General features: G+C 35.8%; 1 protein-coding gene across 1 annotated transcript; it reads right to left on the bottom strand.

The window, feature by feature from the left end:
- Positions 1-22,646: 22,646 nt before the first annotated feature.
- LOC133211149 (keratocan) lies at positions 22,647-52,494 on the bottom strand. The gene is made up of 5 exons (XM_061351312.1): positions 52,169-52,494; positions 48,393-49,289; positions 42,820-42,970; positions 28,140-29,032; positions 22,647-23,418 (listed from the first exon to the last, which is right to left on the bottom strand). The coding sequence occupies exons 2-5, from the start codon at positions 49,267-49,269 to the stop codon at positions 23,246-23,248; spliced, it is 2,094 nt and encodes a 697-aa protein (XP_061207296.1). The 5' UTR covers positions 49,270-49,289; positions 52,169-52,494; the 3' UTR covers positions 22,647-23,245.
- Between the last annotated feature and the right edge of the window lie 5,323 nt (positions 52,495-57,817).

Below are 57,817 nucleotides of genomic sequence, written 5' to 3'. Positions count from 1 at the left end.
ATTCTTTGTAAGTGATTCATTATTATCCTATAAGATGCCTGACACAAGGCTTTATTCAGCATTCTTTACTTACACCTTGATTTAGGTAAAGCACTCACTAAATTCACCAATAGCACAGGCAGTAATGAGCAGTGCGCTAAGTCCACTAAACTGTACTTCTGATGTGATGCCATATTACACACACTGAAATATTTGTTTTTTTTAAACTGTATTTATTTAAAATAGGTTAGGTATAAGAAATATAGGTGATTTTTTTAATGTCTATACTAAGGTACAAGCTGAATTTTTGCTTCATGAAAGGAGGTCTTTATGAAGCTGGTTTAGGCATGAGGATACGAAATTCCACTGGGGATGGTCAGCAACACAAGGCATTCATTTTTCCCTCATTTGCTTTATTCAGAAAAAATTCAGCTGCTGCTGAGAGAAGTTAGAGTCACTTGGGGTTGTCTTTGAGAAGACTTAGTTGAATTGCACCTTTCAGTATTATTTTCTAATATGACTAAACGCATTCTACTTTGCTATCAAAAAATGAAATAAAGTAAAATAAAAATATAACCAATATCTGAAAACAACAACAAAAACAAAAACAAAAAACAAGTATACTGGAGTTTGGTGGTTTTTTTTCCCTGCCATTATATTTTCTCCTGCCTATTTTTGACAAGACTATTTCTGGTTTTGCTTTTCTTTTCCATCTTATTTATCCCAAATGATTCACCTTTAGAGGATGCTATCTATTAACCCAAAATGGAATACTAGCATGTCTGGTGTAATTTTTCCTCTGAATAAACAACTCTTAAATAATAAGAAAAAAAAATACTTATGATTCAAAATTCGTCGTTACACATTGTCTAGAAACAAAAGGTTTTTAAAGGTTAAAAAGCCTGATAAGTATTTCATTTAGTATATATAGAGAGGAAACCAGCAAATATAATGGTAATCTTGTTAAAAAAATAATTACCTATGACTATAGTATCTGCACCAACTTGCAGAGTCTGCACATCTCTATTTCCTTTATGTGTAATACATTGGAGCACACTGTAATGATATTGGCATCTGTAGTAGCTGTAAGATCAAATATTTTGATGAAGATTATGTACTTCTCTCACAGGAAGGAACTAAGACATATCCAGGGAAAAATAAACAGTCTCCTCAATCTGCAGCCTGTGAATCAGTATTATGCATGATAAAATAAAACAAATAGTATAAAAATATTTCCAGAGTTAAAAATCAACTTTTCTAAGAGAAAGTACCAAAACTTACCTTTAGCTTCCAAACTCTCAAATAGGATAGAGTTACTCAGAATACAGAGCCAGTGGTATTAGACCCTGACCAATGGCAGTGGCATTCTGGGGCTGTGGGAGGTGGTACAGCTTCTACCCTCAGTTGGAGACCTCAGCCCAGGGAGTTTCTCGTTCTCGAAACACCTTTATATTTGATTTTGCTGAATTGAATTTTAACAAGGTCAAACAAAGGTTGAATGTAAGCAAATGGCATTTATTTCATGTCACAGCTTTCTACCTCTTCCCCTAAAATTTCTTACTGCTCATACAGATAGCAATAACATTCTCAGTTACATTATGTAAACAATCTTTTGGGTGTCCTGATAATTTTGAAATTCATGTATTCCAGCTCCCAAAATCAAGGCTTAAGGAAATTAGATTTTAAATGAATATTTTTTCCTGTATTCCTACATTTCTATTTTGGGGTTCATCATATGTGATAATGCTTAATGAGTTTCCATCTGCTGTAGGTATCATCTGGTGTGTACTTTTTTTTTCCTTTATTTTTCTGCACGTACTTATGAGGCAATACTATAGTATATACTCTTTCCAGTATGTTTTCCTTCTGAAGGGGAAACACCACTTCTTTAATAGATATGAGCTGCTATAATATTCTGCAAATCATATACATACAAATCATATACATACACTGTAGTATCATGTAGTATCTTATTACATCAGAAACAGGTTTTACAATGCCAGCAGAAGTCAAGCTCTTTTCCTTATTGATGGTATTTTCTTTACTGTCAGTTCCTACTTAATTTGGTGCTTACTTTTATCTTACCACTGTTTTATACAACATATAACCATTATTCTAAACTTTTTCATCATTCCTCCAACCCTTCAATGAAACATACCTCCTAATACTGTCAATGTCCTATATTAGCTGTTAGGAAAAGGCAGAACCCGTTCCTTATCTATGGAGAAATATAAAAGTCATGTAGAAGATTCCAATGTGCCTAGCAAACCTGATTCCCTTTGCTTTATATAATTTCCTCATCAAAATTTTTCCAGTAAGAAGACCATCCTAAAAGGCAAAATTGGTATTAAGTACTGAAAGCGTGTTAAGAATTTTAAGCCATTTCTCAATAATTTGAATGTCCAACATCAAACTTCAAGTGCTAGCTTATGGAATCCAAGACATTTGAAAGTGTTTGGCAGAAAGCTAGGTCAAACAGTAGAAGTGCAACAGTTCTCTTAGCAGATAGGTAGAGTGTGATATTCCTGGACATATCAAATGAAACTAGGTGTCATGCTATTTTGGCAGTAGAGTCAAATCTACAGTGCCTTACAGTACTATGACTGTTCCTGGACTACAGACTTCTTTCTAAGGAAGGTTCAGCACGATTTGCTTCTGTGAAAGCAGAGGTCTTGCATCATTAAATCAGTTATTTCTAATTTCCTTATTCACAGTCCCTTCTCATTGTAAAAACAGCTTCTTCTATGAAGAATAAAGGCAAAAAGTACAATGGGAATACCACTGTACTGTGTCCTGCTGCTATTCTTTCACTTCAGGTCAGCAGCTTTGGCATCAGTTTATTCCTTCAGTTAGTGACCTACTTGCTTTCAATGTGCTTCCTGGTAACAAAAAAAATAGCTGCATCTTCTGAAGCCAAATGCATCATTTCACCTTATTACTGTTACGGGTAATTTTTTTGCTGCTCCACCTATTGAAGTAATTAGCATTATTTAAAATTTAATGATTTTGTTTGTTGCTATGCTTGGTCATTTAAGATTTATTCTACTGAATCCTCAGTCCCAATATGTCTATTTACAAGACATATTCTCTCTAGATAGATCCAGTATTCATTTATTTCACAGGTACAAAAGAACCCAAAATTCTATTCTTTATTGAAGGAAAATTTTTGCTCTACAACAAATTCTTTGTATCTAAGCTGAAGTTTTTTCTTCAGTATTACACAACTAAGCTGATGTAGGTATACTGTGACCTAGGACCTGAAACTATTCTACCTTTTGGTCTGTGGGTTTGCTTTTCTTGTTTTATTAAGATCTGTTAAGTTCAATGCATTTTGGATCTGGGTCTTAATCTTGATTTTAGTACCTTACTGTATTTTTGTCAAAGTACAATATGTTTCACTGGTCTTTTTTTTTTCCAGAAACACTAAGCAAGTAAAATTAATTGAGGGCAAATATTAGCTTGTAAACATTAAAATTGTTCTATGTTTTTATTAGAGATGTGGAAACTTGTCTGAAAAAAAAAAAGATATATTTTATATAAAGCATTCTACAAGCTTTGGATCATGATGTTTCATAAGGCACACAGGTTTTGCCAGTAAGGGTTAAACAAAGAAAATGGCTTTGTTTGTCTCAATTTATGCTTCAAAAAATCAAAACTTGGAGGTTGAGTGGTATATCCGTAGGGGACATGCCTTACTTGATGCTGAAATTAATGTCTGGCATTTTGTTTGAGACTGGATGTTAAAACTTCTGATGCTAGCAACCTAGCATGCTAGCTCAAAATCCAAGAGACTCAACATTTAAGCAGTTTGAGAATATTATGTCATTAAAAAGAAAAGAAAGACTAGTTATCGCCCTGTGGTGGTGTTGAGAAGAAAGACAAGCATTTAAAAAAGCTCACAGAAAATCTGTACTTGAGCTAGGGACTGATTCAGATCACTGCCTTGTGCTTTCTGAATGCTGTTATCACAGAAGATAACAAAATTCCTGAGTCTGATTAAAGGAAGCTAGGGAGTGAGGTTTTCATGTCCTCTAATTAGTCCCCTCACTGACACTTGGGTTTTCTCCAGATCCTTTGGCCCTGCAGTTACTGCCTTGAAAACTTCCGCAGTTGTCTCTAAATCTTGCTGTCTGACTTACTAAACTTGAACTTGATTAAAAGCTCACTAAAGTTAATGGAGAGTTCCATCACATTCAGTGGTTTTTGGAACGTGACTTCAGCTGAAAGCATATTCAGCTGCGGTCATTGCCTAACACATTCCTAGCTAAAATGCATTCCCATTATATAATTGCTGGAAGTATTAAACAAATTAATTATTCCCTTGTTTTTGAGAGGCCTTTGTTTCCATTTCAGTTCTCCCAGTTCTTGGAGGTGCAATGACTCCTAACTGTGTCCTTGAACTCAGTGCCAAAACTTCAGGGTCATCCTATTCTTGTTTTTCCAAACCTTGATTATAAAGCACTGAGCCTTTGATTCAGACTGTCAGCATCCTCTTGATATAAATATAATTTTTCTTTTCTTTGTTTTCTTTTGTGCCTCACAGATTCATGCCCAGGAACTTGTGATAAGAAAGAATGTGTGTCAAAAATACTAGTTTTGCCATTAAATGAAAAATCTTGTTTGTCCCTCAGAAAGAGTTTGTGTATGGTACCAAGTTTTCCAATTGGCACCTTCTTGGTCTGCCAGCCTGAGCAGAATTACAGGTCTTTAGTCATCTGCATCAGCTTTGGAAAGACCTAGTGTTTTTTAAAAAGAAGGGATAGATAATATCCAGCTTTGGAAGGAGTGACAGGGGAGTCCCAAAATGAGTCATTCATTTGGTTGCTTTTAAGTGGCACCTGGCTGAAAGATGCTCCTGGCCTGAAACTGTAGAGTGAGAACAATAAATGAAGATATTGATGTATTTTCCTATAAAACATTAGTAGCAAAATGAAAGATCATCTTCTCCTGGGCAAGGAAACAGCCTACCTAGGGGAGAGGAAATACATAAGAGTTGCAATACCGGTGACAGTATGTGCAGCTGCTTAGTCTATGTAGTCTCTTAAAAAGATGCATTGAGTTTCCTCCAACTCGTTTCTACATTCTGTGACCAGAAGTGCATCCACCAGATGAACAAAATGTGGTCACTCATATTACGTGCCAGGTGACCATTGCGGAAACTCTGTAAGTATTCATTTCTCAAGACACGTCATGTCTCATGACCAAAACGCAGGTAACATTAACAATCTAACATTAATGTTAGCATTAGATTTTTAACATTAATTTTAGTATGAAGAAGTGAATGTGAGGCACTTAAAAAAGAAGGCACCAAAAAATAGTCAGGTTGAATTGGTATATTGTGTGTAAGCTAAAGACTATAGGAGAGGCTCAGCAAACAGGGCCAAGAGCCATCTATTTTGAATAAAGTTGTTATGAGAATGTCATCTCAGAGACCACAAAGTAGACACAACCTATTCTACAGACATTCTAAAGTATTTGGAAAGACACCTATTATTGTGAACTTGTACAATTTTATTTTAGAACTTAAAACTATGATTTTTCAAGCAATATACTCTAACCTGCATATATACCCAACCTAACCCAACTGGATGAGTTTTAGTTTTCTAAATGAAAGCAGAATTTAGCACTCCAACCTATGTCCACTGAATGTTCATGAAGAACTTTACTAAGGTTCGTAGCAAAGAGCTTTCTTTTTTGCACCTGGATCCATCTTCTTGGACATGCTACTTCCCTCAGGCTTTTAATAATGGAATTTTCCAAGATTTTCAGAAATGTTATATACTGTACAAGAGCTGCTTTATGTCCAAAGCTTGCTCTTGTGATGCTACTATTTACAGAATCATTACTTATTATTTATTTTCCAATTTTAAATATGCAGTCAGAATTACATTGAACAAAGAAACCATAGTGTAAAATCCTGGAATAATTGTGTTAGTTACGATCAGTTTTAGATCTAAAATTCAGGCCAGTATTTAGTCTTTTCCTCTGAGATTCTGAACACCCTGACTCTTTCTGTGTGTTTGTTTGTTTGTTCCAAAGGCACATCAAGATGATAGAGAGATAGGAAGCTGTTTTGATACAGCCCTTGCCTGTCTCAGTATCATTTGTATTGCATGAATTGCTGGATTGTGGAACCTTGTTCACCCTAGGATCCTGGGAAAAGGAGTGCATCATACGAACCTCACTGGGACGAGGGAACAAAGGCCAGAGAACAGAAAAACAAATATCTTAGAGAGAAGGAAAAAGGAAGGAAATCATGTGTCTGCAGAAGGGATTAGCATTTCCATTTTGCTCATCAAAGTTAAACAAAATACAAAAGAAGGATTTAGAGCGTTCCAACTGTTCAAATCACTATAAACAGGAGGAAAAAGAGAGTTAAACAGAAAATGTGAGATAGCTACAATTGTTTTTACTAATAAAGTCTTGTTTAGGTTTAGTTATTTCTGCATAAACAGTGAATGCAAGGAAGAGAAAAAGCTTTTTAGTGAGTCAGAGAAATAACTAAAAAAATCAATCACACATGAATAGCTCGAGAGCCTTATTTCATACTTCAGTTGCCTGATTTTCAGTTCTGCATAATTAATTCTTTCAATTCACACACCCTTAAAAGCTGTTATTCTTTTGCTTTTAAAGTTACTTTTATTGTCACCTCTTATTCTATGGTTGATTAGGCAGATTAAAATGTCAAATCTTGTAGTATAAGACTTTTTTTCCTGTAATTCAAATATCAATTTTTGTACTGCCTGTCCAGTGTCTAATTTTTTTGTTTGTTTTGTTTTGTTTGGTTTGTTTAATCGTCCAGAAAAAAATAACTTGCTTGTGTAAAATTTGTCAGACATGCTGAATCTGGTTAATGAAATCTCAGAATATTTTCATTCAGTCTGGTCCACCAAACTATGATACTTTTCTAAACGTGCACCCAGGATACTGTTTTGTTGCATAGGTAAACCCCATATCTATTTAGACTCTTAAGTTACCATTGCATTCCACACACTTTGAATTTCTTAGTTGTTAAGAATAAAGTATTAGCAGGGACAATTCACATTTACAATAAAATCAAACAACAAATCCATAGATACAGCAACATGAATAGATGGCCCCAACTTTTCTTTTGGAAAGGATGTTTTAGAACCTGTAATGTCTGCTTTGCTTCTGAAATTATTAAACTTTATTGCAAACTATGAGCATGATCCAAAAGCTCTTACTCTTAATCATCTTTACCCAGGTTTGTTGGCATGACTGTCCTGAGAAATTCAAAGACTCCTTAAATATACTTCCAATTTTACATCTCTAACATTTGTTTGTATAATCAGCCTACAAGCAAAATCCATCACAGCATGCTGTTCACTCTTTCTGTATGTTATAAATTTTCAAGCAGATGAAAAGCTTGTCAGATTATTACTATATATTATATACGAATAAATCATATGGTTAAGTTAGTAAAGAACTTAGAAAATTAGAGAGCTCTGACTATCCAAACTCTGATAAAACAGGTCTGAAACAGCTTTTATAATAAATTATATTCTTTTTAATTCTTCTTTTTATTTGATTCAAAATTTTTAAGAGAATATATTTTTCTCAGGATATTTAGTAATTTTGGTTTGGACACAATTGGCAGGTAATACTGAAATATAAACTAAATAGAGGTCTTCAAGATAGACAATATTTTTTCTTGTTCCATGTAAACGGGTATAAGGGAGATGGAGACATGTATTTTCTGAAGATTTTGCTGGAGAATAATGTTTCAGTTTTTTTCTACTTTCTTTCTAATCCTCTCATACTTTTGAAATTAATTGAATGACAACACGTGTATTGTGTGTTTCATTGGTCTATCAGCTATGTTCACCCACACACATATATATGCAGGTTATACTGCTTGTTAATGAAGGCAGTATCAGGAATTCACACTGAAGCCAAAAAACAGGACTAACAGCCTCAGACTCCCATACTTGGGTTATATTCTACTCACATTAGGCAGACTGCCATTCTTCTAAAAACCAAATTTACAGTTTGCTGTTTAAGAGGTATAATTTGTATCAGTTTTGAGGAGTTGGGAAAGAAATTTGTGTTCTTTCTTTAATCATAGTTGACCATAAGATAGAACTGCTGAGTATGCAAGCATGTGGCATTGCAGAATGTTTTTTATTAACATCCAGAGCTATTGTCTGCTGTTCTAGCCCAGGCTGCTGACTGGGGGTGTTAGGCCCTTTCAGGAAAATACAGTTCCTGGCCCCAGAGATGGAAAACTTCAGCTAGTATTTTGCTTAACTAAACAAGTGCAGTTCAGAGCTGGGTTATCATATTTATCGCTAAAAAGATGTATGATGTTTTGCTTGGGATGGAAAAATAAACCAGAAACAAAGTTCAATAAGACAAGGATTTGGAATCCACAAAAGCACAGGCTTTGTATTGTATATTGTATGTTGACATAGCCATATTTTCAAAAGAAATCGTGAAGACCGTTACACTATGCTTATTTCATGAATAGAGACTGTAAAAGGTTTTATGTAACATAATGAGTTTATGATTATATTAATTAATACCTATTCTTCCAAAATGTTCAAAAAATGCTTGTAAAGAAGATAACATGATTCTTTGCATTTGAATGCCATCATATAATCCTATAGTTGCAACATAAAAATTACCTCTGCTTTCACTGAATTTGTTGTAAAATGATTTCATATTAATTGCTTATAATATCTTAAATTTTACAACATCAGTGCAATTTATTAGTAAGTAATTCTCACCTACAGTGATCCACATAAATTATAATCACTGAAACCTGTAGAACATAATCTGGGAATTATTAGTGCAGCGTATAAACCACTGATTACCACACTTCGCTCAGACACCAGTGTGTCAGTTGACATTCATGTTATCATGATCAATTGCATCCTTCAATGTCAGTTATGCACTGTCTCCTTTTGCTTGTCTCTTTCTAACAGTAGCCGTGTTAATGTCTCTGATGGCACTGATTTCAAGGAAAGATCCACTGACATTGACCTACATTGCTCTGGTCTGGCATTTGGGAAATATATTCATTCTCTTAATCTATTGTGGAATCAAGGATTGAATATAAGAGTGTCTTCTTCCTCTGGAAGAAAGAAAAAAGCTAGAAAAATGCTCATTATAAACAATAAAATAACTCCTTTTTTTCTTCAACTATTTTTATAGATGTTTTCAAACAAAGCAAACAAAAAAAATTGTCCTTCATCTTAAAAGCTATTTTAAATTCCAATAAAAAACATTCTTATCACATTCTAAAAGCCAGGAACAAAATGTGTATATTATTGAAATGCATATATAAAATATGAAAACTGTAAATATAAGTTTTAGGTTCTCAAAATATGCAGGTCTGCAAATCAGATTATTTTTCTAATTAATCTAAGTAGGTACACTGTAGATTATAGCTGCATATGATAGTTGAAAGTGATTTTAACAAAATAAATTTGTCACTATATCCAGAGTTGAGCTGAACTTCAACAGGATTGCTATTGCCAGTCCAGCTGACTGTCTACACTTTGTTCTCTTACCATTACTCTAATAACATGGAAATGATCTTTTGAAATTGCATATGTTTTCATAAAGTGTTTTTCTTCCCCTCCCCCTCATTATAGTCTCCAGTTTTTATTTTCTGTTAACCACCAGTTTCTAATTTTGAAATATTTTATATTATAAAAAAAAAAGAAAAAAGAAAAAAGGCCATCATTCAGTCTTGCTCCACAGTCGCAGGAACAGTACCAATAGTTTTAGACAAACTGCAGAGAAGAGGAGCAGCTTCACCACCATGTCCCACAGGACGATTTGTGGCATCAAAGAGGGAGCAAGGGGGAAGGGAGAAGATGTACCAGCTTTAGTAGCCCTCCTTACTGCTCCTCCTAGCAAAAGACAGAATTCACAGATTATTTCATGTGATAGAAAGACTATTGTCTGCTGCACAGGTACACACAGGTAGCCTGGGTGATAAAATGGCTATATCCATATCAGCACTAGGTCATCTGATGGGTGAGTGACCAGGCTAGAACCAAAGATGTATTTCTCAGTAGAGCTTCTGAAAAAGTATGTGTCCTGTTAAATGATCCAGCCCAGACTATACTACAGCATTTCAGGCTATCCTGTCTTTTGGACTCATGGTTCCAGTTTGTCAGCAGTCACCAGGCTTCCAGCACAGCTGAGAGGCACAGGAGGAACTGTGGCACTCAGTGGTGAGTGTGGGAGGTGGATGATGCGGTCGGGGAGCATGGGGCAGAGCTCTGAGCCAGTCACACAGAGTGAGACAGACATAGCTGGTCTGTGCAATGGCTAACCGCAGCCTGACTCCAGGACTTCTGGCACTGTAAATGAGAGACACAGTACCCTTCAGCCAATATTTCTGTTTATTTGATTTTAATTTCTGCTTTAAACTGTTGGGTTGGTTTTTTTTTTTCTGAGTAGACTTGGGAACATGTCCTTTGAGACACTATTGCACAAAGAATGTGAGGCTCTAGATTTTTCTCATAGGCTTTAAGGAAGAATACTAATTTTCTTTAGCTGTTAGAATTCCCATAGTGTTTTATCTATGATCTATAAAATACTGTGACTGTAAAGAAGAATGTAACACCACATTAGCCAGAACTCCATTTCTATAATTTAAATATTTGGAAAGCATCCTTTAAAAAATATTAACTTATATGCAATATCAACCCAGTTCAGCAAAACTGCAGATTACTATTAGCATGACAGTAAATGGGTTGAATGACTCTTCACAGGTTGAAGAGCAACATGTAAATTTCTCTACCATTTTACAAGTCAGAAATTGGTTAGATTTATAAAGGCAAGTACCCAAGAAAAATACATAAATTGGTACTTTGTGGTTATTTGTGGTTGAACTGAAATATTAAGACACTTTTCAGTTTCTGTTTGAAATATATGTGGTATTTCCCAAAAGTGTTTTTGCTAATTCATGCACACACACTTACACAAGACACACAGACAGATCCTGATAGATCACAGGATCTCAAGGTAGTGAAATAAAATGGCCTCAAAAAGTCTAATTTGCGAGACTGCCTTTTGGGGGGTTTTGTTTGTTTTTTCTTCATTGCCTTCACAATGTGTTATGGACTCTCACTGCTTAAAATTAAACTACAGTCAGCATTAGCTCAGCTCACCATCTGCAAGAAGTTACCATGTGGTCTGTGCTCTGTGAGCTCTGTCATCTCTGCATTGCCATTAACAGAAACAGGATCAGTTAGCTGATGAAAAGCCTTTTATCTAGCACAACAAATATAGATAAAATACGGGTGAAATTCTTTGTCGAGTGAAATTTCACTAGTGTATATTGTCCAAAGGAGACAAACCAAACCTTAAGCACTGGCTCTAAGCAGCTGTTGGGAAAATGCTCAAGGACTGGATAAGACATAGAAGGGAAAAGGAAAGTTTTAAGGTTCAAAGTAACTGCACATGTAGTGTGTCTCAGTGTTATTTCAAGATTCCTAATATCCTATTTTCACACAAATCTGTGCCGATTAACATTTTCAGCTTATACAAGTCTCCTGAAATCAGGAAAGTCAGAATAATCCAGATTCATCCAGCTTTAGGCTAAGAAAATTACTCCAGCTCTGGTGCAGAGCAAAATTCTCCATCCAAGCATAAGGGAAGCAGTGTTAAGTTTCATTGCACTAATGGTGCTTTCTGTTTCTGTCCTTTGATGAGCAATGTGGTTATTTTAGTGCTGTTTGCCCAGATGCCCACAGTTATTTTGATGATTCCTTTTGGTAGTCAGTTGGTCCACTGCAAGTAACCAGAAAAAAGAAAATCTGCTGGCACCATGGCAAAAGGGCCTACATCAGCCACATATGAATTGAGGTGGGAACTCAAAAGTTTTCTAACTGTAAGAGCAATAGATTCTGGAGCAACTGACAAAAGCCATGCATAGAAATAATAGTTCAGGCATAGGAAACAGTGTAGTATGTAGTGACAAAATTCAGACAAGAGCAGGAAGAAGGAGGGTTCAAAAGAAGAGGTGAGGAGAAATTAATAACATCAAGACACATAATTAACACTGTGGAGAAATACAGAAGAAAAAGATTTGGCTCCATGTTTTTTCCATTCTAAATTCTAGTTTCTATAACATAGCCTTCAGTAGGAGATTACGGAATCCTCATCACAGAGGTTAAAGACCAAGTAGTGTGAATAAATTCAGCAGTCTAAGCAAAATGAGCAATGAGAGATCAGCAAGGCATGGAAGAGGGTAAGGTTAGAGATAAGATCTATTGAAGAATGACCTGAGGACACCTAGGAATGGATGTTGCTTCAAAAACCATAAATAAGGTGCTGAACCACCAGTTGCTCACAGGATCATTTTCTGGAAAGAGAACAGAAATTTTATCTTCTCTCTTTTATGTAGACATGGAAGCGTGCATCTCATTTGTAATCTCTAGTATTTTGATGATTATGTCTTCTACTTAGTAAGGTCTGAGGGACACAGCCTCATCTGGTGACAATCACCAGATTTTTGTGTTTATGAAAGTTGAGCCCTGAACATTTTATGGTGTTTTAATGCCAAAACTAAATATACATTAACATTACCAAAATAAAGCCATATCTGAGATAAATCAATTGAAGCCCATGGTGAGCTTAGTCTGCTGGAGAAAGTTCTTACTTTCATTTACACCTCTGAAACACCATTAATAAAGGCAGATTCTTGCCTCAAGGGCAGTAAAAAGGCCAGACATTTCTATCATTAAAAAGAACCCTGCTGAGGGGACTGGTCTGTTTTGGTTGCTACCGTATAGTGTCAATGACTGTCACTGTATCAGCTGCTAGAGAGAAAAGTTAGATCCTGTAGGATTTTCTATGATAGAGTTTGAAATGGTTTCATTGAAATAACTCTGGGTACTATGTCTGCAACTTTAGACTGTTGAATAAAGATAATGAAAGGGAGCAGAGAAGAACTCCATAATATAATGTCTGAGAAGAAGTATAACCAAAAGCAACAAAAACTTTCCCTTTGGCAGTTATATTTTCCCTTTTACTCCATGAAACATGAGAACTTTTATTATATTAAACTGCTTTCTTGCGATTTTTTCCTTTAGGCTTGCCAGTGAGAGACGATGACTTAATTCTTTCCAGATATTCAGTTGATTTAATATAATTTCTTTCATGTGGAACAGAACTGGATAAATGGGCACAGGTCCTAGAATATCTATTCTCTTTCACAAATCCTTAAGGGTACATTTCATGGAATCACAATGTATTTTTGGCATTCAATTCTTGCTCTAATTACATGGTGTTTGATTATAAGACTGCGTCCTGCATGCTTGTCCTGGCTTTTTTCTTTGTTTTAATGGACTTAGACGTATGCTTGAAAACACTATTTAAAACAGACATATTTGAATAACAACCCCCCTTGCCCAGGTTCTCTAGACACAGCGGTTACTATTGCAAACTTAGCAGCTTTCATGTATCTTATTCTCATTTAATTTCTCTTGGATTATTTCCTGAAGATTATTTCCTTAAAGCATTGATTATGGTTAAAAGTTCATTTTTCTCTAGCTGAAACCAGTTTCATGAAAGTCTTAATTTCATAATATCTTTTAGTTAGTCTTGTGCCCCTTTCTCTACCCAGTGTCTTATGTGTATGCAATATGTTTCTTTTGTGTGCTACACATTCATTGAATTGGAAAACAACATAACTGAAACAAGAGTACGTATCACTCAATTATGTGCTACTGACATAAAGAACAACCCTACCACTGTGGGATTCTGACAAGATGGTGTGTAGATATGGAGAGCGAATGCATGATCCATAACAACATTTTTTCATAACTAGATTATGTATTGTAATAAAAATATCATGCTAACATTGAGCCAGAAAAGCAATACTGTGGGTAGAGGGATTTGATACAAGAGCTATCAAGTCCTTTCTCAGCTTTCTCTCCTACTTGTCACTGAAATTCAGCTCTCAAAGTTAATCTCTTTTTGTGCTGTTCTAGATACTGTTAACGTAGAAAGGGACTTAGGGAAATTCACACAGTTTTCCTTTTACCCCTTTCTTTTCCCTTCATTTTTTAACAGGAATACATAAGGTCTCCCTCAGTACCTGGGTATGACTCCTTTGCTGACTTCAGAGTGAAGGAGCAGCTAAATTTTGTTGCTATTGCAGCCATGGCCATATCAAAACACTGCTGTTGTTTTCACTGTTGCTTTGTTAACAGGAATCTATCTGGGACCAAAGTAACCTAATCTGTCTATGTAGTAAGTGACTCATTCTTAGATTACTTGCATAAAGAAAAAAAATACAAATAAAAAAAAATACCTGAAAAATGTTTATCTGGAAAGTTAACCTGTTCTTTAGTGAAAACATTCCTGTGAGTTGGATTTCTGATATTCTGCAATCTGAATTTAAGTTTGAATTTGGTCCATAATGTCAAGATTAAGTATTCAGTTCTGTATGTATCATGAACAAGTTGAATTTACAAAGCCATTTATGAGAATAAAGATGTCGTAGATTTCATGGTTAACCAATATTGTGATTGTACTTAAAACTTCTTTAAATGTTGTTTCTATAACGAACCAATGTTGACTTTTCTTCTTCTGTATGGGCACCCTTTTGTCCTGAATTCATATTAAATGAGGGCTTTTTCATTGCATGACGTTAAGTGAAGGCTGGCAAGAAGCAAAACTTTGTTTTTGAGCTTGTAGTACTTCTGAGCCATGATTCAACACCTGAAAGTACTAAAAGTGCCATAGCATTTCTGAAAACACAACAAGTTTGCATGCCACTGAAAATTTATGTACCATGGACCTTATATCAGCCAGTATGAAACATCAGCTGGTAAAACTAAGCACAGGGAGAAGCACGTACTTTACAGGGTAAAGGTTAAGCCTGAGAACACTGCAGAGTTGATTTGCCACCTGACATTGCATCTTAATGTGGTTTCCAACAAAACTTTAAAGAAATTCATGGTTGTGGCATATTACCATATTCCTTCTAGAATTCCTTCTAAAAGGCAACTCCACATCAGCATGAAACAGTGCACAGAATATAGTAATGCATGATCTGAAGAAAGCTCATGGGTGTTATTTTCACATTGGCACAGTTTCTTTGTGCTTGGACAGGGCTCAAATGTTGGATTATATATTAATCACAGCACTTTAGACAGCATTACAAATATTAAACACTCACTATTAGCTGTTGCTGTTCTGCCAGTTCCCAAAAGAAGTAACACTAGACTAGGCTGAGGCATTATAAGTCTCAGGTTTTAGGGAAAAAGCACAGCTCTGCTATAAGAGGAATTGTCAACCAGTAGTTTCCAAGCTTCCAGGCTCTCAGTTTTTCTCCCAAAAAACATTTGAGCTCTTTATATCTCCTTTCCTCACCTTTTACTCACGTGTAAAGGGATGCTGAAAAAGACATCTCCCAATCTTCCATCTTTTCCAAATCAGTCTTATTATCCTTCTTCTTCTTTCATCCTATATCTCAAATGTCTTATCTTCCCTCCTTAGTCTTCTTTTTCACATCTTATATCTTCTCTCTTGAAGTACTTCACTTCCTTTGTCTCCTTCCTTGTCAAATTGTGGTTATATTGGTGACATGGTGAATGACAAATACAGTTGTTTAACTACTTGGCCAGATGTTTGCTGCAACAAAAGGCTTTTCATGTATCTGGAAGTCCTGTCTAAAATTGATACCAACAATGGCTGGAGGTCTAGCACATATTTTTGAGAACTCTGAGAATTATCCCTAAACAGGCAGTTTTTCCACAACTACAATACTGTAAAGAGGTTTGTTGTTGGTGGTTTGTTTTTTGTTGTTTTTTTTTTTTTTTTTTAAAGTGGAAAAGACCATTAGTGTGGCAAAATCTAATATATCCTTCTAAATAAAGAATACTATTCACACTTTGGCTGTAATCTAATAACTGATTTCCAATTTGTTCATATGACCTGGCTTTATCACATCACTTCCCTTTCCACAATGTTTGTATTTGCTCACAGATAACAAGTGATAAGTTCATGATCTTGTGATGCAGATGGGGAAACAGCACCTAATCCTGGTCAAGGGCTGTGTAAGCTAGCTAACTTGCAGTGCCTTCAGCTTTTTTTTTAGCTGTAGAAAGCAGAAAGCTTCATCAGGTCCCACTCATATTTAGACAGCTAAGAGGCTTTGGTCCGAGTACTTACTTTCATGAAAGGGCAGAAGTTTCTATATCCAGCAAGCAAGTAGATTGCAGTCACCAGCTCAGGCAGTTTCCAGTTCTTCAGGCATTTTTCTGAATTTGAAAACAATATTAAAATTAAAATATGTGTCTCTACATTCACACAGAGAAAGGACAAATTAGAAATTTAAAGTGTTTTCATTTTAACGGTATATAAATATTCAATTGGAAATGTGGTTTTAGCCAGTCAGTGTGAAAAGATTTATCTAAAACATTTCAATTTGTTTTCTAATGATAAGATATGCTTTTCGAAGTTTATTTTTGTTTAAATAAGATGTAGGAATTCATTTGGGATTGTTATCGAGATGGTTTCTGAAATGATGGAAAGTTAATGAAAACTCTAGATGTATTTGACATATTCTCCCTGACAGAAATAACATAACAGCTTTCAAAGGTGATGTGGGGTTTTGGGGTTTTTGGTTTGGTTGGTTGGTTTGGGTTTTTTAAACAAAAGATATGTTTACATAAGCATCACTTATAACTTCTGGGCTGTTCCTGCACAGTTATATTTAAACAGTTTCTGGAGTCGGGAGAGCTGGCTGAGGACAGTTTAGACCTGATCACAATGGTCAGTATGGGAAAAAAAAAACTGTCACAAACCCATTCGTGTCACCAATATGCTCTTTACCCCTGAAAAGGTAAACAAGAAAGGACAAATCACTGTGCATTATCAGAAGTCTGCAAATCTCAAGTAAGTCAATGAAAACAAAAGATCCAGTTTTGGGGAAGGAGAAAAGCCATTTCTACATTCACAGGTTTTCACTGTTTCTTCTCTCTGAAGAAACATTCTTCCTGGTTTTACACCTCAGCAGTGAACTGTCTAAGCTTCATGCACAGGTTTCCAAAGATCTCTCTCCCATCTGCACCCAGGAGTTAAGCTAGCATGACTCGAGGCAGCTGCAACAAATCATTACATGCACTCTGAAAAATGTGACTGAACCAGGTGAGGGTGAAGGAGTGACAATGGTAAAATTCTGTTCCTCAGCTCAAGTCACTGATTATAGAGAATTTCAGCTTTGATAAAAAAAAAAAAAAAGTAAAATTTTTAGTCCTGTTTTACATGGACAATGTATGATTTTATAAACCCTATAAAAAACTTAAAATCCAAAAGTTAGTTAAAAAGAATCACCTGGTTTTAGGTTGCCTTCCCCTTTTGTTTAGATGTCCTAATCTAACAGGCTTGGTTCATGTCTCCAGTATAGTGGCTGACATAAAAATTTCCTCAGCCAACTCAGGATCCTTCCTTCCCTTCCCCCTCATTCAGCCTCCAGACTCCTTTGTGGGAATAGAAGGTCAGGAAGTGCAAGGTGTCTTTCTCCAGGTAGCTCATGGACATTCAGATCAGTCTGTGTGGGTGGATGTTGTAAAAAAAAAGAACAAGAAAGGAAAAAAGGAAAGCATGGAAATCTTGGCTCAAGAACAGAGCCAAAAATGTTTATTTCATTGTCAGGCAAATATAAAAATATTTATGTCTATTTGACTAAGAATTCATTTTCATCTTATTGAAATGGAAAAGAAACCTCCCACCTTGTTTATATATTGTACTTTAAATTGAATGTTGAAAAACTCCTATCAAACCAAAACAAACATATAAATGACTAGCTTTTGAAAAGATCCATAACACCTTGACCTTCTGAAAAAATCCTCATCAACAACTTTCATTTTCCCATTTGGCCAGTAATTCAGAGACAGGAAATCTGGAGGCCCTGTGCCTGCTCGTTCTGCTGCTAAGCAGTGTTGGGAAGGCTTGCTACCAGTCTTCTAATTTTAAGCAGTTCCTGTCATTAAAAGAAACAAATATTAGGATTCAAAAAACAGAGTGGACCTCCAGTCTGGTGCTCAAAACAGCCTCCTCAGAGAAAAAGAATCTATGCTCCAATTCACTGCTTCTGATTCAAACAAGGATTTGAGCCTAGATCCTATAATTCCATGAAGGCTATTCTCACTGCCAGGACAGAGAATCACTGAGTATTTGAAGTCCTGAAACATAGCAGAGAATCATAAGGAGATTACTCTCCTTGAAATACTCTTCCTAGCAGTAGTAATATGATTTCAGACAAATTCAGGGATTTCATTTCCTGAGAAGGATATACCATGCTACATGGATGTCTTAGCAACAGGCTTCTTAAATAATGAAACGAGCAATGGCTTGTTGTTTGGTTTTGAGGTGCTTTTTTTTTTTTAAAATTTCCTATGTCTGATGGTATTTGCATATTTTTTTCTGAAATCACTGATCATAAAAACTGTGGTAGAGCATTTTAATGAATAAATGATTTATTGAAGAAACCTAGCTTCACTAAGAGCTGATAATTCTACATGTAACTTTCATTACTCCAGCCCTTAATTAGGAACAGCTTTTGTTTGTGGAAGATGTGATTCCAGTTTCTTCACTAATTTTCCCACAGAAAAGACTGGGGACAGGAGAGGAAGCCTGGGAAAAGAGGTTTCCAGGTTTACCTCATCTACACAACAGCATTAGCTTGGGTCCACATAAGTGTGCAGGAGGAGGTGTAAATGCTGTGAGCAAAAGGGCATGCTCTTCAGCTGTGGTAGTCGGGATGGAGCTTCCCCTGGAGAAAAACAGATGCAAGTGAACTGCATCTGAAATTGAGGACATCAGAACAGCCATTAGTGCAGCATGCATAAACATGTTGAAGCTGAAAAACGCTGAAGAAACAAAACCAACTCAAGCTGAGAGGCAGATAAATTGGTCAAAAGCATATGCTGCAGAAACCAAGACAAAAACATTAAGAAGCTAGCAACAGTGCAAGGGGTGTAAGAAATAATTGTATTGGGAAAGGTTTCAAATTCATTACAGTATAGAGTTGTTTGAACCAGCACTGACAGAGCAAGCACAGGACTCAGAAGAAATATTACCTATACTAATGGGGAAAAATGTGAATTAGCTAAGGCAGAACATGATACAGATACTGCATATTGCTTCCTATGCTTGACCTGAAGTGGTTAGTACTGTTCCTGAGTATCATTCCACACAGTTTGGTGCGTTGTGGAGCTACCTTTTCTGTTTAAATGGGTAAGCAATTCTGGAGGAAAAAGATGTAATTAGGAGACTTTCAGGCAACAGGAGGATGTTTATGTGCTGACTTCAACAATGCCAGAGATTCTCTGCCACAAACAACAGAACTGGGATATTAGCTGTTCAGCAAACAATACAGTTTAAATGTTACAGTACTGTGATTACAGATAGCTAATGAAACTAGCTGCAATATTATATTAGCAAAGAGTTTTTCTAGGCAGGAAAAGTGATAGCAAGCATTCATGGCAAACACTGGGAACCATTTAGGTGCAACAAGGCACAAGACACATGTTGGAGTTAGTAATTACAATCATGCAAATTTGCTTTCTAGTTGTCTTACAAATTTTTACCTCTTAGTGTTTGTGTGTCTTCCTTCAAGTGTTAAACAAGCTGCTGTGGTCCCTAGCATCTGCAGATGATTTTTGTGGTAGTGTTTTTCATTTAAAATGTTGAAGAAGAAAGTGGTAGCAAACTGCAATATTGAGAAAGAAACAGAAAATGCCAGAGTATGGAACAGGGTATGGAACAGGGAGATTCAGGCATATGGCTGAATTTTTAACTATGCTGGCAGCATCTCTAAAGGACTTTTCTTTCTGCAGAGCCAGCTGCATTATAAAACCACAGTTGATAGAAGCAATCAAACTGGCAGACATGTCAGAAATCTCTGGGTCTTCTCAGTTCTTGAGCCTCTCACTTTAATTCTTTTCTTTACAGAGCAGCTGTCTATACCCTCAGCTGAGGTGGTAGCACATCTGTGTTAACGACCATGATTTCAAAATCAACTCACACATAATACGCATTTCTGGCAAAGCGCTAGCTGTTCATGGTTTGGTTAGCAATTGACCACAACTGCAGTGCGTCTAAGGTGACCTGCTTTGTTTTCAGCTGCTCATACTTGTAAATGTCTTTGTCTCTGTACATTTAAAACTGTTTGTGATGTGCTGTGACAATTAAATGAAACGAATGCCTGCTTTATGAAAGCAGCTGTGGGTTCTGATGTGACAACTGAGAAGCCTGTTCCTCCTTGCAATAGAAGAAACCACAATTTTTTCTGATCTAAGAAATTTTGGTGGAGAGTCTTAGACCGTCTTCACATTATGAAGACTTAACATCAGACTTTCATGCACAGTGATGTTTTTTACATTGTTTTAGGGGCCCTCTTCACAGGCAAAAGGACATTGTGTTTTACATTTTCCTCAATAGTTCTCTGCCTTAATGAATGGATTGAATGAGGTATGGTTGAAAGCCTACATTAGTTCCACACAGTAATGCAATTTAGACCTGCTATTGTAACCTAATGGGAAATTTCACCAACTTTCCCAGGAAGTTTAAGAATATTAAGACTGTTGCAAATAGACACATGCATGCAGCAAAGCAGCTCAAACCCCAGCCAGGGTTCATTTGTCTTGTGAAGGTCACTGCAGTAACAGCTCTTTTTCATTCTACCTTATGCTGGTTCTGGGAGAGGCAATCAAGATGGAGCAAATTGCTAAATGAGGATACTTAGGACTTTCTCTTTATTAAACAGTTACTAGGTGTGGAATCAGCAGGTTGTGTTCCAAGTATAGAAAACAGGGCACTTGTCAGCAGTAAATAACTTCAGAAGTTTAGCCCAATAGAATTTTGTCCAAGGATGTATCATGAATTCTTGTCTTCACTCAGACTATCTGGGATTTGACAGGGACAAGTCTTAAGCATCGACCTGCCTGTGTCCAAAGATTGTTCCACAAGATAGTAATGACCTTTGAAGAACTAGTTGATGAGGCTTTCCACCCTACAGTGGATTGGAAAAATCCATTACTGTAAGGTCAGGTGGTGGAAAATAACTGTTAAAAGTGATTTCACCAGATTATGTGCCCCTAATTTCATCATATAATGCCCCTAACCAGAACATTGAGTACATTGATGTTTCAGTGTTCCTATGTGATTTTGCACATCACCGCTTTTCATATATAAGCTTGACATCACTTTGGGGAAGGGTTTTCTGTTTTAACATGCTTTTCTGTTTTAACATGCATATAATGTTTAAAAAGGTCATAATCTTTGGCTGGAATGTCAAGACACTTTGCTATACAGTTAGAACTGCAAATAATGTTAATAATATGCATATATGCCTGTAAATATTCACTTTATAGTACATATGTTTGTTCTTTTATTAAGATAGAATTTGATTTCCAAATACAAACATGAATATTGTTATAATTTAATTAGTAACATTGTCAGTTTTTGGTGGTTTTTTTGTAAAAAAAATAATTACTATGCTATTATTGAGTGAAGAATATAGGTAAACACACATACATATTGTAGAGACTTTTAGAATCTGTATTTTTTTCATATAGGGTGAACACAGGTACAGAAAATATTTTGTTAGAAAGGCAGGAGTTTCTCAGCAATCACAAAAAATAACTGCAAAAATAAATGGTTTTGTTACAGGATTTCTGAGTGGGTTATTTCTATGCTGGGTTTCTATACTGGGTTATTTCTACAAGTGCAGTGGAAGAGAGTAAGGCCTGATTTTTCAGGTAAAAGAGATTGAATATTAGAAATTAAAGTTCTCAACCCTTTTAAAAATCTATGTTTAAGAAAATGTTTCAGCTTCAAAGAAAAATTTCACCACGTGTAGTCTATAAATGCATGCTACTGAGGCCAGTCTTAAAATGTCAGAAATAGATACAAGCTATCAAAGAGCAACAAATTGCTTCCATCTACAACTACGAGAAGACTAAAATAACATGACTGATGAATAGTCTGTTGCGCTATCAGAAATAAAAATGTCATACTCTCCCAGTGAATAGTTGACTCTAATATTCAAGTTCTGCTCTGAAATACCAACGTTATTCTATAAAAATAATATAAAAAGCAAAACCAAACTCACAAATAAAAGTCTTCATAAAAGATGCCTGCTGATATTGCCCTTGTTAGTGAATTGTGAATGTGTTGTATTCTAAATACCTAGACTTTTCTAAAATGCGTTGTTATTACTTGCATGTGTATGAGTCAGCAGACAGCTAAATACTGCCCTGAGTTCATTGCGTTTAGTTAAACTGATACAATTCCTTTGCAGATATTTGACTAGTTCATTAAATAATTAGGAGGAGATGTACCTCTTAATTTTTTAATTTTCTCTTTATGACCATTATATTAAGTAGCCATTCCAATTTTTGTAAAGTACCTAGTCTGCAAAATATGTAATCATTACTGTTCCTGGTTGTACACCTATGGAAACTAAAATAAACCAAATATTCAACGACTATCACAAAGCTATAGGAAGAAATTATGTCAAATCTAGAAATTAAATACTGAAGAATGAAACAGCAGAAAATTGTTACTTTGATAAACTAAGGTTTTATCTCATGTTTCCTTGTCCCTGGTTTTGAGTTTTGATAAGTATATTGCAATTCTGAAATCATACACTGAATGAATCCATACAACAATATGTATATTCAGTATATTGCTCTGGACTCTGAGCCTCATACACTTATGCCTTAAAAGTATCAGTCTTCATGAGATGACAACAATTTATGAGTTACTTACATATTAAGTGGTTGTTCTCCATTGGTCACTATCTTAAAAAAGACAGTGGCAATTCTGGTAAGTAGTAGTCATGCAACTCATGATTTTCTAGCATGTGTATTTAGCCAAGTGCACTCAAATTCATTGTGTTAGTTACTATGTAAGAAAATGAAGAAATAGAATTTATCTGTAACAATGATATTAACAGGATAGTGTAACATTTGACAAAAAAGATGGAGTAGACAAGAATTTGCTTTGGAATATCTGGGGTATTACACAAATGACTTTCAATATATTCGCATTAGGAATTCTTAGGTAAAGCATTAAGCAAATGTTTCATGTACATCCAAAATCTCTTCTGAAAGAAGAACTATCTTTCCAGTTGTAGAAAAGATGCAAGGAAGGAAAAAAGTTAAAGTCAAAATAAATCTGTTACTTCTTGATGAGTTAGAACAAGTTTAATTCCAGTAAAACTTGTATTTTAGCACTCTTACAGTACAAGAGTGATACTGTGATGTTTTTATATGACAACAGCTTGAAGTAGTCGGAAGCATATCATGATGTCCAGTGGGATTGGAGGTTGAATTTCATTACCATCCAGGCGAAGGTATCGGAGGCGAGGGATGTTGCCATAAAAACCATGGTCTTCTGCTATAGCAATTGAGACTGGGCATATTTGAGTACCATTGACACCTGAAAATGTAGATCAACATATTAGTTAACTTTCATGGCAAAGGCTCATTATGAGAAAGTTCATTAAGAAAACAAATAAAACAAGCTTCCAATGATATTTGTAAGGGAGACAATTTCTCCTATGAGAGTTGGAAAATACTGACTCAATAACAAATTGCTTTTTTATCAAGCAAGAGAGCATCTTAGCATAATGTAATCTAGATCATTGAATCACAATATTTAACATAATGCAATAGTGAATGAAGGCTACTGGTTGCATAGTTTTACCTTGGAGAGAAAAGAGTCTAATTTAGACAACTATTGGGTAACTATTCATTGAGAAATAGCTTTCTGCCCTTAGAAAGAGCAAAACAAGGTTAATGTTGAGGGATTTTGAACATTTTACTGCAATTGCAATATGTTTATTTTAGCAGATAATATTCTCCACAGACTATCTTGCATTCAAAATAATAGCAATATTGAATTGGAGGAGCTTTTTATAATGTCTGAAATTTTTAACGTCTGTACTTTCCTGTTCTCTCAAATTCTTCACTACAGTTGGTTTTAACTGTGAGAATATAATGAGTGCAGTGGGATATTTTTCTTCCTAATCTGAAAGCCAACAAGCCCTTAACTTTATAAATAACACACAGCTTGTTACAATTCAGATAAAATTTGAAACTACGGCTTCAATTGTTGCTCATTATATGAGTTGAATAGATTGGGTTCTTTACATGGTGTCCCCTAAGTTACTTCTGCACTGTCAGTTGTCTAAAATTCTTCTCATATTTTGTCTTAGTGAGGCTGCTGCTGCCCTATTTCAGCCTTAAAATGACCTTATTCTAGAAAACAGTAGAGTGGTGCTTTACTATGAAAGATGTCAGATTTCATTGACAAAATTGTGCCGTTTAATCATTGGTCTGACTACCTGAGGATCTTGTTGGGCCCAGATCACCTGCAAAAAGTGGTTGCATGAAGAATGTGTGCATAACAGATTTATTTGAGCACAGTTTTGGTTTGTTTTGTTGGGTTTTTTTTAAGCCCATAAATAAGCTTTTTACAAAAACTTTTCTCCCCATATATTTAGAAATTATAATATGCGTACAGTTTTTAATTACAATACCACAAATTGGTTAACTGTTAATAAATAAAAACTGCCATGGTTTTAGTTTTGTTTGGTTTCATTTGGGTTGGGTTGTTTGGGTTTTTTTAATTAAAAAAAAATCTTATTTTGAAAAACTGACAAGCTGCTTGAAACATCTTGGAAATGGACTTTATCTTTGCCATGGAAATCAGATAAATACATCTAGTTGGCCAAGGCCTAAAAAGTTTATCATATCCATGATATCAAAATGTCTTTGTCTATGTTATGAAACTTGTTTAGTGTTTGTAAAGCATTTGATATTCTTGGAAGAAACAAACTACAACTTATTTTTATGTGTGAAGCAGGAAGCTGGAGAGTGAGGTTTTATTATTAAAGCAGTTATTAAAATTTTATAAGTGACTCAATATCTGCCTCTTCAGGTCAATATTACTGTCCCTAGGGGACAAAGTGTGTTCTAAAGCTCTGTGTTCTCTGACCAAAAAGCTATCCCACTCCACTAGTTTTCACTGGGTTAATTACTCCAATCTTAAAGTGAGGAAGCAGTTATCTAACCACAGGCCACCTATGAAGAAGTTACTTCCTGATGATGTGTGGTATGAAGTACTTTGGGTTATTATTCTCTTCCCATGAACAGTGAATCCTACCCAAGCTACTAGATGAGTGAAAGCCTCCCACTCTGCTCTTCCCTTGCTATCCTGTTCATAAGTAGATTGCTGAATTTTGCTTAAGCAGGAGGGTCAGGGCAACCTATCTACATGTTTACAATTCACCCTACCTAGTCTGATCTATGTAGAGGGTAAATGTCAGTATAAGTAAACCATTTACACTCTTTTTATAAACTCTGGAGAGAGAGTAACACTTCCAAATGGTGATTAACATCTCCTTAAGATGGGTTTATTTTCCCTCTAGAATTATGTATGTCTTTCCATTAATTGAGTAGATAGTTTGTATCACTAATTCAAACTAGATGCAAAAATCTAGGATCATTAATTCAAATAAGATGAATTCCACCTGTTGTCAACAGTATTGTTAAATGGTGCAATAGTTAAAACTCAGACTTGAGTTGCTGCAGGGGAAAATGCAAAAGAGGTTCTCATTAATGGTTAACAACATGTCTGCTGAAGAATCACAGAAGATACAGTTTCTTTTCCAATAAAAGTAATAATTTAGAAACATTCAAAAAGTAAGTTCATCAAGAAGGTAGATACATGCTGACATATGAGTGTGAGGGTATTTCTGTTCTATTCTTGCAACATCTAGCTGCACTTACTGTAGCTCAGCTCAAATATTTGGACTCCCCTTCTCCTTGACACATAATATTTGAGTGCAGCAGCCACAGATCAGTCAGGAAATCTTTACCTTTCTGGGCTCTTCTAGCAAAGAAGCTAGTACTGTCCAATAGCACAGAGGTCTGACAGTAAGTCAGGATCTGTAACTTCAGCCATTTCTTTTCAATGTCCTGTAATGGATTCTGACAGACTGGAGCTGCTACTTGACCCAAGGACTTTTCTCTTTCTCTAAGATAGTATAGTATTAGCTCAGAGGACATACCCCAGACTCCTGGTGTTCCTCTAGGGGAAGTTACTGCCCACTTCCTTTTACCACTCCTTTGACAGCACTGTAATATCACCTGCTTACCCTTGCTCACTCTCCACATTGTTTCATGCCTTCTCCTCTTTTTGTTTCCTCTAACACTTCCTTTTTCATCATTTGACATCTCCCCATAGCCTCACCTATGTATCTCATAAATAAACAGGTAGGGTGAACTGTAAACACATAGATGGATTGCCCTCACCCTCCTGCTTAAGAAAATACGTTTAAAAAAAAAGAAAGTTAAAAGTAAATGGAACAAGTGTGGTGAGTTGTAGCCATAAATAATTTAAAGTTTATGTTGATTTTGCTTCCAAATTTTAAGTTGTTTTTTTTTTTTTTTTTTAATTCTGCACATTGAGACCCTTAGGGTAGAGACCACAGGAGAAACCCTGGTTCCACTGAGACCACTGATGAGGCTATCACTGATTTCACTGGGCTTCAGGATATTGCCTTATATCTTTATAATTTTTTTCTGGACAAATAAGGCCTTGGACTTATGTGAAGAACTGATTTTAAAGCAGGCAAATACAATTAACATAGAACTTTTGACGTTCTAGAGCTTGCAGTGCCAGCAGTGTAACTGTGAACCACCAAGAGAAAATAAAGCAGCAATTGGCAGGTGTGCAGGGGTATCTGACAATTAGTACTGTAAAAAGGGATTGTTCTGCACACATAAAAGTAACCTCTTAGGAGGACTCCTTTGCAGAGAAACCAGACCCAGGATTTTACCGCTATTTTTCTCTAATCATTTACGTTGGTTATCTTAAAATATGACTGATAATCAGCTTCCAGGGTTTAAGAAGACAAAGCCAATCTGCAGAATTAATGCCACATCTTATTACTCTTGCCTGATGGAATTACATTCCTTGTCTGTAGTCCTCAAGGCCCTTTGAGATATTGTCTATTAGAGCGGTGTCTCATGGAGACAGTGTCATTATCACTTACCTCTTGAACAAATATGTTTTGTAGTAAAATGTACCTTACATAATATCTGCATTTCACTTAGGGTGTCAGGTTGCCTTTTAAAATGTTTCTGTACTACTTTATGAATAGTTATTAACAATAAAGACTCCTTTTTTTAATTAAGAGCAGTGTTGTGCTTAAGTTAGTGATTAATTTTGAAAAGTGGTAAAGTCATTAAGGAATATGAGGCTTGTGGAAAACTATGATTTATGCTCGTAGGTACTCATGTGTCATTCCAAAACAGGATTTGAGTTTGCACATACTTCAGAGGCTGATTTTCATGGTTTTAACCTTTTTTAAACTCATTTAGTAAAGGAAGATAATTTGGCAGCTCTTTAAATACTACCTAGACACATAACACTTCTTGAACTAAACAGGCTACATTTTTCATGAAAAATTCAGCATTTTATGCACAGTAAGCAAAGCATGAGGAAGATATTCAAGCCTAAAATATTCAATATCCACATTCTAATTATTTATTTTTAAAATAGATTTTGTTGACTACAGACAACATTATATTCTCTCTTAAGGGTGCATCACATTAAGCTCCCTACTACTTTAGGTGGACAGAGAGATAGTAAAAACTGAACATACAGCAGTTCTGTAAATTTAATGGAGTCCCTAAGGTGCTCAGGAACTTTGAAAATCTGACAGTCAATACAGATGTGGATTGAATATCCTCATTTTTTGCACCCACTTTTTAGTTGTTGTTTCTTGTTTATTTGTTCCTAGCTCTTCTGTGCATAATTAATTTGTTTCTACAAAATGGTTACTGGCATGCATACAGTGACATGTGAATGCACAAATTCTCCTTAATACCCACATATTTCTGATCTGCTTGCAGAGTGTTTTATCTGTATGCATATGAACATTTTTTGCATATGGAATTAGTTCCATGCGCATATTTGGTTGTCATATTTTAGACCTGACTTGAAAACTGGCCTGTTGGAGGTCCTCTTTGTCTTCTTCCTATAATCTACAGCACATTTTAAGTTTTTATTTCAAAGAGCATTTTTTGTGGTTATATAAACATTTAAAATAACTGTCTTGGTAGGATCCCACATTGACAATACACACTTACTTTTGATTCTGTTGTGATCAAGGTGAAGGTGCTCTAGATGAGCATTGATTGGTGGAATTTTAGTGAGCTGGTTGTGAGACAGCTGTAGATCTAGGATAGAGGAAACATTAAACCCATTCGGGGGAATACCATCATCAGATAATTTATTGTAGTTCAGCCTGAGGAAAGTCACTTTGGGTATTGCACTGAAGTAGTTTTCTGGTATCACTTCAATGGAGTTGTTGTCCAAAAACAACTGCAGTGTGTTAGCTGGGATGCTTAAAGGCATTTTCTTGAGTGAATTTTTTGCTATGTTGAGTTGCATGAGATTGTTGAGTCCTTGGAATGTATTGCTTTGAAGAGCGCTGTCCAACAAACTGTTCTGGTGCAGATCTAACAGAGTAAGGTTTTCCAAGTTGCTGAAGGCTCCTTCTGGGATTCTGGAGATTCTGTTTCTAGCCAGTCTTAGCTGTTCCAGGCCCACTGGTAATGGGGCAGGCACTTCCTCCAATTCGTTATCTTCAAGGAATAAGTAAAGCAGCCTTTTCAGCTTGCTCAGTACACCACTCTCAATTCCACTGTTGGTGATTTTATTCTTGTTCAGATTTATCCATCTCAGATAAGTGGCATTCACAAAAGACTTTTCTGAAATTGTTTCAATTACATTGTTTTGGAGATAGAGGTACCAAATTCTTGCTGGGATTGCAGGTATTTCTTTAAGTCCTTTGTTATCACAATATAATGCATTGGGGAAGCTAGGAGGACAAAAGCACTCTTGTGGACACTCAGAAGTGTAGTGAGACCAGTGCTCAGGGTCCAGCTCATCATAAACTTGTCTCACAGTTCGAGTCCACACAGAATTGAATAAGAATAAGATCAAAAGGCTTGTACAGACTTTTAGAGTCATTATTTGCCTTGGAAGGGAAAAAAATAACAAACCAGTTAGCCAACTCTCAACAGAACTCTCTAACAGCAGGCTAGATTAGATTAACAAACCAGTATTAAATAGAAAATAGTACTTTGTAAACAGCCAAATTCTGTCCCCTGGGATATTACCTATGGTATGCTAAGGAAAAAAACTGATCAGAAATATAAAAGATATACAAATTTCAGTGCTATATGTTGAAGAACATTTTCCTGATTCAACTTAGACTCCAAATTGGCTACCAGTTTAACTGATATCCATGCAAATGTCATTTCAAAGAACATGAAAGCAAAGATCATTTTCCTGACATTAAATCAGTGTTTCTTATAAATTTGTTTTTCCTGTATAGAGCTATACATTACTCTATATAATTTACTATCTTCAGTAAAGCTATCAATACCATGATGATATAAATACTGTTATACTTAATGTTTCTCCTTTTAAAATTAATCATACATTCTTTTCTGTTTTTCCTTTCAAATTCTAATGTCATCTGGATCAGATTTTCCAGGGTCCTTTCTCATCACAGAGAAGTGAAAGATCAAAGACTGTTTTAACAGCTGTTTGTTGGACATGTTCTTAAAAAGCTTAGAAGGAATATGTTTGAGTAATCTATTCTCCTCCCGCATTAACTCTCATATCCATAGTTACGAATTTCTTTCTCTAAAGCAAACAGCCAAAACTAATGCCTGATCTAAATGACACAAAAAGTCCTAGCTAAATTATATCATATGCACTCATGCATCTTGTATCTCTTTTACTTACTTATTTGTTTTGTTTATTTTTTTGCACTCTTAAAGGGTGAACAGATTAATCAATGATAATTTACTCCAGAAAGAAATATTTGTGCAGCACAAAACCAGTGCTTCACAAACTCTGTTAACCTGCTTGCTTCCTGATGAAGATTAGCAAGCATTTTGCTTGCAGAGGTAAGAGATTGATAGCTGAAATTTCTGGTCAAAATTAAGAGTTTAGTTTTGGCAAAAAAAAAAAAAAAGTATTAAAAGGATTAATGAGCCAGTAAGGTTAAAAGCTCATTTAAGTTAATGCATATATGTAAGCATTTTATAGTTTTTAACATTGTTATTAGCAGTAACAAGTGCAATACCCTACAGATCTTCTAGTCTCAGAAATTGCTATCTAGAAACATTCAAAAAAAGACAAATAAAATATTTCTAAAGAATAACATCTCTAATTTATACAGTGAAATGGCACCTTCTTTCTATGTAAATATTCATAACATAGCATTTTAAAAAAGGAATATAAAGTATTTACCTTGTTAGTCAAGTTCCTGGAGCTATCTGAATCCAGTTAGAAATCACTGTAAATTCACAGCTTTTTGGCTGCTAACCTCTATGTTAGCTTCCTGTCCTCCCAAGTATTAATAGCATATAAAGCTTGACTCACATGCTAGTGTTCCCTGATGTATTACCATATACACCTTATTAGCTATTGTTTCTAATTTGACATTGCTTCAGAGTCTGGGCTTACCTCAGCTTTCTTGGATCTTCTTTTCTTTCTATTGGTCACTGTTGTCAGACTGTAATAGCTTGAGTCAGGCTACAAGCCGTGTTCTATGAATACAGCCTAATATATACGCATCAGTGGCTACAGCTTTTAACCCCTAAAATAACTAAGGCACCTCAGCACCTAGTCAGGAAAAGACAGGAAATCCTGACTTTAATCATAAGCAGCCACAGAGCTGAAGATATCTGCTTTTTACAGTTTAGCTAATGAGATGAACTGGTCTAGATGAAACAGGTAACACAAAATGTACCTTTATTCAAAACTTTTGTCAGAAGATACTTTACATGCAAAGCTCACTTACATCATAATTCATTTTCATAATATCTGAACTGGCCACAGAGAATTAAAAACAGTGCCATCTGTTTCTACGGAAAAGTTTTATTTGATTTTTATCAAATGCAGATGCTGCCATGCCATTTAAAGACAATTCTTGATTAGGAGAGGGAGATAGCAAAAGCATTTGCTAAGAATTTTTTAATAACCTATTTTCATTAAAAAATTAAACCATATGTTTTCCTTTTTCTTGAGAGAGATTTACATAAATTTCTACAAAGTCCTCATACTCTCCAGTGCCTCCTGCAGTAAGGTCTGGTTTTAATTACCAAGGTACAAATTAATGAACTTGGCTTATCATTGATCTAAAGTAAACCCTTTCCAGCCAACTTGCTATTCAAGGCAAAGACACATATTTCTCATATTAAGTATTTTGGAGGATTTTTGTTTTCTTTTTTAGTCCAAACTTAAAGTTACAACTTAATATCAGGAAAACTAGCCATGATCAAACCAGAACAATGGCATAAGTGTTTTAAGTAAAAAAAACTAATGAAGATATTGAAAACAGAAAATATATTTTGGTACCTGTTATGAGTTTATATTAGTTTTAAAACTAAATTATATAATTATTTTAATTCAGTCTTGTCTAACTTATTTTAGGAATGAATATCTCTATCTGCGTATTTCGTAACCTTTAATACTTTGCTTCCTAAACTAAAAATATCTCAGAAGAATTTTAAAAATAAAGTAATAAGCAATAAGTAATAAGATAAGTAATCAAAAGAAGGAAAGCAACCCTTAAGTACACGGGCAGCTTTCACTGACTTCAGCATGTCTAATAAGTCATAATATTTTTGTATGTTTGTGCTACTTTGGTTTTTGTTTGGGAAATATATAGTACCAGTAATTTTTACAGGGTTTAAGTGTGTGCTTAAAAACCCCAGTGCTTAAGTAAGTGTTTCATTCTGCTAGAACTACAGATCCTTCAACACCTCTGAGAGATTATTAGAGCTGTTGTATAAGCCAGGTTTAAAACTGATTCCTTCATTAATAGTAAACTAAATACTCAAAAGGTTTAAATTAGATGAAATCAATTATATCTAAAAATAAAGGCTCTAGCTTTAAACAGATATACTAATTATAAGCATAAAAATTAGACGTGATGTATCAACCTTTTTATCATGAATATGACTCTAAACACCTAGGGCTTAAAACTTTTTCTTTGACCTCTCACAGAAGACATGGTACCACACATCCATGATGAAGAGGCTTTTCAGCTGGAGTCTGCAGAAGAGAGGTGGGAAGAGACAGAGGCACTCTTGTATGAATGTTAAAATACTTGTGTGTTAACTTGTAAGCAATTTAAGGAGGCTTCACCATGAAAAGTACATCTGTGACTATTGTAAAAGCCAGGCAGTGCAATATTTTGCATCTATGCTAAATTTTCAGCATGTGTAGAGAGAATATGGAGGCACTCAGGTCTGCTTACCATTAAAGAATGAGCCAAGACATTCACAGATGTTACACTGAAGGATTTAAAATGGCAAGTCCTGGTGGTAGATATGTTGTGACACACTTAAATGCAAGTTGCCAGATATTGCACTTTTAACAAAAAAAAGAGTGATTTTTCTTATGCTTCATGGAGGTCTGAATTTACCCTTTAACCTTCTAATCATGTTCAGATGTTCATTATATTAACACAGAAGTCACCTTGTGATAGCCAGTGGGACTTTATGTATGTACTACTCTTCAGCAAGAGAGAGGCACACCACAGTCTACCCTTTGTGGATTTAGAGGACAGGTATCCTTATCAAGCACATAACCTGCCATCCCATTCAAAGAAGCAGTTCTTCACTAGGAAAAGAAAACAACAAAAACATTTGTTAAGACTTTCTCAATAATGTGAGTTTTCATTTCTCCTGATGCAAAGACCAGAAAAAAATGGCAAGAAATGTCTTCAAAATCAGGAAAAACAATGCAATTACTCTAATATGCATTCTTATGTGCACTCAAAAATTTTGAAAAGATTTCTGCAGGAACAAGTGATTGCTTGGGTGCCCAAGTAGACCTTGCAAAAAGGTTTGCTTTCCACGAAACCTTCAATATTATACACATATACTCAGTCATGCATTCGTTGTGTTCAGTCCTCTATGATCTGGTGTACTATTTATTATTTAAAGGGTGCAATATATGGTGATAAAGTTTTATAGGCTAATAAAAGACTACAGCCAGGATTTTAAAAAAATGACTAATGGTTTGGGAGGTTTTTGTTTTGAGTATCCAATCTGAAACTCTTGCCAGGGCTTTATTTCTTTTAATTATTTCAGTAAGAGGGGACTAGGAATTTTGTAGTAATTTAGGTAATTTTTAGCTTGTGAAGCTGAGCAAAGGCAAATATCATTGAAACATAAACTGCTCCTGAGACCAAAAAGTAATAGTATGCATGGTATTTGCATAACAATAAAAGGAAGTAGAAAAATTGTTACAGTAAAAATACTGTGAAAGCCCCCTCTCTGAATTTTGGAGACCTTTTAAAACATACTGTTGGGAATAGTCTAGTTTGAGGAAGATATCTCAAGCTGTTACAGGACTTTTGCTCCATATGTCTCCTGGCAATCCACATTGTTAATCAGTGTAATAAAAGAATCTGTATTAGAAAAAAAAATATATCAAAAAGTGAGGAGCACCAAAAACCACAGAGGGTTGCAACATCTCCTTGAGCAGACTGATGTTCATGTTTGAGATTAGAACAGCCCACAAGCTTAAGACTAGAAGGGCTAAAGAGATAGACTAAAAAGACTCATTGGGAGGAGATGTGCACAACTGGGAGTGCTGTAAGAGCTGTTGTTCTCTTTCAGCATCGAAGTTGCTGACGGTGAAAAAATGCACTGTTTCCTTTCAGTAATGGCTGCCATATGTCTCAGATTTAACACAAGGCAAGGTCTGTTAACCATCAAGCACGTGTACAGTTCATCACCAGCAAACCCAGGAGTATACTACAAGCAAGACTAATTCACTGGCCCTGTGGATTGCTCTATTTAACAAAGGCTGCAGTTCAGTGTGCCCAGTTAGTGTGGTACTTTAGTGAAATGCTAGGTGTCTTGATCCAAAGGACAACATGCACTTAAATCCATTTCATGGTGACTAGAGAAAAGGTAACATTTTGGTGCTTCAAAACCTGAAGAAGAGAGTAAGTCCAGTTTATGTACCTAACCCTAATCATATACTCTATTGGTACCTCCAGGCATCCATGCAGATCATTTAAGGCAGGTGTTAATATTTACTCAGGGTTCAGTCTGTCCCTTTCACTTCTGACTGCCATGCAGCAGTGATATCTCTCTCTGTTTTGCATTGCTGCATGAAATAGAGCTGAAAAAGTTCTGAGTTTTACTCATAACCAGAAAAACAAGACTTCTGTTTACAAATACGTCTCTGGTCACCAGACAGTGATATATCCTAATGACTAATATCTGCTACTGCTTTTTAAAAAGAGGCCATAAAAGTGAGCAAGTCCAAATAGTCTAAAATAAAACAGATGAGCTTCAGATCCCTTCAGGCTAGCCTAAAGGACAGTACAGACAGATCAAAAGGGCCAACACAGATGTTCCAGATTCTTCCCTTATGGATGGATCTTAGTCTACATCATTCCTGGTGAAAAAACAAAACTGACTTAGGAGCAGGAACTCTGAACCTCCTAAAAGCCTAGAATTGCCTGCCTAGACCACTCAGTAGGAGAAATTGCATCTCTTACTTAAATAGCTGCATACACAGGCAGATAAAGCATAGTTAATTTACCTGGGGAGCTTTCAGGTAAGACCAGAAGATATTGTTTAATGAAACACCAGGAAATAGTTGGGCTGGTTTAATTTGCGAAATTTAAATGTCATCTGAGCCCTTTTTTTCTATAGGATTTAGGATGATGAGACTCTATTCTAAGTCCAGAAATAAGATTCTGTCAGTTTGCTTTCTGCACACCTTCACTCCCTTGTAAAAATCACAATGAGAACAGAATAGCTCAGCTTGAAGAGATCCTTGCAGACCAAAATATTTCAGAACAGAATAACTATGGAAAAGGGCTCAGATTTTATGGGGAATATACTGACCTCCTGAATATGCTTCATTAAGGAACCTTTTGGCTGACTCTTTCATTTCTCTCTCTATTTTGAGCTCATTACCAGTGTGACACCATAAAGGTTCCACAACACAGTGCCAAGATGTTGTATTTATCTTAGCTAGCTAGGTTTAGTATACTTACTATGTAAATGTGTCTGACTATCTCTTCCCTGAATTTGTTTTCATGCTTTCAGCAATTTCAACACTGAAAAAAAATTGTACTACACAGGGACCCCAATTTTAAAATGCTAGATGTATAACCAAACATATTTTAAATTAAATAGCTGACATGCATTTATTAATTACACACATACATTTATTTATCAAATAAACACATACATTGGGTTCTTGCACCTGATATTTAGATGATTAATATTTTCCAGGCAACTAACTGTAAGATAGAATATGAACTAGTCATCTGATGCCCATTCTGTAAATACATAGCTTTGGAAAGTAAAAAAATTGTGGTTTAAGTATTTAAGATAGCATACAGATAGTGAAAACAGGCTGTGAAGTGTGTGTTACTTTTGTTCCCTTATTTTAGTTTTGTTGTTAAAGTCCAAACATATTTTAATTCTGCTGTATTTTAGATTCCCACAGTAGGATGATAAATTCTGAGAAGCTTAGACTTGTAGAAAGATCTGTTCTCTAAAATACAAGACAATGGTTTCATAAAAAAAATATTCCCGCAACCTAACTAAAAAGAGTATTTTAGCCCCCCTATAATAAGCTCTGCTATAGTGATTCTGCCAAATTAGAAATTCAAGGTTCAAGTGATTTTTTTACTATTTAAAAAGACAAATAGCATATATGAAAACCCAGCCCATATTTTATTTTCCATTAATTTCAGCGGGTTTAGTCTAATTTTTAATGCAGATACTCCTGAAATTAAACATTAGAATATGTGAACTTGTTTTCTTAAACTGTCATGTTGGTTGTAATTTTTGAGAGTTTGAATTTCCCAAAGCACTCAAGTTTTCTTCCAGAGTCCTCACTTGAAGGTAGAATATCACTGACCATGAATACTCAAGTCACTAATTATCTTTTCAGATGGAACATATTGAAACTATACTACAGATGAAAGTCCTTAATACCCAGCACTTTGGTGCTAGCTGACACCACCTTTTTTTTCGAGGAAGCTCTGGAACCTAGCTCCAGGGAGAATTCATGCATCCGTCCCTTACCAGTTACCATGCAGCACTCCAGAAGCCCTAAACAGATGCTGTGCTTCAGCATTGCCTAAATTTAACTTACAGGATTCTATGTTTCTATCGCGGTGGCTGCTGTCAATCCCAGAGATGAATGTCCAGCTCCTTTCCACATTCTGTGAATAATATGCACCTCATTTCAGGGATGTGGTTTTCACTAGGAGCAACATACTTGTCATCCTTTTGAATCTAGGGTGGGAATGAAAACAGTGCAGGGAATTACTTTTCTTACCCAAACTTAGGAACCTTAATAGAAACATCTAATTTTTACACATGGTATCACAAGTTTCTTCTTGAAAACTATGTGATCTTGCACATAATTTTGAGACCTTATTAATTTTAATGGGTTTTTTTTGTTTTTTGTTTTCTTTGGTTGGGTTTTTTTGGGGGGGGGTTGTGTTTGTTTGTTTGTTTGTTTGTTTGTTTGTTTGTTTTTACAGCAAAATGGTTGTAATGGCGAATTCCAAACCATTATCTAATTTGGAAACCAGACTACAGAGTGAGGTGGATGAACACAATGGCATACTGGAAAGTTGATACAGCTGATTGAGTAAGAAAGATAACAGGAGCCACAACTTCTGTACTAGCATGGGACTCCTGAAATGGAAGCTCTCCAGGCCAATGATATACTAATAGATTTCTCTGCTGAGTTCTGGTACATCTGCCCCAGCAAGGAGTCCGTCTATCTATTGAGAAAATGCATACTACCTGCCTTGCAGGCAGCTCAGCTATGCCCAGAGGTGGACCCAGCAAGCAGCTCCTCAACAGATATGAGATGTGTGAGGTTTTGTGTTACAGATGAAGGAGAGAAGGATAGAAGGCTAAACCCTGTAAATTCTGTAATATTAAGCAGATAGTTATGTTTTCTGGAAACGAAATGTGCTACAATTCACATTAGGATCACAGACTTCATTTGCTTTCTGCCACCAATGTTCATGCCTGTCCTTTAGGGAACAAAAACCCCTCCACGCTTGCAGGCCATGATTCTGAGAAAATATTTGGATGATTTTTCCCACCTGAGATACTATAGTAGGGATCTCTTTGCAACTATAAAAGCACGGGTTATATGCTAATCAGAATAACCTTATAGTGGTTTCACTGTTACAACCAGATCTGACAGAAGGTATAGGCAGCATTTATAAACCATTTATAACAATGTGGAATTCCTTGCACGAATATTTAAAATATTTTTAAACATCTTAAACAACGGATTTAGACACTATTGTTCAAAATGTCACTAAAATTGCTTTCCTGGAGGAATTAAAAACTCTGTGATCCTTTATATCTTTTGAGGTGGGTTTGATTTTCTCTCTTTTACCAGAACTGTAGTACTTTTTCCAAAATTCCTTTGGTTCAAAATTTGAGTGCATTTGACCAAACCCCTGTGCTTCCACACTGTCATCTGAACTATAAATAATATTTCTTCCGTCATGTATTTACCTCATTTCTTCACAGGCTTCTAATTAAGACTGTACTTTCTGTTTTTCTTTAACAATTTCAGAATGAAAAGGTATGCTGTACCACAGACGTACTGCATAAGGGGGATTATAGTTAAATAATAACTATTCAGGTCATCAAGGCTTGTTATAAATGCCATGTTTTCTGATCTGCAGATTAAGATTTCAAATTCTGAAAAGAAAGATAACATCCACAAAGAATCATAGTTTATAATACCAAAGAGTATACATAGCTTCTCAGATACACTGCTGCCAACTGAAATCCCAAGCTCCTAAGTCTGTAGTTTCATACACGTTGGAGGGATATAGGGCTGACAAAAAATAAACAAAACAAAACAAACACAACATCTAGAACCTTAAGAGTCCACAAGAACTATCAAACTGATGACAACTCAAAGTATCCAAACTGAAATCTTCAGGGCAAAGTGTTTATGTGACTCAGTGAGCACAGCTTTGAGCAATTCAACCTTACCTCTCTATTTATTTGAGACCTTCAGGTAGGTTACCTTTCAGAGAGGTCTGGTGGGATCCTTCTGATTTCAGCACGTGGAGATAGGTGCACAATTATTTCCTATCTAGCCCACAAGCATAATTTTACCTAAGATGCTGCAGAGTACAGAGATTTGAAGTGCTTTAGCCTCTTCTTTTAAAGCTGTTTTGCTTTGCATAACGAAGCAACCGTTTGTCCAGAAACTTGAACCTGACATTCCTACATTCAAGGTGACTGTCCGGAAGCAGAGAGTTAATACTACTTTTCTTTCTCTGTGCTAACAGATGTTGAACTGTTCACACTAAATAGAAAAGATTTAAGAGCTATTATCCATGAAAGCTATATAGCCTACTGATTAAGTTATTTTTTTGCAGATTGAATCTTTTATCCATATCTGAATCTGCAAAAACTTCAGGACCAAAATGTCTTCCACTAGCACTCTGCCCACTGCGATAGACTGTTTCCCTTATTTTACGTAGACATCTAAGCATATTTGTCTTGTGCTGTCCCACATGGAACAGTTAGGTGGGATGGATCTCCGATTTCACTCAGTAACTCTCACATTTAAAAATGGGAGCAGATTTGCACAAAGCAGCTGCAGACATCTGGGCATTGAAGGAAAGTTTCCGCAGTTTTTACCTATGGAATCCATATCCAAATATTAGCTAAGTTATGATTTTGGGAGTATCATGGGAGTCTGAATTATGGACTGGAACCTGAAACAATAATTTTTACACATGAATCTACTTCAAAATTCTTTAGCTGTAGAGCTGGTTATTAAAATTGATAATGTCCCCCACTGGTTACTAGTATTCTTAGAATCACAGGTTCACAGAAATCATAAATAAGTTTGAAGGAACACCTGAAGGTCATTTAGTTCAACCTTCTCCTAAAAATATGGTTAGCTTCAAAGCCAGATCTGTTCCTCAGGGCACTGGCATTGCAAGTTCTGAAAATGTCCAACGATGCAGTCTATAGGGTAATCTGTGTCAGTGTTTTACATGCTCATTGTGAAGAATTACTTTGTATATCCAGCCTGAATTTCTCTTTTTGGAACTTTTCCTTTTCCTTGTCCTTTCATTGTGCACCCCTGAATCTGGCTCCTTTTTCTATAGTGCTCTTTTAGGCAGTAGAAACCTACAACAGGTCATGGCACTGAGGCATATGGTATATTCAGAAAGGCCAAGGGGAGTGACTTGGCATAGCATGGAAAAGAGAAGGCTGAGGAATGTTCTTTTTAGAACACTTTCTAAAGAGACCTCCCTGCAGCCTTGCATCTTAGTGGCTCTCCACTGAACTTAATTTTGCTTTTGAACTTCACTTTCTCTACTGTCCTTGGTCTATGCATGGTGCAGATGCATGTATAACAATTCAGTCTGCCTTTCTTAATGATTTTTTATCTTCTTGTTCCAGGGTTTGTTGTGTTGGTTTTTTTCTGTTGGTTTATGCTAAGCAACTACTATTTATCACCTTTCAGTAAAACTGAAGATGTGCAAGTAGCAACGGGACCCTGTCAGGCTCCTTGCACTAGAAGAACAGCTGTGATCAATCACTGCTCACTGCTTTCGTGATATGTTGGACTATGCTGGACTTTATAAGGCAGTAGAGGACATGTAGGATTTTTACGTCCAGTGTATGTCCAGAAATTCACATAAGTTCCTGCTTATTCCTTCTAGTGAAATTCTGTAATTTAATCTAATAAGAAAAATGTCTTTTAAGGCAAAGACCGGTATGAAAGGTAACTCTTTGTGAATGGCTGTGGAACATGCTTGCAGACCAATTCCTGAAATTTCATAGAAATTTTTTGTCTGTTGAATTTTTATATTGTTGTAATATTGCTTTTCATGACATAAGTAGCAAAATTTCTTTTTAATGTATACTTTCAAACTCAAGTATTTCCAAAACATCTTGATTTTTGTCAACTCCTTCATATGAGACTTCACATGAACGTGTCATGGTAAATTTATCCGTTTTGACCTGAAAGGAGGAGGGACATGTATTGTAAAGAGGTTGCACAGCTATACTGTAGACTACATATTATGTAGCCCTAAAGAGAGTTTAGTTCAGGCTAATTTACCCTCTCAGCTGCCTCCATACTACTGCAGCTGTGGTATTGTCTGTTCATGTCTGCCTACATTTAATGTGTTTACACCTGTACACGTAAGTATTTTATAATATGACCAGGTTAAGTGGGAACAGGCATGTATGCATCATGTTTTTCAGTATCCAGAGTACTGAGGGATTTCTAACCAAGTTCAATCACCTTCCTTTCCATGAAGAGCAGAAATTGGAAGTTGCAGTGATTGAATTTCCAAGGGTCGAGCTCTGTTAAATATTCCCAAACACCTGCCTTTCTGCCTAGTGCCTAGAAGACAATTCATGTAGTTTTCATAAACTGAGAAAAAAAAATACATGTATATCGCTGCCTATTTGTTTTGTAAGATATGTAGAGACTGGGAACTTAGACTTTACAGTGATTTAGACCAATTAATTACTGCAAAAGTAGAAACCCGTGCTTCTGTGGCTCCTGAAAGCACATTTACAGTGTCCCAGATTTTTACCAGAAGGACCTCATATATTTTTCACAGACAGTGTGAAGAACAAGCTGTGCAATGTTATCTCTCCCCAACTAACTGGGAATTTCTGAACTACAGGAAAGAGGTGTTCAAGATGAAAATTGCATTGCCAAATACCATTTTCTCTCAGCTGTCCAAATACTCACTGTAAGGTTCAAGTTTCCCAGTTTCAGAGAGAGATTATTGGTACTTTTTGATATTCTCACAGAGGGCTTCCTTCTACTGTGTCTCTTGAGCAGAACTTCAAAATGCCTTGTGAATATCTGTGGATGTTTTATTTGCAACATACAGGTATGTAAAAAATACCTGTCTATCCTGAGGTGGACTGTTCTCAGTTTCACTGTTCATGTTTTGTTTTACATAAAGATAACTGGTTTGCTGAAACAAGCCGCAAAGAATATATTTATGTCCTGTTTGCTAGATCACAGCTGTGTGGTGGCACAATTCAGTATCATTTTTTTTCTCATAGCTTTCTATGTTCTTTAGGTTGTTTTTTTTTTTTTTTTCTTTTTTTCATGCACTTCTTTCTTCTTCTCCTATATTACAATGCCTAAAATACTACTCCATAATGATTCCCACCCTAATGTGTTCAGGAAGCCCCAGCTTTAGACTTTGTTCTTCTAACTTTGTTCTTCTATAAAAATTCTGGCTTACTTACAAAGTTTACTTTCAGTCATTCCTGTATCTGTATAATAAAAGAAATAACACTTATGAATTCCAAAATAACAAAAAATAAGAGGGAAATATTTCTATTGTCTCCTACATCTCTCCTTTTCAGTCTCAGGTTTTTCTGTGAATTTTGTATTGATTCTAGACATCTGGAATCAACAATGTCCCTACTAAGTGTTTTGGTGTGGGGTTTCGTTTTTTTATTCAGAGGTGTTTGTGTCTGGTTTTGCAGTAAGAACTAGCAGAGTTTCTGTTTCAGGGTTTAGTAGTCTAGTAGTTGAAAGGAAAATAGTACCTGTGGGATGATTTGTGTTTGCAAGCAAACCATGTATGTTTCTTAGTTACTAGCATACTTATTTTACTGTGTGTTCCAAAATGATGACAATATTTGGGCTATCTGTTCCCAGATAGAATATACTACCAGCTCTCTATCGTGAGTAGCTAGGGTTGCATTCTACTCATTGTTTGTGGCTTCTGGAGACTTCATTGTCCTTTTGGCAATACTGAGAAATTAATTTGCACTATTTCATAGTGTTGTGACTCTGATACTGCAAATTCCATAAAGCGTCAACTAAAAGGCCAACACAAGTGCAGTGGAGTATGTTAAATTATATGTTTACAAATATTTTGAAACTTGAAAGTAGAGAAAACATTTTATTTAACCTTACAATAAATTTTAATAATAATAGAATAGCTTAGTTTATCTTGTCTTAACCTGAATTTGCTATGTTATTTTTTTTTTTCTACAGTCTGGTTAAAAATAGCATGCAAATAATTGAATAAAAATAGTTGTATATATGAATTATTTCAACATAACAATTGTATCAGCAATGGATAAAAATCTTACCATGAAAGTTTAAATGAAAGTATGACAAAAAGAAGACTAAAAAGAGTTTTAACCTGAAAAATGTTTTGCTGTTATCTTTCACATATTCCATTAATTTAATATTCATGGCCTCTGAAAACCTATTTTCACAAATTGTTCTTAGATTGTTAATTCTTTTTTTTTTCTTTGTAATTTATAGCAGTATGAAAAAGTGTGAATAATTAAGAAAGTTGGACCGGTTGGAGAAGAATCTTGTATTTACACAGGCTAGCCCATACATCTCAGCACTCTGATTAAACCTACCTGATTCCATGCAAGCCTGGTACCAGCTGGCAAATGTTGCATGCATGAACATCAATTTCTATGAAGCTGAATGCTTGCCATCAGCTTGCCTATCCAGATCGAGGCACGTTTTGCTCCACATTTGGTTATTGTGCTTCCTAAATACAACCATTTGTAAAAATATTCACACATTTCATTAAGGTTGCCAAGTACATGCTAAATATTAACAAACAGCATGGATAATACGCAGATTGACACTTTTTTTAAGGCATATCCTAATTTTAAAGAGCTATCATGATGTAATTCCTGTAGTTACTCCCCCTAGAAGGGATGTGGATGTTCCCAGCTATCTCACTCCAGTGATATCTCGGCAGCCACCCGGAGGCAGTTGTACATCTCTTGTGGTAGGTCAGCCCGAGTAATATTGTTTCCATCCAAGCGCAAATGTGTGATCCTGGAATAGGTTGTTGGTCCAACAACTTTACAGAAGCTGCTCAATGGGAACTCTGAAATGAAAGGGACATGAATAAGAGAAAGCATTAATAAGTATGACAAATAGGGCAAACTCACTATTTTTCTACTTTTTTAATATTATTTGGGAAATGTGGCTTCAATTTATTAAAATATTTTTAATATTTTGCATGTCCATTGATGTAATTCTCCATGCATTTACTGGAACTTGGCCTTCTGTTAGGAGAGGTTATTTCCATTAGTCATGAGAGGACAGAATTTCAAGAATTGGTTTTTCAAATGCTATGCTCCCAGTACCCAATTGATTTTTAAGACTTCAGAGTTTATATGGAAGTCTGACCTGACATTTAGAGAAAACAAAGAAAAATAATCTCCAGTAAAACTGGAGATGCAGAGGGAAGAATCAGTTGTGGAGGGGTACATTATGATGGAAGGGTAAAATATTGAAGAACGAAAAATGTTTCTGGAGAAATTGAAATCATGATATAGCTTTTCACTTCAGAATGGGTTGTTCAATGGGTGTTTTTATCAAATATTATTTTGGATGTGTCATTTCAATTTACTACTTTCAAAATGAAATTTGAGGCTGGGGTTGGAGAAGAGTTTTCTATTTAAATTGTACAGTTGAACCTTGCTAGAACATCAGGATTGGAAGTTGAGTATAAATGTAAAAAATATTTATGAAAGTATTTATATTTATCATAACATATATGTAGTGATATATGTAGCCTCTATTCAGTTGAAGTATTATTTTATTCACACAGCAACAGACCAGTCTTGAATGTAAAACTGTCTTATATCTTATGAGCAGTATTAACTGTAAGCTAGAAATTATGTAAAATAGAGAAGTTTTGTACTCCATTTACATAAACACACATAATATACACATTATACACCTATAACATGCAAAGATCTATCCACAAGGAGAATGTATGTGAATGAATTTGATGTCCCCTACATACCACATCGTGTAATTCTGCAAAGATCCTTCATTGTCACATGTGCTTCCTTTGAGTCAGAGAGAATTAGTCTATTGAAAAGCTCCATCACTGCTAAAGCAGTGCGAGAGACTTCTTCAGGACATTGACATCCATTGAATTCACATCATAGAAAATACTCTACAGGGACTCCTTTAATGAACACATTCACCAGCATGCAGCCAAATTTCATATCTTCAGTTGCTTTTATGTTACAAATGACTAGCCCTCATAAATTCTGAGAAACCAAGGTACTGTTCTCAAAATCGAATGCCATTTTAGCTACCAATCATAGGTCATTCATGGAGTTTTGAAAGCACCACCTTGTATAACTTTTCTGTATAACTATTTAATGTATCTAAGAAAATGTGATGACCTGCATCATACTGTAGTACTAAAGGAAGTGGAGGAAGTATCTTTATATCTCCACTTTAAATTCAATTGGATACTTTCAGGCACTACGATAATCTGCTGTCATTAATGAAACATGGCTTGTGAAAACTAAGTAAAAATTTTTACCCATCTGTACAGGCAGCTTTGTAAAGTATGAGAGCTTAGGTAATTTCTGGGACAGTGAGATATGTTGAAGAATGGATAAAGATTGTATCTTTCACAAAGTAAGTTGTTTTGAGTAGGGATTAAGGAAATGTATTTCAAATGTTAAACCTTGATCACCAATTTGATTAAAGCAAATCAGAACAATTTCCTAAGGTTTGCATATTTTACAGCCTTCTTTTGGAAAGGTGAAAGATAAAATGCATCCTTAATGCACATTTATTGTGCAGTCCATATTACAATAATTTTAAGACTGCAGATCGATTCTGATACTCTTCAGATTCAGAATGTACCAGCTGAAGTGAACTGATGATTCTTGTGAGTTAGGTTCAGATAATCTGAGAAATGTTTATAGGGTTAGATCTGTGTGGAATTTTGTTAAGTGAAAACATAAGTTCCTGAGACTTTGAACTCATTTGTTTGGCTTAATGGCTATGCCATTAACTATTTAGATCCAGTTTTCTGCAGATAGTTGGGGTGTAATTTATAGAAATTAAAACAAACACAAATTCTAATATAGATCTTCTTCTTCACATTTTTCTTGTAATTCAACAACTACATTGTAAGTAAATTTTCATTGAAATTAGGCATTTAAAAACTTTTTTTTTTACCATATTGTTACTTTTCAGCAAAAATGCTAGCATTTGGTTGCAAACCAAGGTATGCTTATAGAAGTTGGGCAGATGTTTAACTACTCAAAGGATGTAAACTTTGTGCACGTAAACCACAGAATTTTTCTGTGTTCCCAAAATACTAGCCTGTGCTGATTATTTTTCGAGACTGAAACCACATTGGAAGTGAATATTGATCTAGTCCTCACAGCAGTCAAAAGAACTCTATCATAGACTTCAGAGGGATTTGACTCCAGTATTTCATGTGCACTGTTTTCACTTGGGTATTAAATTTTTACACAGCTCATATAATTTTCAGTTGTTAGAAGCATATTAAAAATGTTTGTTTTCTAATTTCAGTCTCTACTTGCAGAAAATAAGTGGATCTGGTAAATACATTTAATGTACTGTTACTTATATGGTCTGTATGGAAGCTGCAGTCTGTGAGACTACAGCATGATTGCATAAAATATGTCAGTAGTTTACTTCCTCCTTTATTACACTTACTAATGTTGCAGGTGTTAAAATCTCTTTCTGATTTTTTAACACTCAGGTTCAGAGGCAGTGGAACTGGAATTTTCCCACTAGTGTAGCATTCGTATTTTCCCAACACAGAATTCCTGCGTGAATTAGACACTGAGGATAAAAAGGATTGAATGAAAACTGGATTTTTCATCTGAACAATTAGTTTCTTACTAAAAGTGTCTGTTGCCATAAGAAATTTAGATATTCTAACAAGCTACCTGAATATTTGAAATATCTGGTGTATGTGTGGGTGGAAACAGGAAAAGGCACCTCCTCTCCTTGCCATCTCCTCTCCTTGCCATCTCCTCTCCTTGCCATCTCCTCTCCTTGCCATCTCCTCTCCTCTCCTCTCCTCTCCTCTCCTCTCCTCTCCTCTCCTCTCCTCTCCTCTCCTCTCCTCTCCTCTCCTCTCCTCTCCTCTCCTCTCCTCTCCTCTCCTCTCCTCTCCTCTCCTCTTCTTCTCTTCCATGACTATAGAGCAAAATAGGAGTATAGAAACATATATCTCAGACAGAATTAATTTTTTACTATATGCTGTGTGAGAGTCTACCCCTTTTACACCAGCAGTGTAAGTAGCCTTTAGCTGAGAGGAAGATTAACTGTGAAAATTTTCCTTGTTCAGGTGTGCAATACAGTGAGCAATCCTAATGGTAGCTGAAGTCCCATAGTCATCTTTGCTGTTTTGTGGTCCTACAGTGATCATACATTAGTCATTTTTGCACAGGCCATTGTAAAAAAAATCCTTTTTGGGTTGGTGGAGTGAGCCATTACGAAAAACTACAAAGAACCTCCATAACTAACCCTGGTTTAGAATAAGTATGATTTATGGTATAGGTACTGATCCAGGCAATGGACTGGAGCAGAATACATGGCCTCTTAACTGTTCCGTGTAACATTTTCACATTCCCCCTTGTTATCCTTCATTCACATGGTGTCTTCTTGCTGGGGTTTCATGTGGAAGCAACAACTCTCTCCTTAATCCCCTACAATTACACGTTAAATATGGTGAAGTCTGCCTCTGATGCTCTTGTGTCACTGATTCTCTTTTATTCCTGCACTTTTTTCGACTCTTTGAGGAGTCTGTAAAACAAGCTTCTGTGTGTGTGTTTGTATATGTGTGTGTGCATGAGTCTGTGCATAATCTTAATGGCATCTTAAAACATGGTGGCAAACCACTGTTGTTATTAAAGAGAAAAATTCCACAATTAAGTTATTACTAATAAGAAGTATTTAAAAAACAAGATTCTATTTGAAGTTCAGGTTTGGGGTATGGAAAAATCAAAGGCTTTTATAAACCTTTCATGGTCTTATGCTAGCTTGCATGAGTCCATAGGGTAGCTGGTGCACACGCTCTGCTGCTGACCACTACTCTGGAAGTATGGCTTTCATTGAAAAATTAAATTGTTGTCTCGGTCTTTGACTTGGAAGCCCTTGAAAATGTGAATGGAAAACAAACTTCAGTACGTGTGTATCCTGCAGGAGGCTCAGAACATCTACTCTAAGTGTGTAAAATTGCCTTACATATCTCATGAGAAATTAAACATCATTGTTAGCTCTTTCAGGAGAGAAGGAGTATCTGATAGATTCTCCAGGTCACTGTATATGGTGCCTTAGGTGAGAAATAATTTTTTTTCTTTCCCTCAGCAAAACAAGGGATTGAGATCTAATAGGAAAAAAAAAAAAAAATCGTAACACTGAAGAAAATGTGAAGCATCGTAAATAATACAAAACCTTTTGAAAGATCTTGCCCTGTCTCTGGTATGATCTACATGAAAACATTTGTCTTTTAAAGGCTACATCTGTATGGGCTTAGCTGTGCATGGAGTAGCTAACACTGACATTATAAAACCCTGATAGGCGCAACCAGGCAAACAGAAGAGAGGGGTTTATGGTTTGTTTTATGACAGCTAGCAAGATAATGTAAGTCTTCCTGCAGAAGCACTGCTATGTCTGACATATCTGCCTCTTTATCAGAGACCATCACTGACATAGGTGCAGCTGGAGAGCTTCTGACATGATGTTGAGGCCTCTGCCACTCTCCAACACCTCCTTCCCACCTCGGGATAAGGACAACCTTGTAAAATCCATCTCAGTAAAAACCTCCATGATCTCATGCAAGGTGTGACATTTATTGACTTCAGGGGAAACATTTTTTTAAATCACGACTGGAGAAAAGCTTGCCACCTGATGATACCATGTGTGAAATGGGAATAAAAACTAAAAAAATGGAGGCAGGTCTTTGGATTTCAAGATGGATTTGGAGCAATTTTGCATGAGAGAAGAGAGGAAAGAGAGAAAAGCAGCTACTTTGTTGTATCTTTTTCACTGTGCCTTGTGCATGATACCTTATGAATTTGTTGTCTTCTCCCTCTTTCCTCCCTCCAGCACTTTCTCTATCAGCCTCCTGAAATGTTACACATACCATAGTCAGATGCTCCGCTGATATGCTTCTTTTTGCTGACATTAATCCTGCACATCTTCCACACTGATCAATCCTTTTCAAATGTTTTTTCCTCAGTTGTATAATAAAACTCCATTGTCTTCTATAAATTTACTCCAATTTACATGAGATTTTGCCCAATAATACACACAGTAGTACGAGGATCATTTAAACAGCTTAGTGTCTGTCTTTTAACATTAATGTGGACAACAGAGAAATGTCAGTGTACTAAACAATCTAACCAGTGCCATTTCTTCAAACTGCTTGATCTACCTTTTTAGATACTTGCATTGACCATTGGTGTCTAGACTGTGGCAAATACTAAAGAAAATACTCAAATTGAACTCACTGTTAATTTTGTTGACTTGGAGGTAGAAGTTTTCGAGGTTCTCACTGACAGTTGGAATGCTCTTCAGCTGATTGAAGGAAAGATCCAACTCAACAAGTGATGTGATATTGAAGACATTGCCCGGTATTCCAGAATCTGTTAATTTATTGTGGGATAACCGTAAATATTGCAGGGCTTTAAAACCTTGGAAGTATTCATCAGGAATATTTGAGATCTGGTTATTATCAAAATACAGCATAAGTAAGGAGTGAGGCAGTCCTGTTGGTAGCTTTGTAAGTCGATTGAAGCTTAAGTCAAGATACAAAAGTGAATTCAGGCCTTTAAAAGCCCCAGAAATAGAATCTGCTTTCAGCTGGTTGTTCTGAAGGTGAATGACAGTCAGATTCACTAGCCCCTCAAGTGCACCAGGATTGACTTTTGTGATCTTGTTGTGACTTAACTGCAGGTCATCCAGAGTTTTGGGGAGTGGTCCAACAGCTTCAGTCAAATTGTTGTAGTTAATGTGAAGTTTTTTCAGATTCTTTAGTTTAGAGAAGACTCTTCCCTTAATTTTTGAATTTTCCAAATGGTTGTGGTCTAGGATCAGCCACTGTAGGTCTGTTACATTATCAAATGTATTCTCCTCAATGCCCTCAATCATATTGTTTCGAAGATAAAGGTATTTTATTCCACTTGGTACAATCGGAATGGTTTTCAGTTTAAGATTGTCACAATACATGGCAGTAGGGTAGCTTAGTGGACAATTACATTCTGGGGCACAGACTGCTGCAGATGGCCCAAAAGGATCATAACCGTAATCATCTGCAGGACCATAGTCATATTGGCAAAAAATGCCACTAATCAATAACAGAAAGATGGGTAGGGAGTTTAAAGTCATCTTTGCAATGTGTCTTGTACCTGTATGGTAAAAGGAAATAAAAAAGTTGAAACTTTATTTATTTTCCTCTTTCAGCAATATTTGATTTTTTAGCATGTAAGTATTACAAATAAATATGAATTAAGACTTCCTGTCTAAAACTATTAATTAAGGAAAAAATATATTTAATTGTTAATATTACATAGTTACTACTACAAACTTACAGTCCCTGTCTTGTTATAATCTGCTTTTGTAATGGAAAACTACAGGCCATTCTGCTGTTGTAAGTAAACTGTTCTTTACATCTTCCTGAATTCATTCACTAAGCCACAAGAAGGATGATAAAATCCAAGGTTTTTTAACTTGGCACAGGAGAGTTTTGCTGAAGGTCATGGTCAGAAGCAGTTCTGCCATTTAGATTGTATCAAGCATTCCTAATATACTAAATTGCTTTATATAAAAGTAACACTTGGTGAAATTACCGAAGTTTTAAAAAGCCAGAGAAGTTACAGACTGAGGGTAATGTTGTACTGTATAGTGTGTTGTTAAGATGCCTGTAGCTTGAAATATCTTCTCATGGATCACATCCAGTAAAGCATGGTCCACTAATTTTCATATTCACTTAAAGAACAAACTAATAAAAATACATAACATATTCTCCTGGCCATGTCAAACAATCAACAGCACCGCCTATGTGTGCATGAGTATACTCTATTACCACAGATCTGAAATGACTGGATTTGAGATACTGTAAGTGTTCTTGAAAACTCTCTATATAACAATAAATGCACTGATCATATTGCAGAACCATTCTAATCCAATAGAGCCATAAAGCTTCATATAGTTGGTCTCCTAGTTCACATAACAGTAAAAGAATGCTCAGTGCCCTTGGAGGTGTTTTGCTGTGAGTCATCTCACCTTACTTTTTAATGGCATTTCTCATCAGATACTCCACAAGATGCTAATATGTGAAGATTAGTACCTTGCTTTTACCTCTTACTACCTGATAGCTGTTGTGTGAAAAGCTACTGTTCTGAGAGTGAGATGATTAGGAAAATCCTTAAAACCTTCTTATTCTCAAGTAATTTCAGAAAGCATGCAAAGCCTGTAAACAGACCACCAGACACTAATCTCAGATCTGGGCAATCTTCCAGCAGAGTAAGTTTGCCTTGACATTGTCATTGTTTAGTGTTACACAGAATACATAGTGGTAAAATACAGGACCATAGCTAGATAGTCTGCCTTAATTCTAAATTTTCTTGCTTTTATTGACTTGCTAAAAGCCACATCACATTCTGGTTAGCTAATAATTTGAACTGAGGTACCTGTGGGCAGGGCCTGTTGATCTCATACTGTATAATACAAAATTTCTGAAAAATGTTCTCATCTCCAGTTACCCACAAAGTCCCTTTGCTATATATTGAGCTGCTGCTCCCTGAATAAGGGGAATATACCTTTACCATTGTGTGGCTCCCATTACATCACAAAACAGAGAATATAGTGATCATTGAAATATGAGTTATCTGCATGAGAACATGCAAACTCAACCTTCAGTCCCCTGCTGGTATAAATAAGTACAGCTCTGCTGAAATCAAAAGACACTACAGTGACCCAATTCAGCTCAAAATCTGGTCCTGTTTAGGTACTAAACATTAAGGATGGGGGGCTAGTGCTTCTATATTCAAAGTATAATGTAATGAACATTTTAGACTACACTCTGGCCTCACAATGACATTTTTAGACATCTGTATTATTTTATAGTCTTCCTGATAAAGTAGCATAAACATCCTATTTTAAATTCAAATTCTATTGTTATTCTAGTTTCAAATTATATTTTTAATGATAAGTTTTATTATTGATATCATAGGCTGACAGATCTTTTAAGCAACATACAATGTTTAACTGCTCTGCAGAACCCTGGAAGAAGTTTAAAAAGTTAAATATCAAGTGTTTTGAATTATTTTATCAGCAACATTTTAAAATGTGGGTGACAATTCTGTAGTGCAAGTTCATATGAGTATCATAAAAGAGCACAGTAAAGTACATATGTAGTATGGTTAACTTGTTTTAATAGTGGATTTCTCATTCATGTATCTAAACGTTTCTGTGTCAGAAGTGCAAAAGGTAAATAGATTAGGTACACATAGTTGTTTGTTGCATTGAACTATATGAATCCAAAAGATAAAATCAGAATACATTCTTAGACATTTCTCTTGTAACATAAACATGCTTGAACTAATTGCCTGTGTTTGTTCTCACCAGTTATGCTGTAAAATACCTGAGAAAATATTTTTGAAGTTGCTCAGGCAACTTGCCAAAATATACTAAATGACAAATCCCTGATTGTGGAAAATGCTTACTACAATATAGACAAACTATTCAAACTTCTGGAGCTACTCTATGCCACTTTAATACTAAAGTTGTTGTGAAACAAAATAAAAATGAATGCATCATTCAATCAGCCTAAGTTAAATATCCCTTGATTTAAATTTTCAATAGTGTGTTTAAAATGTGCTTTAAATTTAACACAAAATTTCAAAATACCTATCACTTTCCTATTGTTTACTTGATTAATGATTTAAATATCAGGACATCTTTTCTTTTGTATATGAAGCGAAATGATTTAACAAATTATGAATGAATAAGTGAGCAGTGACTATTCTTAAAAATGTCTTTGGACTGTACATCAACTCCAATTTTGAAACAGAACAAACAGACTGTAAAAAAAGTGCAACAGTCCAATGCTGATGCACAAAATATGTGAGGTTTTAAGGAAACAGAGAAAGTGAATCCACTAAGCAACTGTTGCTTTGTGTTCAGTTTACAAATTGGCAAACTTATCCTGACATGTTTTCATGTTCCCATTACAGCCACTTTTAAATAGCTGAATATTACAGTTAAAACATGCAGCAGCACTTACCTTACTGCCTTGAAGCTGCTTTCCTCAATTCCCAGAGCAGATGCAATAAGGGACTGTAGCGACCAATATATGCTGTAAACGGTGTCAGGAGGTACAAGTCTGCCAGATTCTCTGTGTTACAAGAGGGAAAAAAAGCCCTAGTCACGCTGTTCTCTGAAGCTGCTATGTCATCATGGTGATCTTGTGGTGTGGCATGTACAAAAATGCAGCTCTCTAATGAAGTGCAGGTGGATACCATATTTTGTACAAGGACAACCCATCTGTTATTCCTGTGGGATGAAGGAATGATCCGTGTTTCACAAACCTGAGAAAGTTTAGACCACTAGCCATAACATTATACAAGAATTTTTTGTATTTTAGAGGGAAAACATTTTAGTTTGTAAAATGAATTACAAACAGACTTTTGTTTTCTACCTTATTTTATGCTGCTAGACGTGAGCTAACAAACAGCACTCAGACCTCAATGCTGCTGGGCTTCTTCACCCAAGTGACTCATTCATTTTTTCTGCCTTTTTTTTTAACTATCTTATGTCCACAGTAAAACACCCTTAATAAAAGTTTGAGCTTAATGATCAGTACCAGAGATGCAGGATTATCTTTAAATTATAACTTTTTCCACAACACTAAATACCGAGTTTAAAGTTTCTTCTGCAAAGCATTGGAATTTATTTGGTCTGGAGATTTTCTTTGATGACTGAATGTATGTTTGCTTAATAAAAGCACACCCCAGAAATGGCTTTTCAGCAGTTACTGTAAACTCACTTTATACATTTGCTCATTTTTGCACTTACAGCTTTCTCCTGCTTTTCAGAATCTGGAACTACTCAGCTTTATGTTGTCTGTTTCTTATTCCATGGATGTAGTTCAAGAATGCATCTTAAGGCTTGGATAAGATGTTATTTTCACCAGGCAATGCCAAAAAATAATGCACTAAGTAACTGCTTAAAGTGAGTCTTAATATTTCCATGAGAACCTTCCCTTATCTCTAAATGGTGGATGTCTTCCCTTTTTATGGGAGGCAAGCTCTTTCTTATAATGTTGGATGGGGACAAACATGAAATGTGCATATGGGAAGCATGTACAAGCCATTTTAATGTGTCCTGTCTGTTTAATTGTATTTAAGTTTAGTTGTTGTGGGTACAGGTTAAGTTTCTTTGTTATCTACTGGCTATCTTTATGAAAAGATGTGGTACAGCATGTGGCTGGGCTGGAGAAGCCTAGCAGCTTCCTGAAGAAGAGAAGCCTGGATGCGAGCTTCCCCCAAAATCTGCTGCTGGTGCATTTGGGCCTCCATGTCAGTGCAGGTTACTGGGAGCAGGGAAAGGCCTGGCATAATTCACTGCCCTTCACAGAGAACGGGAAAGGCACCAAGGAGTTACAGACCTGTGCTTCTGCAATAACACAATTAGCAAAGTTTCTCAAGAAAGATTGCTAAATACCAGTGCAGCCCATAGGGAGTGACCACTACTCTTTTGATGTTCTGACATTATTCCTATCATGGGAGATCTATTTACACATTAGGAAACATGCTGATGACAGGTTATAACCACCAAATGATGCAAGTAAGTGAGTGTAAAACACTGGGATTATGATGGTGAATTAAGCTAAGTAGGTGAAGAAGTGTGCACGGTACCAGAACTAGACATGGAGAAGCGGACAAAGCTGTTGTTCTGGCTGGGGACAGCCAGAGACCAGATGGAGTTTCTCATGCACAGTATGATTCTTATCTGAATTAGTTTCCACAGACCAAGGAAAGGCTGAATTGTGGCTTTGACAAATGGGACAACAAGCAGAAGCATTCAGCAAAAGATCAACTGGAATAAAGAAAATATTTTTAAATATTTTCCCATTAAGGAAGTACTGAGATTTGCTCTGATGAAGAAGGGTGCAGCAAGATGAGCAATGGAGCACGATGTTTGTAAAGAGGATTTTAAAATTCACAGTAAAAAACATTTGTTGTGTTTTCTCTCAGTAAACATTTGTTTTGAAACTTGATATTGTAATAAATTAATGCATATTTTTATATTTTGGTAATAGATGTAGATTTATATTTACAGTACAACTGCACATTGGCTGCAAATACAGGATAGTGCAGGCTTAAAATGTTTTTGGCACTGTTATGTTTATGTACCAGTTTTTTATTACACTGATTTCTGTAGGTCCAATGTGTTCCCTTCTTGTCATTCTATTAACAGAATTACAAAGCCTGCATATATTTATAAATTGTAGAAAAACATTATTAAACTTAAGTGTTTTTTGCAATTAACACTTAGTAAATGTTTGGGTCACATAAAATTCAGCTGAGAATTTTTCATTCATAATATTCCTGTGTTGTTAAGTGTTTTAAATTAGCTAGAAGAGTTGCATGGTCGAGACGAAGAATCGTGTGCCTTCCAAAGATAAGATATTAAACAATAGATTTGCCCCTTTATTTAATAAGATTCTTTTTTAATCTTTCCACTCTGTTATTTAATACTGTCCCTTCAGCATAATTTTATATGCTTTTCTGATCTTACTGTTCTGAATCATGAAGCACTAGCCTCCTAAACCTCTGTATGGGAGATCAGGTAGGAACTGAAACCAAACAAATGGAGGTATGCCTTCTTCTGCAGCAAAGGGTAGGAGAACAAGTGGGTGATTTTGTCTTTCTGGCCTTATTTCATGGATTTTGGTGATTTTTTTTTTTTTTTGTAGCTTTCAAAAGCCATTGAGCAGCATGTGAACATAGTCTAGCTAATTTCCAAGGAATACACAAAATACTATGTAAATTCACCTATGACATCTAAGCTGAAAACCGGTTATGAATATGCTTCACACCTTGTAGTTGATATTTTACCTTTACGGCAACTGTGCTCCTAATTAAGCCATCTCAGTATGTTTTATCTAAAATTAATTTTCTTCCCCTTACTTATTTATTCATTTTTCTTTGATGTAAAATATCATCAAAATCTATTCTCATCTAGTTTTCTTCAGCTTCTGAGACATGAACAGAAATATTCCTTTTATTTGTTTCAAAACTCTGTTCTTGCTGATTCATATTTTCATGGCTGGAGATGGCCAAGAATTCTGATAGGTTACAGTGAAAAAATCTGAAAGCAGAGATCACCGCATCTGTATATTGCTTTGTAGTCACTAGTTCTAGCGTTCAGATATTGTCAAGTTACAGCATCAGTTTTCTCTCTTCACTCAGAAGTGACAACCTTTCTGCTTTTTCTCTCCTGTAAAAAAACCTTCTTTATAACTTATACACTGAAGGAATGGAAACTCTTACCAATCTTTTTTGCTTTTAATCCCATTTTTCACAAACTATTTAAGTTACTAAAACCTAACAGATATTTCCTACATCAACTGCTTTTTTTCTAGTCTTCAGTCATCTTACCAGGTGTGTACACTAAATACCAAGACATTTGGGTGCCCAAAATTAGGAGTAGGAGATCTGGATTTTAGGAGCATATAGCTCCAGAAAAAGTGCATGTGGAAATGTTCACATTGCCACATAAAATGAGTAATGAGGTTTTGCACCAATCACTCATAATTTAAATTAAATATAACTTTCAAGATGAAATGAAAGTTAATACAATTTAATTGGCTACCTGCAACAGACAGTAAAGAAATTTCCAGTAGGGAAAAAGGCCATTCCATGGGCACCATGCAGCAAGCCACTTAATTATAAAGCAATAGTGTAGTGTTTCCGAATGATGTTCTCTATATCTCTAAATAGTGAATATATAGCCTGATAGCCTATACATACTGAATAAACAAAAATATGATATTAATCTCCAGCAATAATTAGTTCAATGTTTTTGTGAAGTCCTGCAGCATATTGAAAATATCACTTAAGGCTGACTCATATCAAATGAGTTCCACTAAAAACAATTCAGTTCCAGACTCTGAAGGCTGTAGGTGCTTATTTTTTCATCTGAAAACTTCCATCCCTCCAAACTGAGATTTTATTTGTTCAGTCTCTACACTGCACTTCCATGCTAAATGGAAAGTGTTAGAACACATACTATAAGCATTACAAAATTTGTGGTAATCCAAATCCTTTTTTTCCTCTGTCCTAAAAAGGAAATAACAGCTTTGGAAATTTACAAAAATGGTACTAGTGGTACAACCTATTAGCAGACCGCAACACATATTTTACTTGTGCACGAATCTTTGTTTTTGTCATTCTAAAAAAATTGTTCACTGTTTTGCCTCAAACTTGACAGTGTCTGTATTCTAATACTGTTTAGCCTCCTCTCCACTGCTTTTCAGACTGTTTTTGCACAATACTGCACTTAATTTTATTTGAATTGTCAATGGCAAAATTCCTTTGAGTTGATTCAAAACTCTTTGAACAAACCTCTTTTATGACAAGAGCTGCACGGATGAAGGCAAAATACTGGTTTTAAACCAGATTTCTATGTATATATGTTGCACATTTTATCAAAGTACCTAAAATGCACTGATGCATGTATAAAAGAAAGTCAGGTGGCCCTGGAACATGAACCAATTCAAATGATTGCTAATGCAAAGACTGTAAGACGATCTCAACGAGTTGTTGAGTTTGTGGGAAAGTTGTGGTTACAGGTAAAAATTATAGTAGCAGTATTTAAACAGTACAGTTAATCTATAGGAAAAGAAAGAGGTGAACCTGGCAGACTTGGCTAGCTTACTGTCTATTGTTTGCATATACTAATTCTGTATCAACATAAACCTCCTTTGAAAATCATCGGGTGCTAAACACTTTCCCCTAATCTAAGCATTAGTAATGTCTGCCTGCTTTCAGATTACTACTGTTTAAGGTCAGATGGGATGTTGCATTGTGCTGTATAACACAAACCACTGAACCTCATCCTGCTACAGCTATACTGAGTTCAACAAAACATTTTTGCCTACTTATGCTCCAGAAAACATATAACCATGGTCAAGACATGGAAAGCTTGGGAGTTCTCTAGTTTGGTGCAAGAATCTATTAATGTTTGCCCAGGCTGGTTTCAGGATATGGCTGGTTATGACAGGCACTCAGAACTTTCCTACCTGTGGGCAGAAGGTTGCATCCTGGTGGGGCAACTGACATAATTTAGACTGCCAATTGAGTGAAGCTTATTTATTAGTTTCATCTTTGTTCTTCTTGCAGGCAGTACCCAAAAGAAGAGGGCTTGTTCCCAGGTGTCGTGGCTTAAGCCCTGCTGGTAACTCAGCACCACACATCCTCTTGGTCACTCTGGTCCTTCCCCCCCCCCCCACCGCCCCACTCCCAGAGGGATGAGTAGAAGAATTGAAATAATATAAATACCATGGCTTGAGGTAACAACAGTCCAGTAACTAAGGTATAACACAAAACCACTCCTGCTGCCATCAATAATAATAATGATAAGGGAAATAACAACGGGAGAGAATATAAAACTAAAGGGGAAGGTAAAAAAACCCCAACAATAAATAGCAGTGATGAATAATGCAATTGCTCATCATCCGCTGACAGACACCCAACCCAACCTGAGCAGCAATCTGGGCCTTCTGGGTAACTCTCCCCCAGTTTATATACTGGGCATGACGTGCTGTGGTATGGAATAGCCCTTTGGATAGTTTGGGTCAGGCTTCCTGTCTCTGTTCCCTCCCAACTTCTTGTGCCCCTCCTCACTGGTAGAGCATGAGACTGAAAAG

Source organism: Neopsephotus bourkii, unplaced genomic scaffold (genome assembly GCF_033783945.1).
Source record: "Neopsephotus bourkii isolate Nb327-2 ecotype Australia unplaced genomic scaffold, CSIRO-AGI_Nbou_v1 NB_567, whole genome shotgun sequence".
NCBI classification, from domain to species: Eukaryota; Metazoa; Chordata; class Aves; order Psittaciformes; family Psittacidae; genus Neopsephotus; species Neopsephotus bourkii.
Note: the sequence above shows the minus strand (reverse complement) of the source record. Positions and strands in the feature narration are given on the sequence as shown.

What these genes read in the sequence shown, in the direction of transcription:
- LOC133211149 (XM_061351312.1), bottom strand. Translation starts at nt 49,269, where the DNA reads ATGACTTTAAACTCCCTACCCATCTTTCTGTTATTGATTAGTGGCATT. An exon ending in GCTGCCGAGATATCACTGGA is followed by an intron (nt 29,033 to 42,819) that starts GTGAGATAGCTG and finishes TTCCCTTCCAAG; the next exon opens with GCAAATAATGACTCTAAAAG. An exon ending in TGATCACAACAGAATCAAAA is followed by an intron (nt 23,419 to 28,139) that starts GTAAGTGTGTAT and finishes CTACATTTTCAG; the next exon opens with GTGTCAATGGTACTCAAATA.